Source organism: Lissotriton helveticus, chromosome 4_1, assembly GCF_964261635.1.
Source record: "Lissotriton helveticus chromosome 4_1, aLisHel1.1, whole genome shotgun sequence".
Lineage (NCBI taxonomy): Eukaryota > Metazoa > Chordata > Amphibia > Caudata > Salamandridae > Lissotriton > Lissotriton helveticus.
In genome coordinates this window covers 1564222970-1564295058 of record NC_136063.1, presented here as the reverse complement: position 1 = coordinate 1564295058, position 72089 = coordinate 1564222970, and positions in this window count along the sequence as shown.

Genomic DNA, 72089 nt, shown 5'->3' with positions numbered 1-72089 from the left:
CTCAGTAACTCTGGGCATTAAGCTTGCCTCATCTCTACAACGGCCCCCCACAGACGCCGGGGATGCCTGGTTTCACCTTGGAGATACCCAGAAAGGGACCATCTCACAGGGAAAACCAGGACGGTTTCCCCAGCGGTCTACAGTGCCAGGACACTCGGGTAGAGTAACAGTGCGCTTTACAAGAATCCCACATTTACATTTATAAAGTGAACGAAGTCCACATTTACTCATCTGTTAGGCGGATTCTATCTATGAAACAGGACTTATGTTTAAAACATCGTATACTTATTTACCTGATTAGTCCGCTTCTAAAACTACAGACGGTATTCTATAGCAGTTTAGACCCTCTGTCTCTCTCGCTTCCAAAACACGGGAGTCGGCAGGCGGTGCCTATTGATAAACGTTAATAGCTCGATTTAGTTATCTAGAGCAAAGATTTAATTTTCCTGTGTTTCATATATATCGGACTTTAAACTACGCTAAAAAGGTTACCTGATAAAGCCGGATCCTCTGCCTAAACCGTCACGTCTTTGCCGATCTGGGAACCACGTTTCCCGCGTATACTCTACATTTAAACGTGAGTCGGCGTCATTAATGATTGGCTGCCGATCACGTGTGTAGATGGTTGGCTAAGTCTACAGTGTAGTTACTTGGTTGGCAGCCTACACTACTGACCTCAGTAAACAGTGAAGGCAGACTAAATGCGCTAGTGTCGGCAGCGCTTAGCAAACAAATCGAAACTAGATGATTTATGCATGCCTATGTTTGCTCGGTGGTTATTGTTTAAAAACAAATTAACTCAATTTAAAACGTATTGATAATTTTAATATGGCCATATTTACTAGGATATTATTATTTAGAGACACCATAACTAATTCAGATTCAGACATACTGTTTCTAAAGGGTGACTATGATATGTCCAAAATCAGTCTGTTCATTATCACAGTACAATTATTTTATGATGTTGTTAATGGAGGGCTAAAAACGGACTCGATATTATAATTGCGAATAATATATTTCGCATGGTGGTTGCATATTGTAAATTTGCACAACCAATAGGTATATTACCCAATATTAATAGGTTGTTTTCATTCTTAGCATACATAAAATAACTCTGTAGGGAAGAAACATGCTCACTCTATAGGGGCTCAGGTTAAGTCCTATTTTATACATTGATTTTGGGCTACATGCTGTGTATTCTTTAGCCTTGGGGGTTTAATTACACTATAACATTTTCCCACGGAATGTCACAGTTTAGGCCTTTCTTAAAACCAAACTAAGGGCGCGAGTATGGGGGCATCAGTGGCGCCATCGGTGGCTAATATATATATATGGCGGCTTTTGAATACAAATTCATATATAATGAAATTACCCCGTTCTTTGAATCAGTTTTCCATTGGTCCAGATATATAGATGACATCTTTTTTATCTGGACCAATGGGAATGAAGCCCTTACGGAATTCCTGGAATGGATAAATGCCATAGATGAAAACCTGAAATTCACAGCACATAAAAGCACTGATAATGTAGAATTCTTAGACATCATTATTAGAAATAACAACCGCAAATTGGAAGTAGATTTATTTGTAAAGACTACGGCCAGGAATACCCTGCTGCATTTTAGCAGCTTTCACCCACGAAGTCAAAAAGAGAGCATACCGTTCTCACAATTTCTGAGAGTACGTAGAAACTGCTCCAACTTAAAAGACTATGATGTACAGGCCTCAAGTATGAGACAAAAATTTCTAGATAGAGGATATCCCCACCGGCTGGTGCGGGACTCGTATAAACGTGCGCGTTTTTACGACAGGGACTACCTCCTTTTGAGAAGTAATACAAACAAAGAATGTAATACAAATAGAAAGCTACTCGTATGTGTTACAAGGCACTCCACTGTAGACGCAAAGGTAAAACAGATACTAAACGCCAATTGGCACATTCTTAATAGCAATCCTAGTCACAGTATGAAGTTGCCAAAACCCCTATTCGCTCATCGGCGGAATAAAAATATAAAAGACTGGATTGTACATTCACGATCCAAGAAAGGGATGAACAGTATTGTTCAGAAATTGATTGACAGCAACAAACCTATTCGAGGCACCATTAAATGCTCCACATGTAAATCGTGTGACTCAATTCTTGAAGGGGAAACATGGGTCCACACTGGTGTTATCATTCAGGCACCCAGCATGTGGAACTGTAAAACTCAGAACATAGTCTACCTGATCCTGTGCCCATGTCAGCTGGGCTATGTAGGCGAGACAGCCAGGGCGATACAAACCAGAATAAGCGAGCAGCGTTCTGCGATAAGAACTGGTCAAATTGCTGCCCCCTTAGTCAAACACTTTATAGAGAAGGACCACACTCCAGAAGATCTGAAATGGAGAATACTAGAAAAAATACATACCCCAGAACATAAAGGAGGTCAGAAAATAAGAAAGAAACTAGAAGTTTTCTGGATATTCTCTTTGGACACTTTTGAGAAAGGCCTATACTGTGACATTCCGTGGGAAAATGCTATAGTGTAAATAAAGCCCCCAAGGCTAAAGAATACACAGCATGTAGCCTAAAATCAATGTATAAAATAGGACTTAACCTGATACCCTATAGAGTGAGCCGGTTTCTTCCCTACAGAGTTATTTTATGTATGCTAAGAATGAAAACAACCTATATATTGATAGGAACTGTTGCCTGAATCCCGTATCTTATATATTAGTGAATTACAAGCCTTTTTGAACTATCAATTGCAACGGTGTTAAACCCAACATCAGGTACACCTTTTTGTAACGCAGATACTATGTAGCACTGTTAATTTAAAGTAAACCATAATGTATTACTTTATCGGCAAGCCCCCTTTTTAGAAGACTAATAATTTTGGTATCAATATGTGGTTTTCTTCCCCCTAATTCTAGAATGACATCTATCAACCTGTAGATATTCCAAATAACTAGAAACTTGTTCTATCATATTGCTTTGTAATACAAGTTTGACCATATAGAAAAGCGGGGGTACTATTATTAAACAAAGTTTCTTCTACTTTATCAATAGGGGTCCTCTCTCAGAAAAATAAGTTATCGTTTTCCTTACTACCCAGGACAAATATCTACTGTGTATTCATGCACTGTGTCGATCGGGAGTGAATATCCAAACAAACGTATCCTACCATTTAAAGCCCATTTTCCAATAATTAAGATACTAGGGTGTTGTGATGTGTTTTCGATAAACTAAATTATGAAATGAATTACTAATATCTATTCAACATAAAACGTAGGTGTACCTATAGATCAGAAATAATGAAAGAAGTTAACAATATAATTATGGCAATTATTTATGGCCCTGGCTACATCAACGATAACCAACAAATGTAATCACTTGTCATTTCAATTATCAAATTGAACTAACTGAAAAGCTTTAGAGTCTGTTCCTGGAATATTAAGATGTTATTAGCACCAATCATTAGAAGAAGAATTCTATGTATCTCAAAATAAGATGTATAGAGAATGTATTAGTGATGAAATCAAGGCCTTAGAATAAGGATTACGCAGATTAACTTGAATGTTCAATTGTAAAGATGATAGGTTTGGTTATAATTGATTTTATGAGCATGTACATTATGAATATTTTATTAATATTTGTTTTCTATGTAATTTTTATTTTTATTAGATTTTATCGTGGCTTTTTTCCTGAAGAAGGCGTGTTACTACGCCGAAACGCGCGTCTAAAGAATAAAATTGTATTAGTGCCACTTTTTAAATTTAAGAATGTTATGAAGTATACACAACACATTGACACTTCCTTTTTGTCATTTTTTGTATGAAAAAGTTTATATTGATAAATATATTGTATGTATCCTTGTTTAAGGATTTTTGAGCAATGCACAAAAATTAAAAGTGTAAACCTTTCCTTTCTTTGTTAATCTGCTGTTGTTTTTATTGTCATCCCCTTTTTTATAATTATTTCTCTACGTTAATTAATTCTTTAATTCATAGTTATTCTAATTTTGAGAGAGATTGGTGCCATTTTATGTTTCTATCTGTAGATTACCTAGGAATGTTAAAGCGCAATTGATATATTCCTGTCCTAGGAATCATTGTATGCATGGTTCAGGGGGTCCTTGTTATTTACACAAATATGCTTGGCTTTGAACAACACATTTCACGTCAAACACAACAGAACAATTTCCTTTATCATTCTTAGGATAATTTTGCATTTTGCAGCCTGCTGATTGATGCAAGCTACCACTGTCATATTATCAGACCAGAACACAACGTCCTGATTGCGGAACTGCTCTGGCCAAATATATAATGCCACCAAGATTGGAAACAGTTCAAGGAAACCTATGTTAGTAACCAACCCAGACTGCACCCACTTCTTTTACCACCGCTGTGCACTCCAGACTAATCCTAAAATGGCATTAAATAGTTCTAGTTCAAGTTCAAGTTTAGCATTTGTATAGCGCACTACTCACCCAGAGGGTCTCAAGGCGCTTGAGGGAGGGGGGTACTTATCGAATATCCAAGTTTTTAGTTATTTTCTGAAGGAGAGGTGGTTCTGTGTAAGGCGGAGGTGGGTGGAGAGAGAATTCCAGGTTTTGGCCGCTAAGTGGGAGAAGGATCTTCCCCCCATGGTGGATCTATGGATGCGTGGAATTGCGGCGAGGGCTTGATTGGACGATCGTAGTTGGCGGGTGGGGGTGTAAAAGGACAGGCGCGTGTTGAGGCATTCGGGTCCTAGGTCGTAGAGGGCTTTGTGTGCGTGGGTGAGGAGACGGAACGTTATTCTCTTGTTAACGGGGAGCCAGTGGAGGTCTTTCAGGTGATTGGAAATGTGAGCTTGGCGGGGGATGTCTAGTATGATTCTGGCTGAGGCATTTTGGATGCGTTGGAGTTTTTTCTGTAGTTTGGTTGTGGTTCTGGCGTAAAGGGTGTTTCCGTAGTCCAGTCGGCTTGTGACCAGTGCGTGGGTGACCGTTTTTCTTGTTTCGGTGGGGATCCAACGGAAGATTTTTTTGAGCATACGTAGGATGTTTAAGTATGATGATGAGACGGCGTTGACTTGTCTGGTCATCGAGAGGGAGAAATCCAGGATGAAGCCCAGGTTACGTGCGTGGTCCATGGGTATGGGTGCGTTTCCTAGGGCCGGTGGCCACCATGAGTCGTCCCAAGCGGAGGGGGATGAACCTAAGATGAGGACTTCCGTTTTGTCCGAGTTCAGTTTTAAACGGCTGTTCTTCATCCACTCGGCTACTTCTTTCATCCCTTCGTGTAGGTTGGTTTTGGCGGTGTTTGGGTCTTTGGTGAGGGAGAGGATCAACTGGGTGTCGTCTGCGTAGGAGATGATGTTAAGGTTGTGTTGGAGCACGATGGATGCAAGGGGACTCATGTATACGTTGAAGAGGGTGGGACTGAGTGAAGATCCTTGTGGAACGCCGCAGATGACTTCGGTGGCCTCTGATCTAAAAGGGGGAAGGCGGACTCTCTGGGTTCTTCCGGCGAGGAACGAGATGATCCAGTCCAGTGCTTTTCCTTGTATTCCTACGTTGCTGAGGCGTTGTATAAGGGTGCTGTGACAGACTGTGTCGAAGGCTGCTGAGAGGTCAAGTAGGTTGAGAGCAGCTGTTTCTCCGTTGTCCAGTAGAGTTCGAATGTCGTCTGTTGCTGCGATGAGGGCGGTCTCGGTGCTGTGTTTGGCTCGGAAGCCGGACTGTGAAGGGTCGAGGGATTTGTTGGATTCGAGGAAGGCGGCGAGCTGACTGTTGACGGCTTTCTCAATGACTTTGGCAGGGAATGGGAGGAGCTAGATGGGGCGGTAGTTCTTAAGTTCAGTGGGGTCTGCTGTGGGTTTCTTCAGGAGGGCGCTGAGTTCGGCATGTTTCCAGCTTTCCGGGAAGGTAGCGGAGTTGAGGGAGCAGTTGATGATGTCTCGGAGATGGGGTGCGATAATGGAGTCTGCTTTGTTGAAAATGTGGTGGGGACAAGGGTCGGTAGGCGATCCAGAATGGATGGAGTACATCAGTCGGACGGTGTCTTCAGTGGTGATTGGGTTCCAGGCGCAAAGGTTGTTGGAGGGGGGTTTTAGTTCGGAGGTGGGTGGGGTGGACTGGTCTTCGGACTGGTTTTCAAAGCTGTTATGTATGTCAGCGATTTTGTTGTGGAAAAATGAGGCTAGGGAATCGCAGAGGTCTTGGGAGGGAGTGATGTCGTTGGTGCCGGCGGTGGGGTTGGTAAATTCTTTGACGATGTTGACTAGTTCCTTGCTGTTGTGGGCGTTGTTGTCGAGTCGATCCTTGAATGCTGATTTCTTGGTGGAACGGATCAGTTGGTGGTGTTTGCGGGTGGCGTTCTTGAAGGTGGTCAGGTGGTCAGTGGTTGGGTTTTTTCTCCAGTTTTTCTCAAGGGTGCGACAGAACTTCTTAGATTTCTTAAGGTCGTCGTTGAACCACGGGGCTTTTTTGATACCTTGTTTGATTTGATGTTTTTTCAAGGGTGCTAAATCGTCAGCGCTGTGGGTGATCCAATGTGTGAGGTTGGTGGCTGCGAGGTTTGGGTTCGATGATTTTGCAGGAGGGTTTTGGAGAAGCGATGTGAAGAGTTGGTCGGTGGTAATTTTGTGCCAGTTTCTGCGGGGAATTGGTTGAGGGTGGTTGTGGGTCATAGTCTTTTTGTAGTTGAAGTGGACGCAGCTGTGGTCTGTCCAGTGGAGAGCTGTGGTGTGATTGAAGGAGATGTGATTGCTGGAGGTGAAGATTGGGTCGAGTGTGTGCCCGGCATAATGGGTGGGGGTGTTAACAAGTTGTCTGAGTCCGAGATTGGCAAGGTTGTCCAGAAGGGTGGTAGTGTTGCTGTCGTTGTTCTTTTCCAGGTGGAAGTTGAGGTCTCCCAGTAGAATGTAGTCCTCGGAGGGGAGGGCGTGTGGGCTGATGAAGTCAGTGATGTCTTCGCTAAATTGTGAGCAGGGTCCTGGTGGCCTATAGATGAGGGTGCCTCTGAGTGTGGTCTTGGGGTCGGTGTGGATCTGGAAGTGGAGGTGTTCGGTGGCAGCGAGGTTTTTGATGGAACTGGTCGTGATGCGGATGGTGTTCTTGTGGACGATGGCGATGCCTCTTCCAGTCTGGTTGATGCGGTCCTTTCGGATGATCTTGTAGCCGTCCGGGATGGCTATGGCGATGTCAGGTGCCGATGAGGCGTTCATCCAGGTTTCTGTTACAAAGGCGACGTCCGGCGATGTGGTGTCGAGTAGGTTCCAAAGGTCAATGGCGTGTCTGTGGACCCAACGGGTGTTGAGCAGGATGCACTTCAGGTGGTTAGTGTCGGAGATCTGTTTGGAGTTTGTGGATTTGGTGTGGGTCCTGATGCAGTCGAACTTGCAGGAGTGGCCGGTGAAGGGTCCATGGGTGTGTCCTGGGGCGGCTTGGAAGCAGAAAGGGAGTCGGCCGGGGTTAAGTGCTGAGAGGGTTGAGGCGTCGTACGTTATGCGGGTGGAGTGGATTTTGCGAGGACCAGGGGGTCTGGCGCTGGGCGCGGTCCAGGCGCGGATGGGCGTAGACGGGCTTACCTTTGCCGCACCTTCGGCGCGCATGGGGCGCGACCGATGCGCGTGAACGCTGCACGTAGGCTGTTCTGACATAAATGGATAGTGGGGGGTGTGGAGCGAGGGAGGGTCAGCTGGGAGGCGGGAGCGGGGTGGAGAGAGGGGCTGGGAGGCAGAACAACAAAATGGTGGCAGCAAAAACAAAAGCTAAACAGCACAAGCAGGGCTCTGGTAATGTAAACAATGCGAGCTTTGCAGTAAGCGCTACGAGATAGTCAATCACCAATCAAAATATGCAAAGTGGGCTATGCGCTATAGCGCTACGCTACTACTCAGGCACTATTAGATTTTTAATGATTAAGAACGCTATCAGAGGGAGCAGAGCACAATAGCGTAATGGCAGCCAAGAGCAGTGATGCGCTACGATATCAGCAGAGCAAATAACATGATGGCAGCCAAGAGCAGTAAAGCGCTACGATACCGGTGCCAGGGAGCGTGGGGAGCGACCGCTTCTGAGCCAGTCAGGACGGTCACAGCGCAGGATCAGGCGGGTCAGTCCTGTACTTTCAGTGGGAGGGAGGGTCAGCTGGGAGGCGGGAGCGGGGTGGAGAGAGGGGCTGGGAGGCAGAACAACAAAATGGTGGCAGCAAAAGCTAAACAGCACAAGCAGGGCTCTGGTAATGTAAACAATGCGAGCTTTGCAGTAAGCGCTACGAGATAGTCAATCACCAATCAAAATATGCAAAGTGGGCTATGCGCTATAGCGCTACGCTACTACTCAGGCACTATTAGATTTTTAATGATTAAGAACGCTATCAGAGGGAGCAGAGCACAATAGCGTAATGGCAGCCAAGAGCAGTGATGCCCTACGATATCAGCAGAGCAAATAACGTGATGGCAGCCAAGAGCAGTGAAGCGCTACGATACCGGTGCCAGGGAGCGTGGGGAGCGACCGCTTCTGAGCCAGTCAGAACGGTCACAGCGCAGGATCAGGCGGTCAGTCCTGTACTTTCAGTGGAAGGGAGGGTCAGCTGGAAGGCGGGAGCGGGGTGGAGAGAGGGGCTGGGAGGCAGAACAACAAAATGGTGGCAGCAAAAACAAAAGCTAAACAGCACAAGCAGGGCTCTGGTAATGCAAACAATGCGAGCTATGCAGTAAGCGCTACGAGATAGTCAATCACCAATCAAAATATGCAAAGTGGGCTATGCGCTATAGCGCTACGCTACTACTCAGGCACTATTAGATTTGTAATGATTAAGAACGCTATCAGAGGGAGCAGAGCACAATAGCGTAATGGCAGCCAAGAGCAATGATGCGCTACGATATCAGCAGAGCAAATAACGTGATGGCAGCCAAGAGCAGTGAAGCGCTACGATACCGGTGCCAGGGAACGTGGGGAGCGACCACTTCTGAGCCAGTCAGGACGGTCAAATCCTTCGCTACCCGCTGCATCGGTGACAAGACCTAGCTACTCACTGGATCTAGGCTGATCGGGCCACACAAAATTCCCATTAAATTCCTGCAAAGATGAATCCCAGATTCTCATGTCTTGTACTTTAGGACAGACATGGCCTTGGCAGTAGACTGGGAAAAGGGGCATCACATTTGAATGATGGGCAAAAAGGGTCAACCTTCTCCACTGTAATCCTGGAGATCTCTGTCAAAGAATTCGCTACTCAATTGTAGATGCAGGACCCAGTGTCTTTCCCTGCACTGGTGGGATCCCAAACTCCCCCATTAAGTCCCGAAAAGTTTGCAGGGCATCAGTACACTGCCCAGTTCTGGGTGGCCTCAGAAAGAGAAAATCGTTGAGGTAGTGACCTATTGATGGCCTAACCTTCTCCTGAAAACCCATTCAAGGAACGTGCTGAACTTCTAAAAGTAGGAGCATCGGGCAGCCTATCGGCATACAGTTATCAAAGTAAAAGACACCCTCAAATTGGAAACCTAGCAGGTGAAAATCTAGTGGCTGCACTTGGAGTAAATGGAAGCAGAATGAATGTCAGAATTTGCCAGCAAAGTCCCAGGTCCCAGCTCTGGCAGCCTCTTGATCACCTGATCATGGGAACTATACTTAACCGAGGACAGCGCACCATCAATAGCCTCATTGACTGACTGCCCTCCAGGATCCGACTGGTTATGAATCAATCTAAACTCAGATGGCTCTTTTTTAGGGACCACTTGTAGTGTTCTTATTATTTCCTAGTCCTTTTTCCCTGTCCCTGACATGCGTATCCCTTTGAGTTCTCTAATGGAATATGGCTTGTTTAGAATGTTTAGCCTTGAACTGTTGGTCAGTTGTATCTGCTAAGTGAAGGATGAAGTCTCTTGTAAAGATCATACATTAAAGACCTTCAATCAACATATGGCCTGCTGTCTTCATTGATCACCTTTGGATATCACCTCATTTTGGTGACGATTGGACACTTACCCACCCACAAGAGACCTCAACTAAACAATTTCATTAAAGAAAAACTAACTGCACCGTACTTGCTATCTTCAAGCAAAATCCTGATCTTCAAGGCAACCTACCTAACAAGTGGAGTCAATCTGCAGGGTGCATCTTCCTCACAAGATCTGCTGAAGATCTGCTGGCCCGTCTCAAATACAAGAGAGTAAACGGAACTTTCTTCATTTAATACGAAGCTCTCTTCAAGATCACTCACTGCTTCAAGGTCAGTTTCTGAGGAAAAGAAAAAAAATTCCCGATTTCCTGCCTTAATAGTTGTTGCCTAGCAACCCAAAATCTTCTGACCTTTCACTACGTCCCTTGTTACGTTAATGGACTACTGGTAACCTAGGCAACTGTGACGCTACTTCGTATCCAGGGAAACTGTGACATCGCTCTATTTCCCTGAAAGACAGCGTGACCTCAACGTCATCACGCTATCATCACGTGATGTCGGAAAACATCACAGGTGCCATTTTGAACCTTCAGTCGGCCACTTCAGAAGTCTGCCTCTCACGCTGACCTGCACAGCATTTCCTGAAACATCAACTGTGTAAAGGTATTGTCATTGTTCGGCGCTGACCTGCACAGCATGTAACAGGTCTAACTTGCTTTCCTCATCAGTATTTTACGACCTTCGCAACGCTAGTTTCCACTCCACAGCACTTCCTGGAACTTCAATATCATGAAGGTACTTTCTAATTCTCTGCGCTGACCTGCACAGCATGTAACAGGTCTATCTGCCTTCTTTATTATTATCTTACGATCTTTGCAACGTTGATTTGCACAGCATACTGCAAGCCACTGATATCCTTAGCTTCCCAGCGCTGACTTGCACAGCACTTAACAAACATTGTATCACAGATCAGAGTACAGTTTCTACTTTTACAACATATTATACACCAACTACCTTTAAACTCATTACTTATCAGATGTAATTCATTATTATCATTATTTTTTATGTGCATTCGCTATCTCAAGGTGAGATCTTTATAGTGATCTGAGTAGTTCTTCTTTTGCTCACATTTAAATTGAAACAATTTCCTATTGTTTACCTTGATCTTGAACTTGTATTTCATTGGTAATTATAGCTTCAGTATTTTGAAATTTTTCCTTTTTCACCATCATGCAAAACGTCACTGCTCCTCCTTTCTTCCTTTCTGAACCTGGGGAACCAACCATACCCTGGTTAAAATGGAAAAACGTATTCGCTCACTATGCAAGAGAGTGTGGTACCTCCTTGAGTGCAGAAATGAAGAGTTCTTTATTTATGTATTGTTTAGGCTCGGAAGGGCAAGAAGTTTTCGAGCACCTTCCTGAATTGTTGGAAGGTGAAGGTGACTCACTCAATGAGTATGAAATTTGTATTAAAAAGATGGATTTACACTACCTTCCAAAAATGAGTAGGATTTTAGAGCGTTTCCACTTCGGGAAGAGAACACAAAGACAAGGTGAAACTGTTGAACAGTACGTTACAGTTCTACGCAAACTTGCTTCAACTTGTTAGTTTGATGGAAGTTTAGAAGAGAGGTTTAGGGATCAGCTAATGTTGGATTCTTCTGTAGATAAAGCTAAAGACAGTTTGTGGCAAAAGGATAATCCTTCACTTCAAGAAGTGAAAACGACTTTGAAGATGCATGAACATTGTAATGCTTGTGCTGAAACCGTTTGCAAGAACAGTGACAATGGTAAAAAAATCTACAACAGAGGATAAAGAAATAAAAGTCTCCAATTCAGACACAACAAGTAAAGCTCAACCAGGCTCGGCTATCTCATCACAATCTGGTACATCCTCTGGTACTAATGCGAAATCCTCTACTGTCAAATGCTTCCCTTTTGGTAACACTGGACATGTTGCTAACTTCAAAGACTGTCCGGGGTGGAAAGCAACGTGTTCAGTTTGTAGAAGGAAGGATCACTTTTCGAGGTGTTGCAGATCCAATAGAAATCAAAAGAAAATAAGAGAGGTTGACATCTATGAACAAGATGATGAAAATGTTATAGTACATCAGGTTGGTAATATGACAGCAGAAGGTCCCATAGAAAAAATGTAATCAACAGTAGCAGTGTTGACATGTTGTTTGATTCTGGGGCGAAAATTACACTAGTGCCCAAAATCTTTTATGAAAAGAGTTTGCTACAAAAAGTCAAACTACTCAAACCTGACATTGTCCCTAGAGGGTATGGTGGCCAAATTATAAATCTGTTAGGTTACTTCATGGGCACCATAGATTTCAGAGGAAGAATTACTGCAGGGAAAACGTATGTGTCAATGAAAGGAGACTCGTTAATCAGTTGGGCTCATCAATGAGATCTAGGTGTCTAGATCCGAATGAAGTTCCACCAGTGCGTCTAAGAGATCTTCCAAATGTTGCTTCAGTCTCTGAGCACAATGATTGGTTAAAAATATGTCCCAAGGTCTTTGATTAAAAAAACTCGGATGCCTTAAAAAATATTTACATCTCATCAAGTTAAAAAAAAGATTCTCTACCCAAGGTTGCCAAAGTCAGGAATACCCCACTCTTAGTTAGAGACAAAATGAAGAGTGAGTTGAATAAACTTTTGGATAATGGGTTCATACAAGAAGTCGAAGCCACAGAGTGGGTATCTCCGGTAGTTATGGCCCGAAAGGCTGACGGAGAGGCAAGATTATGTATTGATATGAGAGAACTCAATAAGGCAGTAGTAGTAGACCACTATCCTCTCCCCAATATAACAGAGATGGTATCCTCTTTGAATGGTTCCACTCACTTTCATCACTAGATTTGTCATCAGCCTACCATCAGGTCAGACTCCATCCCTCCTGTCAAGACCTGACAACCTTTATCACACCGTTTGGTACCTACACATTTCTTAGGATGCCTTTCGGCTTAATTTCGGCAGCTTCTGTGTTTTAAAGGGTAATGGAGAACATTCTGAGTGGCATAAATGGTGTTAAAGTCTACCAAGACGATGTGCTTGTTCATGGTGTTACTCAACAGGAACATGATGAGAGAGTAAGTCAAGTCTTATCCAAATTGGAGGAGTCAGGTCCTACTCTCAGGTTAGACAAATGTAAGCTTGATGTAAAAGAAATCGAATATCTTGGGCATTTGATTTCAGGTTTAGGTATTAAACCTAAACCTTCTTTGGTAGACACTATCACCCACCTCAAATACCCTGAGAATAAAGATGAACTGGTTACATTCTTAGGCATGGCAGAGTTTTACAGTAAATTTGTTCCTGGTTTTGCTAAAAAAAAATGAAATATAAGGGCATTACTAAGAAAGGGGCGTGAATTTATCTGGGATAAATCTTGCTGTGTTGAGTTTGATTTAATCAAAGATTGTTTGAACAATGCACAAAACCTTTCAAGCTTTGATCCCACTAAAGAATCCTACATAATGATAGATGCGAGTAGTAAGGGTCTTGGTGCTGTTCTTCTACAAAGTGGTGACAAAGTGGATAATACCATTTAATTTATTTCAAGGTCGCTGAGAGGAGCTGAATGTAACTACTCAGTAGTAGAAAAAGAAGCTTTGGCTGTCTATTGGGCTGCTCGAAAACTAAAAATATTTTTGTGGGGTAAGCATTGTACTGTGGTTTCTGATCATAAACCTCTCAAAGAAGTGTTTGAGAAGAAGGGAATTGACTGTGTCTCCCACAGGATAAGAAAATGGGTAGTAGTATTGCAAGACTTTGAGTTTCAGGTTTCGTATTTGCCAGGCACTAATAATACTCTTGCAGATTGATAATCAAGGCTTAGTGCTGATGTATCTCCTGATAGCAGTGAAGATGATTCTTTTATGAGTGAAGACTCTTCTGAAGATCTGAGGCTTTGTGTTGTAACTGAGGGTGTTGTCATGGAGGAAGAATGGATTATGAATTTGAAAGGCGATCCTGTTTTACAACGTGTGATCACTCTTATGCATGATGGTTGGTGTGAGAAACGTGACTGTGATGAGGATGTCCAGGGATTTTGGAGTGTTAAAGAAGAAATATCAATACACAATGAGTTGCTGTTCAAAGGAAGTAGGCTTGTTCCTCCTTTGAGCTGATTGACAATGTTCTATGAGTGACAAGATTCTCAAGTGCAGAACTCAGCCCATGATTTTAAGAAAACAAGCCACTGGTCCCTGGGTGGACATTGCTCTAGACATCTTAGGACCGATTAAAGTAAAAACTCAAGATCAGTACGTTTTAGTTTGTATTGACATGTTTTCTAGGTGGCCTAACATAAAATCGTCTATAGTGTAGATTCTTCTGCAGTTATGACTTTTCTTGATGATCTTTTCGCAAATGAAGGATTGCCAAATTCTATATTGACAGATAACGGAGTACAATTTACCTCTAGTGTTGTGGAACAGTTTTTACTTGACAGGGGAATTACACATAAGTGTGCCGCTCTATACCACCCTGAATGCAATGGAGTTGTCGAGAGGTTTGTCAGGGTTCTCAAGGAAGCCATGCAACCAGCTTTTGTGTCCAGCAGTAATTGGGAAGAAGCAGTTTAAAAGAAGGTTCACTCCTCGTTCCTCAACAGGTGTTTCACCTTTTACGTTGTTTAAAGGAAGGTTGGGCAGCACTCATCTGAAACCCATGTGGGTTACATCAAGAATGGAAGAAGTATGTGGTGTGGTTGATAGTACGGTTGATTGGAAAGACCGTGAGTTAGAGAAAATGAATAAAAGGAAAATGGTCTTTGATGCCAGAAAAGCAGTGAAGAGGACTGTGATTAATGTTGGTGAATGGATCAGAATAAAACTCCCAGAAAGAAGATTTGGGATCTCGAAATTCAGTCAACCTATTAAAGTAATCAAACTGTTAGGAAATGCGGTCAGCACGCAAGATCATAAAGTGTGGAATCTCAATAGGATAGCTAAATGTTCTACTATGTGTTCCGAGGAAAATTCTGCTAATGTCTCTGCTGGTCCATTACAATCTGCGGTGGGAAGACCATGCAGGCAGAAAATAATTCCTCTTTGCCTCCATGATTGTATATAGTGGGTTTTCTTTTATCAAATACTTATGTATCTCACTTTTATCTTTATTTGCTTGTTATGATAAGAGGGAGGTGATGTAGTGTTCTTATTATTTCCTAGTCCTTTTCCCCGGTCCCTGACATGCTTATCCCTTTGAGTTCTCTAATGGAATATGGCTTGTTTAGAATGTTTAGCCTTGAACTGTTGGTCAGTTGTATCTGCTAACTGAAGGATGCGGTCTCTTGTAAAGATCATACATTAAAGACCTTCAATCAACATATGGCCTGCTGTCTTCATTGATCACCTTTGGGTATCACCTCACCACTCCTAAAGAGGAGCACACAAAACCATCGAGCAGGATTGCGTGAAATGGACCTGCTACCCTACTAAGACTCAACTCCATCAGGATCTTTGTTCTGGCCACCCCCAGAATGGCCCTGAGTGACTGCTGGTTTCTACAATAGGGAGAGCCCACATAACCATCTGCTGGGATCTTGAAACCTTCCCTGAAACCTTCATACAATGCCTGAGCAGCCAAATGATTATTGTATAAATTGAGCCATAAGACCATTGAAGTCAAGTAAGCCCAGCCGGGGAGGGAGCTTTGTCGAAAATGAGGTGATCATTCCTGCTTCTTGGTCTTTCTAAAACACTTGGATTCTGAATGGGAGGCCAAGCCACAGTATGAGCAACAATGTTTGAAAGTACAGGTTCCATGTGGTCTAGTTCAAGTTCGCCTGTTGAAATTCCAACAGACACCCTTCTTTGTACCCCCTCTCTGGCACCTATTGCTCTCCCTTCTTTCAGGATTTTGCAGTTCTCCGTGGGGTCTATGATTCTGCTGCTTACTTTTTAAAATGACAGGCAGGAAGGGCCAAAGTCAAGGCCCCCACTGTCATCAGGACTCCCATTTCCAGTGCTTAATTTGAGCCTGTGGCTGCAGGTGCTTGTCAAGTGCACTCATTTTTATGGACTGGGACTGACCTGAATGTGAGGAAAAGGTAAAGAAGGAATAAGAGAAAGACAGCAAAAGAGGGACAAAGGAAGAACTCAGGAGTGAAAAGATCCTGCAAAAGTGAGATAAAGGAGAAGGGAGCGTCTGGTGGCAAATGTCAACCCCGCATTCGGCAGCACTGGTAAATAGATAAAACTTTGAGCCCCCATACTTAGTTCTATTGCAAGTTAAGAACTGAGGGCAACCACATTCTATTCTCCAGTGGTGACACGGTCCGCCACCTTGCAGAGATCAGTAAGAAACAGATTGACTTAAATGGTGACTGAGTCTATCTTTGTAACCAGTTCCTCTATGCAGCGCCGTACTGCCGGCATTAGATCTGCAAGTGGCCGTGCAGGGTTGGCAGTTACTCTGTCTATTCCTGCTGGACCCTCCACCGTAACTTCCTTGGGTGGACGTTCGGGCTGTATATTGCGGGTGTAGTTTACAATCTTATTTAACTGTGCAGATTTAGTTGTGCTGTGTGTCTCCATTTCATTGGGAGATTGAAGAGCAGTTCACCTGCACCACCCGGATGCGATCCCCTCTTCTCTGTTACTCGCAGGCAATCTGGGGGGGTTGGGTGGCGCAGTCACTGTGGCTCCTAGGCCTCTAAGATCGAAATCAGGGTTCACTTCTTGTGGCAGGAGATCGAGACGCAAATTCTCATGTGGGCAGAGAGTGCAAGCATCCCCTTCTTCAGTCTCCAACAAAAGCCCCTGATATCACGGGTGTAGGGAACCAACCAGTGGGTTCCCTTACGCAGCCGTTCCTTTATGCAAGGCTAATGACTTATCAGTTGTCCACCAGATTTGAGTGTTCAGAATCCCAGTTGGAGTATGCCGCTCCTGTTCCCTGCACTCTGTGCCAACAGCTCACATATATTGCCTGGTATGTTGGATCCACGGACCCTGTCCTCTCCTTATGTGTACTGGCGGCATCCCAGTTCTACCCAAACACTTGCTGGGCAGCCTGGGTCCCCAAGAGGAGAGGTCTCAATGATTAGCTGCTTGGGAGCCTGTAATGAGGCTGTGTTTCAGGGGTACAATCCGGGCTCAGCAAAGGGGGAGGCCCTCAGACACTGAGTCAGTCCGTTATTGTGCCTTGGACCTATCCTGTGTTGTTAGTATCGGTGCACTCTGCACCACAGGGCGAGAGACCGCAGTCCAGTTCTAAGGTCGGTGCTGCCAACACAACGGCAGCCGGCCACCCCGCCTGCCTCACTTCACCGGGTCTCTGGGTCCACAGAATCCACAGGATCCACTCGAGCAGGTTGAGCTGGTGAGGCATGCATCTAAAGCTCGCGGATCACCCAGATGGTGCAAGGCGTCCCCTGCCTATTTCTCCGTATGATCCTGCAGCAGCCAACTACATAATCTGGGTTCCTCCTGAGTCTCATCCCCCCCCCCCCACCCCCCTCCCTGCCGGCAACATGGCTCAACTTCTAGCCGGCCACCTTTTCTGCCGGCGCAAATCAGGCATGTGACAATTATCCAGTTCAGTGTTGTTCAGGCTGCTTTGTGACTGGAGCAAGCCAATGGCAATTGGGCGGTGCGTCCCTCAGTCCTAGTGTAGGGCCTAGTCATGGCCTGCCCATGCCCTTCGTCGCTGCCAGCAGGGAGTCTTCTCCCCTTGCCATTGTCTGCCCAAGGCCAGTACTACCATGCATTTTACTAACGCTATCGCATCTGCAGTGTTCCACTTGCGCAGTCTGGGGTCGCAGAGCAGTCTGCGGCAGAATGCGGCCCCGTCTCCCTTGTTTTGGTTCAGCTGTGCAATCGAGGTGGCTTCTGTGGTCCAGGTTTCAGTCCCAATCTCACATACAGCGGTACCAGTTTGTGGGGAAAAGACAACCCCCAATAGATATGAATTATATCAGGATTATTATTTTGCTGGTGGGAGCGCAGTTAAGGAGCCCCTAATTGGCCATGTTGCTTGACCACACCCCTGATCATTTAAGATGCTTTGACAACTGTTACAGATTGTGGTCTGCAGGGCGGGCCACATGGAGCGTTTCAGGCATGCGAACTGGTAAAACCACACTCCTCCCATTGGTATGGAGAGGAGTGGCGCTGAGCATGAGAACTTTATAGTTTTTATTGGGCAGACAGGCAGCTGTGATTGGCCCTGGGAAAGGGAGTTTGGGTCATTTGTCAGTTTGTTTCACTAAGCTCAATGCAACCTACTATGGTCCTTGTCCACTCTCAAAGTGTGATGGCTCACGCAGTTGGTGGATGTCAACAAGGACTGTAGGGAGTCAAGGGGCTCAATGGGGTGAGGTGATTCTACACAAAGCTGAAATGCCATGCATGACTACCCACTCTCATCACACAAAGTGTCAGCTCTTAAAGGACACAAAATATATGCATATCTATTGAGGAGAGAGGTGCAGATAGCATTCTTTCAGGAGACCCATTTTACGAGATTAGAAGCTGACAATCTTTGTAGGAAATGTAGGGGAAAATATATGCGACAAGCTACTCCTCCTTTGCTAGAGGGGTGTTAAAATGGATTTGCCCTTGAGTGCCAACTGAGCTAACATCCACTGACATTGATGGCCAGGACAGATACACATTGATCGTAGGTAACCTAGATGGGATGATCATTACACTAAGACAGGCATATGCCCCAATATTGAACAACAGCAAAAAGAACAATTGATGGACAGAAAGCAGAACAATGTTATACATTCACCCCAGTACAGAGATCTGGGCCTAAATCCATTGTTTTTTTGCTGTCCATGCAATTCCAGTTTGAACCCAGCCATATGAAAATCAGTCTTGACCCTGCGCCTAATGGGAACAGTTCAGCCAGAACTGCCAGGCCAGGTCCTCCCTGGGCTGGAAACAAACATCCTAGGGCCCGTATCGGGGTTTCACCCCTTATCAGCCAGGATAGCTTGACTCGAATGGCATGGAGAGCATGGGACTCACGTCTGGGCATACCCGTCCCACTCGGAGTGACAAATGCAAAAAGAACAGTTGATGGACAGAATGCTGAACAATGTCATACATTCACTCCAGTACAGATATCTGGACCTAAGTCCATCGTATTTTTGCTGTCCATACCATTCCAGTTTGAACCCAGCCATATGCAAATCAGTCTTGATCCTGCGCCCAAAGGCAAACGTCCAGCCCAAACTGCCAGTCCAGGTCCACCCTGGACTGGAAACAAACATCCTAAAGACCGGTTTCGGGGTTTCACCCCTCATCAGCCATGATAGCTTGACTCCAGTGGCATGGAGAGCACGGGATCAACGTCTGGGCATACCCGTCCCACTAAGGGTGACAAATGCAAAAAGAACAGCCAAGCCAGGTTTAGGGATGACCTGGCTTGACAGTTCGGCTGGACTGTTCCCATGAGGCACAGGGTCAAGACTGATTTGCATATAGCTGGGTCTGAACTGAGGTGGCGAAGTGAGCTAGAGAACGATGATGGAGTCAACCTAGATCTGTGACTGGGGGTGAGTGTTTGAAAAGTTTCAGCACTCCGATCATCATCTCCTTTTGTTTGCTTTTTTTACCCTAAGTTGGCAGGACAGGCTCAGACGTGGGTCCCTTACTCACTTTGCAACTGGATTCAAGCTAGCCTGGCTGATGAGGGCTGAGGCAGAAACCCATCCCAGGATGCTTGTTTCCAGTTCAGGGAAGACCTGGCTTGGCAGTTCAGGCTGGCCTGTTACCATGAGGCACAGGGTCACGACTGATTTGCATATAGCGGGGTCTGAACTGAGGTGGCAAAGTGTGTTAAAGAACGATGATGGATTCAACCCAGATCTGTGACTGGGGGTGAGTGTTTGAAACGTTTCAGCACTTCGTCCATCATATCCTTGTGTTTCCAATATTGAACAACAGCGGGCACGCCTATCATGCTGAGTGGTGGCACAAACTGACTATTGGACACGATAGTAGATCACACATGTTCTACATATGGGTAGAGGACTGGAGGCTAGTAGATGTCAGGTGTACAGAACATACCCTTGAAAGGGAATAGTCATTCTATTCACTGCTGCATGACTTCCATGTGAATCTAGATAGGATCCTTGCCTCTAGAGGGAGAGACCTGACATTCACTAGAGCAGAGGAGCTGCAATGGACGATCTCGGACCACAATTCTCTGTTGACATGTTTGCTTTTGGCACACCTGCACCTCATATCCCTACATGTGCCTATAGGGGGCTGCGCTTAAAGATGAAACTTCAGAGAGGGACTGCAAGAAGCAATAGTGCACTACTTTCAGTAAAACACCAACATGGCCACTTCGGTGTTAGTGGAATGGGAGGCTTCAAGGGAGTGGTGAAGGGCCATTGTATTAGTGTGACGGTCCGCAGATGCAAAACCCTGGAAAGGGACATGACAGCCATGAATACAGAGCTCAGAAATCTCGAAAGAGCAGCTGTGCTCTATGACAATGCAGTAAACAGGGGCGGCTCTAGGCTCATGGGGGCCCTGGGCAGGGAGCATAGGTAGGGGCCCAGGTAGAGGGGGTCCGGGCAGGGTGGAGCCCCCCGGAGCACAGGAAGGTGGAACAGAGCCGGAGGCCGCCAAATCCCTGCCAGGGGCCGCCACACAAATATATATCCATCCTCAGAGGATTATTATATTAAGGATATATTGGTGTGGAGGCCCCTGGGGTTTGGAGGCCCTGTGCAGGTGCACAGCTTGCACATGCCTAAGGCCGCCCCTGCAGTAAATGAGAAACTGACTGCAGCCAGGGAACCATAAGTAACACAAGTAGAGAGGTTTTGGTGTATACACTAAATAGTATGGCGCCAACACACAGAGAGTGAAAAAGTGGGCAAGTCACTGGCCTGGCTTTCCAAATCTCACCAGGCGGACTCTAACGGTACCAAAAACAGCGATTACCATGGTGTCATTTGTTCCTCTCAAACTGAATAAATGAAGTGTTCCTTGCCTACTATATAACACGTTACGTGCGGCAACAGAAGGCCCCCGAGCAAATGATAGTGATTGCTTACAGCGAGGTGCCCTGCAAAGGGTCTCTGCTGATGACAAGGAATAATAGGGTGCTGTTATAACAGAACATGAAATTCGAGTAACAATTAAAGACTTGGCCAGGGGTAAAGCTCCAGGGTCCAATGGTCTAGCTGTAGAGTTTTATCATGCATATTCCTGCATCCTGGTTCCACACCTGGCCAACCTATATACTGCTGCACTGGAGGAAGGAACACTACTACTGCTGGTGCAAGAGGCAATACTGGTGTTGCTTCCTAAGCCACACAGAGACCCATGCATAGACCGATGTCTCTCCTGAATATGGACGACAAAATATTGAGTAAAATATTGGCCACCAGACTGCTACCATTGATGACTGTCCTGATTCGCGCAGATAAATCAGGATTCCATCCTGATAGGAACACATCTGTAAATATTAAACACCCTTTTAGGGTGCTGGAAGAGACACAGAACATCGACAATCGACAGGGCGAAATCCTTGGTGGTGTCAATAGACCTTGGAAAGGCATTTGACAACCTGAGCTGGGGATTTTTACTCTGGCTCCTGCGTCATGTGAATAATGGAGAGAAGTGGACCCAGTTATGTACTCCATTACCACCACGAGGGTCCGCACTGAAAACATAATTTCCTCTGCTCGCAAAATCTATGTAGGGACTAGACCGGGATTGCTCCTATCTTGGATGCTTTTCGCATCGGCAGTAGAAACTATGCGGCAATAGTTTGCAGAGAACATGCGTAGAGGGTTATTAGGGTATGCAATGGTGGGTACGCCATGTCACTGAAAGCAAATGGTATGCTAATTTTCTTTCAAGACTGCCGCTCAGATGTTAAGAGGACACTATTTTTCCTGAATTAATTCAGGGACCTGTCGAGCCTACGCACTAACTGGGAAAAAAATATGCTCCTTTCCAGTGGACAAAAGCAACATCCACCCATCCGATCAGTTGGAACTTGGGGGCTTCTGATATCTAGGGGTACGAGTCTACCACAATGATGCTGATGTCCTGGTGGGCAAACTCGCAGTGGCACTGCGGGCTTCAAAGGTACCATCACATTCTGGCAAACCCTGCTGATCTCAGTGATTGGTCTCAAAATGATTATGTTCTCGAAATTTCTCTGCTACTTTGTGAATCTGCTAAAGTGATGGGTAAAGAGGGGCAGGGCCCCAGTCTTTCAGGGGCCCCACAGATAGAGCCAGGCTTGCTCTGCAGTCTTCACCTAATGCTCTTGAATAATTCTGAAACACATTGCTTTAAATACTGTTTTCCTTTAATTTATTTTTAATGTCGGTGATGTATGGCAGTCTATTTCAGCCATTTCGCAGAGAAATAGTTCCGTTTTTTATGTAACAGCCATAAAAAAAATCATTTAGATCAAAACAGGGCCTTTCATATGAGAAATGGGAGGGCATCACCGGGGGATTTTTTGCACTAATATGAGTGAGCTGCTGCTGTATTATAATATTGGAAACACTCATGAAAGAGTTGACATTGGATCATAAATGTAAAGCTGTTCTGAACACAGGCCCCCAAAATATGCTTGACCAGGGCCCCCAAAATCTTTAAAATGTCCCTGCCTCGGTGGCTTAAGGATTTGGATGATCTGCTGTGGGACTTCATCTGGGGCGCACAATTGCACAAGGTAAACACAAGAACCGTGAAGGTGCCCATAGCAGAGGGTGGTCTGTATGTTCCTGACTTCTAAGTCTATTATTTGGCAATTGTTTACCCCGTGGCTGGAAGGCAAGCACAGGGGATACTGGCACAAATGGAGGGTGTGAGAGGATCAACACCCTGATAGCCCACATCATGAGCAGAACCACGAGCCCTCGACAATTTCCCTAATTTTTAAACGTAGCTATCAAATTTTGGCATAGATGTAGTTTTAATACCAAAGAAGTGCCTTTATATGCACCACTGATCCCACTGGCGGGCCTATTATTGTTTCAGGTCACTGAAATTGACAGACCAACTACATACACCATTGGGTAAGCGCCAGATCCCTTTCCATAGGTGACTCTTAACAAGAAGGAATATTCTTGACAATGGAAGAAATGATGGGTGACCTATAACTACCACTAACTCATTTCCTAACAAACGGCGTGTTCCGCCAGACTGTTAGAGACATGTGACGATTAGATAACGGTAAACTACAGATCTACAAAACGTTACAACTGCTGTTCACGATGCGGGCAAGGACGCTAAATTGATCTCCTGGATTTACATATCCCTAATTCACATGACTGGGACCCCGCTACTAGTGAGTAGAGACAGATGGGAGGAGCCTCACAGGAAAAGAATAGGACAAGGTCACGAATTACACGCAAAATGTTTCTAGAAGCGCAATCCTAAAATTCATGCGGTTAAATTACACCATTCTACCTATCAGACCTCCAGATGGCTAAACTGAATGATGAGTGTTGGCACAAGTGTATGTCCGGCTGGCAGGAACCAGACGCAGACTTCGAGCACATGGTATAGAAATATGCAGATCTGCGACCCTACTGGGATCAGGTGACACAGCCTTCAACAGGGCGGTGCGTGCGGGCCTTCACCCCACACCGACATGTGTCTATTAGGCAGTGGCTTATTCCCGAGAACATTGCCAAACTAAATGCCAGATTCACTAATCTGACCCTAACACTTGCTAAAAGGTGTATCGCGAGGCACTGGAAAGCAACAGCAGCCCTGGCCATAGAGACATGGAAGCGTGACGTGAGTAAGTGGACCACTAGTGAACACGACACACTTGTTGAAAGAGAGACTCGGACTCAGGTGCTATATCATTGCGGACCGCTAGAGTGAAATTCTCACAGCCTTTGCCAACCCACCGCAGACCCTCTCCCATTCGCCCAACACAACACACACATTCCAATGAGTTAGGGACCTTCAATCCATAGCTCAGACAACTGCATAACAGGACACACATAGACAAGACACCATCAGATCATACGCCATGATATCAGGTAGGGACAAGGGCAGTTCCAGTTTTCTTTCCTTTTTATTCAGTTGTAGTTTTATGCACAATATGGCTCATAATGCTGTAACAGTTCACATGGTTGTCTGTCATCACAAACCATTGGTCGGAACAATGAGAAGTGAGCTCGTTAACCACCGACTTCTCATTCCCTCTATGGGTGACACTGAATCTGTGAAGTATGGGATGTATATATTATTCTGTGTGAATGACAACAATATTGAAAAGCATAATAAACAGTTTACATAAAAAAAAATCTTGCGAATGCTGGACAGGCGCATCTAGAGCTCTTGCCATTTTTTGAAGCAGTATCACTTATTGAAGATGAGTATTTCAGATTGATGGGATCACAATACATAACTTACATTTGTATACACAGCATTGAGTCAATTTATAACATTTCTATCTTGTACAAGATTACAATCATAACACAGGGAAGGCAGAAAATAGGTGTTCTTATGCTACATTTCTCAGTCTTATCATAAAGTAGCGTGCTACTTGCTGAAAAAGCGCTTCAACACCCTATCAAGGGTAGCAAGTGCTATATAAATGCAAATCTTTTCCCTCTTCTATCCCTCCACTATCCTTCTCAATCCAAATAACTGACTAACATATCCACCACTCAAATTACTTTCATATTTTCGAAATATTAATTCAACACTAATCCTCTATGGGTTCCGGAGTAGCGTGCTACTCGCCAAAAAAGTCCTTTGAAACCTCGCATGGGGTAGTACGCGCTATATAAATGCAATACAATTACAATGTAATCGACAGGTTTCAGCTAGAGCAAAAAGCATTTCCAGGTGTTCACCAGCACTGTGGACATTTCCTGTCTATTTCTTAATAGGTTGTCCTCACCCTACGAAAGAAGGAAGAACACTCCTAAAGTGTAATTAGCTGGAGTAATACCCAAACTCTTAAACCTTTTGACCCTTATGTGTCAGCAAACTGGAGGATTAAGCGAATCTCCTACATTGTATATTATGTTGCAGGGGCTATGTTTGAATGCTCCACACCTGGACACCCATGTGCCGCCCTGCAGTCTCCATTTGTCCTCATTACAGATATGGCTCTTGCATGCAGGGGGCCTCCAGAAGGCCTGTACATAAAGCAGTGCGGTCTGAACACTGCAACATTGTTGCAAGTTCATCACAACACCAATTAAATGTACCACACACCCAGATTCACCCATTCACTTACATAACACCCATTCATACAACAAAATACAAACTTGCCATCAACTACAAAAAGAGGGTGGAAGCACACATTCCAGAACTCGGTTCGCCCCAATGCATCATGGTAAATACAGTGCATGATAACACGTATTTCAGTGACAGTCTTTAGTTTTTAACCCTTGTTGGTGCAGCCAGTCCTGTGTATCTCTAGAAACGTGCTTCAGGATAGTCATACTTCTTCATTAGAGAGCAGCACATTCTTCTGGGTGTGCTGGAAATGCTGCCTAAAGTTCTCTCATGTCTCCATACCACTCACTGGGAACAGGTGCATCAGCCAGAGCTTGTCAGCTCATTAGCTCAAGGGGGCCTTTTGAAACAAAAATATGGAGTGGGCACGCTGCCTCACATCCCAGCACTCAGTTCACCCCAACGCATCATGGTAAATGCAGTGCATGATTATGCTTACTTCAGTGATAATCTTTAGTTTTTCACCCTTGTTGGTGCAACCAGTACTGTGTATCCCTAAACAAATGTTTCAGGACAGTTGTCCTTCTGTGGAGAGCAACACATTATTTTGGAGGTGCTGGAAATGCTGCCCAAAGTTTTCTCAGGTCTCCGTACCAGTCACTGGGAGCACGTGCATCAGCCAGAGCTTGTCAGCTCATTACCTAAAGAGAGCCTTTTCAAACAAAAAGAGGGTGTGGGCACACTGCCTCACATCCCAGCACTCAGTTCACCCCAATGCATTAAGGTAAATGCAGTGCATGATTGTACTTACTTTAGTGACAATTTTTAGTGTTACACCCTTGTTGGTGCAGCCAGTGCTGTGTATCCCTAGACAAGTGTTTCAGGACAGTTGTCCTTCTTCAGTAGGGAGAAATACATTCTTTTGGGGGTGCTGAAAATGCTTCCCATCAACTACCAAGTGCTTTAAATAATAATGGTTAGATCTTTTAGCTATACTAACACACAACATATATGGGATGGAGAATGTGTTTACTCTATGATGCCAGAAAAAAATCCTTAAATGAATAAAATGTTCTTTTAAAGGGTCATCCAGTGAATGTTGTTGCAATATGTCTGAAAATTACATAATCAAATAAAGCAACATTCTAGATTGTTCATGATTGCTATAGATGCACGGATTGGAAAAGAGAACAGTTTTTTTCTTCACTGAATAGCCCCTTTAATTTTTTGATCCATTAAGGTAAATTAGCTGTCCGAATGAATGCAGTACATTTTCCTGCTGTTTCTCCAGTAGTTAGTTCTCTTTGTGATGGCTGAAGGGTGACCTTATTCTTCCACGTTTGTGTGGACTCATTAATGTATTTGCTCCCCAAAAAAGTATTGTATAGCTGACTAAAATGTATGAATAATATTTGTCAATATGTAAGTTTTGGGTGTCTGTGATATTTCGCTCTTTGCATTTCTACAAATATGTATTCTTGGAAATAAAGTATTTTATACTACTTTAATACTACAGTTGGCCTAAACGATCAGTCATTATTCATTAAGATATGCAGTGCATTCTCTTCACTTAAGTAAGTGTTCCTCCACACCTCTGGAAGGAAAACTGTTAAAAAAAAAATGTTTCCCAGCAGACCCTTGTTTTAGGCTTAGTCGTGCAGTGTCTATTTTTATGTTGAAATATTGTGTGCTAATGAGGCATATGGTTGCTCTTAAGTAATTTCATTTTGTCTATGATTTGATATTCTTCTGTGTCTGTTTTCTGTATGTTTAGCCGCATTAGAAAAGTAATTACTTACTGTGCAAATCATATTGAAGTTCTTTGAATAAGTGCCTAGCAGAGAAGCGGGAGCTAGCATTAGAAGTGGCTGTTTTACCTACTCTTTTCGAACGTTTTCACTGTAATCTTTTTGCGCTCTTTTTCTTTCCTTTGTAGTTTCTCATCTGATGTTTTCTTTTTCTTGTCTTTTGCGACCATAAGAGGATGTTCACAGGTGGTGTGGTGTGGGGTGACTTCAGATCAACAAGTGAATTTTGAATCTTGGGGCAGGAATATATTCGCTCCTGGTAAAATGTTTGATAGCGCGGAAGAGCATTTCAAAACTTGGCATTGTCAAAAATATTTTAGAATTGCAAGTCTTATTGTCACGTATTTCTTTGGGAAAAATATAGTACAAAGATATTTCGGGTCTCTACTCATTGTATTTACACTGCCTTGATAAAATGGAAAGATTACAACCATTAAAAATATAGCTTGAGGCAATTCATTTAATATGCTTGTAGCCCCGTCACTTTTACATTTCAATCTCATAATTTCCTGGACTGCATTTGGAAGATGGAAAAATAAATCCATTAATTTGCCTACAAAGAGGGGTGGAGGGGTTATAGGTGGGGGAGGGGTCACCCTCCTACCCACGTTTATTGGCACCTAATAAGAAAATTGAAATTCATATATTTGTAATGCACAATATTTCACCCGAGTTATTTCTGCACATGTATGACCGATTAGTATATTCTGTAAATTACTGTAAAATACATTTTGGTGTTGTGCCTCCCCTAATGGGAACCAAGAGTCTAAGTGGACTCCAGCTAATAAGGGCTGTAACTGAGAGTCTTCTCATACCCCCCTGCCAGTTACCTCTAACAGCGGGTACCATGGATCATACATGCGCTCTAGAAACACATTAGCAAATACAACACTTTGAGGAAAAGAGCTGCACTTTCGTGCAGGTGATACTCCTACTTCTTGAGGCAACACTTCTTTGTGCAATATAAACATGAAAAGAGGTTTACAACTGGTGTATTTATAATGACTGGGACATCTAGTCGTTAGAGGACACAACAAAATGGTTGTCAGGAACAGGAAGTATAATGTGATTCTATGTGTCTTGCAGATACAAGATGGTGATATTCTGTTTCCTGGGTCACTGGAGGGGGAGGTGTCAGAACTGATTTCGTATATACAGGATTGAAGTCTGATTCTCCATGTGTCTCAATGGTTGAGGATCCATACACCGTATTCTTCACCCACTGTAACTCATTCCCTTGTTTATGTTATCCATGTCCCATTTAGAATTCGTGAGTTAAGATTTGTTCTCTCCAGGATCTCTTTCGCTTATGTGTATCGCCGGGAAACCCAATGGGTAGCCGTGCGCTCTACAAATGGCAATTAATAATAATTGTAATTACTCTGATGGCAGGGATTTTAATTCAACATGGAGTATTTTATCATAATGTATTTAGTTCTTCTTTTTGTATAGCGCTAAAGGCACGGTTATAAAGGGTTTTATCAATATGGCAGGGAAAACAGATGGGTGGTGACAGATTATCTCATGTTGGTGCTTTTAATAGACCGATAGTGTAATACAGTAGAATCTTCCTTGTGATGTTAATCCGTTGCTGAGTGAAGAGATGATCTGTTATCAGTAGCCGACATTAAACATCTTGTGGGGAAAAGGGTGGCCAGGCAGAAACATGCAATTAGATGGTCCTGTGCAGTCAGCCATGGAAAAATACTGTCCTTGTGTCAGAAAAAGCCCAATGACTAAATGTTCAAGAAAACAATACTTTTTTCTTTCTACTAAATTGTGGGCATAAAGTGCTTTCTTTCAGATGTAGGAACTACCTTAGTTTTTCCACTGTGATCAGTATTTTATGGCCTTGGCCGCTTAGCAAAACTGAAAGGAAAACCTGAAAAAACGCAAGAGTTTCAGATCACTATAGTTATTTTTATTTTATTTTATGTTAATTTGCCATTTTATGAAGAGCATACCAGAATCAATTGTGTTAGAGTGCTTTATAAAAGAAAAATGACTGGAATGTCCCCTGCATGGCGAATGAATGTGCTGACTCTATTCAGGGAGGATCTCAAGACCTGTCTCTTCGACTGAACCCAGGCATATAGACGAATCAGCAGCCCCCTTCCACCCCTAAGGGTGAGTAGCCGCGCTTTACAAACCATGATTGATTGATTGAATGAATGTATACCCATGCCCTGGGGGCCTGACTGCGTATGAAACTGATATCTTTTTTTCTTTGCCTCTGATGTCACTCTAACATAGCATGTGCTCTTAGACGTGAGTTGTCCCTGGCATTGCAAGGTCCAGAACCTTTATTGTGACCTGGAGGGCCACACCAACCGAGCCCTCATATTGGACATAGGGCTGTTTTCCATGCCATTGTCAAGCTAAATAAAGCTGGGGTGGCAGCATAAAGGTTTTTTTGTGAATTAGTAATATGACCAGATCTTTTACTTTGTGTCAAGAATAGTGTGGTCTACTGACCCTCTCATTTCAGGTTACCATTTTATACAAACCCCATATAATTGAAGTGACCTTCAATGTGCATGTCACGTGCATATATGCAGTGAGTGTGTAGCACATGTATTCTATTCTATTCTATTCTATTCTGTTGGATTTGTGGCTACCCAAAGGCTTCCCAGTGCTTAGAAGAACCAACACAACCCTCACCATTTCTGCATCCAGATCAAGAGAACAGCTAGTTCACAAACAGCCAGGTTTTCAGAGACTTCCCAAAAGTGGATTCTAGATTTATTTGGCGCAGTCTGCTTGGCAAGGAGTTCTATAACTTGGGAGCAAGATACGCAAATGAACGACCTCCCCCTCTTACTCTGAGGATTTTTGGTACCGTCATGATATGTGTTAGCTAACCTCAGCGCCCTTCTGAGGACGTAGGGTGCAACCAGAGATTATAATTAGGGCTCCCGGTTTTATGGTATTTATTTTTTTGCCATTTCCGTCTGTATTTATCCATATTTATTTTTGGGCCATTTTTTTCTGTATTTACCCCCATTTATTTTTCCCACAAGTAAAAGACGATGCTACAGCTAGTATTTTTCCACATTTATTTAAATTGACACTGCACACATGCGCTCACGTAAACTAGCGATTTGTTGTGGCTTCAGCAGTGCTTTAAATGGTCCAGTACTGAGTAATTTGAAAAGGAAAGTACATGTGCTTCTCTGTTCTGCTATAAAAACACTTTAGGATAGAGTACAAGCACTTATCAGGAGCAAACATGTGCCAGCGCTTCTGTATTTCCATCTAAAGCAAGCTAGAAATCTGCCTTTAAATGTCTATGGTTTTCACACAGAAAGTACGTAAGGTTACCTATATTGGTGGTGGTGTGTTTATGTGGAGATAGACAGACAGATAGATAGATTCCAAGCTACACACCACATGCCCTGAAAGTTACTATCTCAGTCTAAGGTTCACCAACTGAAAATAGATGCTAAACCGCAGTAGTCTAAGGTTCACTAACTGAAAATAGATGCTAAACCACTCGAGGGTGATCCCAGCAAGCAGAATAAATTGCCTCTTATTCCACTCCATCCATGCTTTCTCACACCCACAGCAAAGCTCGAAGGGCATGAACATATGAAGCTGTGCCAAAAAATGATCATTCTCAATCACAGACAGAATGCTGTGTGAAATTTGGTATTCCACAGCAGATGGCCATTTTTTGACAAATTGAACCAGTCATATTATGTAGATGGCAGAAGAACTGCATTTGATCTGCCTCATGAAATGCTTCATCACATCAAGCATTCCTTTCAAATTTAAAATATAGACAAAACTCCTTGGGTGAAAAATTACCTGATGCTGGTTAACAGAACAGATGCCCTATCCTTTTTATCCCAATGGCTCTCCTACCTAACTCCGGCTACCTTAAGTAAAAGATTCCCGGGGGTTGAAAACAAATGCTTTCGATGTCATGCTGAGGGGCAAGGTGGGTGGCACCACACATTTTTTACCTGTCCAGACCTAAAGATTTTCTGGGCGACAGTTTTTTTAGATATTGAGCAAGCAATCGGGAAAAGAATTCCGATTGAGGCTGAAACGGCCCTATTCGGAATTTGTAAAGGGGGAATAAAGCAATCTGATTCCAAAACAGCTTTTATATTCATTTCAAGCTTGGTAGCCCACTCCCTGATTTTACAAAATTGGAGATCTAGGGAAGCTCCTTCCCATCTGAAATGGTTCAAAAAAATGAAAAAGACTCGAAAATTTGAAGAAGCCTGCGCCAGGAGGGTCGGAGCTACTAAGTGATTTGAAAATAATTGGAAGTTTTTTAATGAGTTGGAAAAGATCAAAGAGAGATCATAATACTGGAAGAATTTAACAAATATAGCAGCTCTTTTCTTTTTTTAGGAGACATTTGCATTTTTAGATGATTGTATTAAAGGTGTATTAATAGGAATTTATTGTTAAGAGCACACTAGCACTAGCACTTTATTGATATTGCTCTTTAGGCCTAGCAGGGTTTCTTGATGTTATTATTATGTAATTTGGATAAATTGTATGTTGCACTTCGTCTAATGAATAGTCATAGGATTAGCTGCTTTTAACTTTCTATAAATTGGCACTTTGCACTTTCTAGGCCGAATGATCATAGGTTTTGCCCGGTGAATAACTATAGGACTATGGGCTATAGCTTTTTACAGAACTGCACTTGGCACTTTATAGGACGAATCATTGTAGTCGGTCTTTGCACTTTAGCCGTATTCAGAAATTTTTTCTCTTGTATTGCTATGCTAAAAGCGTAACATTTTCACTTTGCAGGTCATCTTCTAAATGATTATGAGATTAACTGGTTCTGTCAAAAGCTGTCTTATTGTTATTGTTATCGTATTTAAGTAGGTCAAAGGTCAAAATAAGCTTTATTCGATATTTACATTGAATATCATAAAAGCAATCATAATATAGGTTAAAAGAAGATCATTTTGCAATTATAACACAAGATTGTCAGAAAGAAACCAGATATAAAGTTAAAAAAAAAAAAACCATTTTCATGAGAATTAATTTTAAGAAGAACACAATATTAAAAACAGACTAATGTACAATAGGATCTTTAGCTGGTTGCCGAATCAAGTTGTCCCTGCTAACGAATTTCAAAATTTAAGTAGTAATTTTAAAAAATATTCCATTTTGCATATGACATCCCTGTCCTCTAGCTCTTGTAAACGTTCCAGGGCGTCTCTGCAAGTCCTTAGTCCCCATCTCTTCAGCAAGGGTCTCAATAAGGATTTCCTAGGGGTAGTATAATAAGTACAAAATAATATAGAGTGAATGTTTGATTGAACAGAAGTATGATCACAGGGACATAGGCCCAAATTTCGCGACCAATCATTACATATCGGAAAAGTTATTAAGCGAAAAAAAGAGGCCAACCTAAATCTTGTAAGCAACATTCTTGTAAAACAGGAATAGTCAGTGGAGAGATATCGTTGTAACCCCTTATTCACGGTGATCCTTTGATAGGCCTGGATTGATTTATTTAGTTTCTGAGTCGCCCACCTTTTGGCTTCCAGGTAATCCAATAGGGTCTTTCTTAGTTCTTTCCTTGAGATGTGCTCCAATGTCGTTGGGTCGGTATAATACTCAGGCCGATCTATATCTTGGAACATCTTTTTAACATATGCTAACCATTTCATATGTTTTGCCCCCTCCAAGTTAAGAATATCCATTATTATATCTCGATTTAGAGTAGTCTCGGTGGTGGTCCAGATTTTATGCCATAGAAGCGGTGGCTCAACTTTAATTAGATCGGTGATAAACGCTAGGCCTAGCTCTATATGAATCATATAGACTGATGTTGCTTTTGATGTCGCTAGCAGATATCTTAGGAAATTGTTTTCTGCCACTTGGATTGATGAGATGTCATTTTCAATACCCCAGAGGCCTGCCCCATAAATCGCTGTTGAAACACACTTGGCTTTATATATCATAATGAGTTGTTTTACTGGCCTCCCTCCTATTTTGCTTGCAAAGTCATGTATACCTCCAATTGCTCTAACAAAGGCAAGTTTCCTTGCTTTGACAGCAGGCTGCCATAATACCTTCCTGTTTATGCTTATACTAAGATACGTGAAATTGTCAACTGTCTCCAGTTTTTGATCCTTGATAAATATGAGACATGGAATTTTCTTTCTACCCTTACTGCAAGCCATAGAAAAGGTCTTCCCAATGTTGACTTTCAAGCCCCTTTCATGCATATAGTTGGTAAATGCAGCAACAGCTCTTTGTAGCCCCAATCTTGTTTGTGAGATGATAGCCGCATCGTCGGCATACAACAAGATTGGGATGGCTTGGCCTCCCACCTTAGGGTAGTCACATTCGATATTTTTTAAATGCTCACCAATGGCGTTTATATAGAGGGAAAAAAGCAGGGGGACTAAAATGCACCCCTGCCTAACCCCTCTATTGATGGTGAACCTTGGTGAACATTCTCCCTTCAAGCCAAACTGCACCCTGGCACCAGCATCTTTGTACAGTTTCATAATGAAGGCAAGAATTGATGGGTCCATCCCTAGACGGTCAAGAGTTTCCCATAGTTGGTCATGGACCACACAGTCAAAAGCAGAGCTTAAGTCTATATATGTTATGTAGAGACTTCCCCTCTTAATCACTACATATTTCGACATAATAAAATGTAAATTCAAGCTCTGCTCGACTGTGCCCCTTCCCGTTCGGAAACCATATTGGAATCTTGAGAGTATGTTCTCCTCTTCTGTCCACTTGTGCAAACGTTTCAGGATGATTCGCCCCGCGATCTTCATCGTGGAATCGAGCAAGGAGATAGGCCGATAACATGATGGCAGGTGCCTGTCTCCTTTTTTAGGTCTCGGCAACGAGAACTATTGTAGCCGAGTAAGCTCGCAAGGGAGTACAGAGCGGTGCACAAGCCGACCAGGGTCTGTGGACGCGCACACACAAAGGCAGGCAGGCACACACACACACACACACACCCTCCCTCTCTGCCCACTCCCTCTCTGCCCCCCCTCCCCCCCTCCCCTCCCTACCCCCACTCACCGGGCTCTTTCCCTCTGCAGCGGGTCAGTCACGGCAGCAGGCAGGCTCGGTGTCTTCTCCGGCGATCTTCAGCTGATGTGCACGCTCACGCTGCGTCTCCTGCGCGCCCACCACGCTGTTTCGCGCCCGTTGATCCTCAGCTTGTGATTACTACTCCTTCTAACCCGGATTCTAAATTACTATTTCTTGGTTCTCTAACTCCACTCTGTTGATTCGTAACAAACTGATATTCAGCACATTTCACAGTCTCGCTTTTGCTTCTCATAAATACAATAAGATTATTTTAAGCAATGTCTACCCTTCTTTTGGTTCTGTGCCTATTATGCTTCGGACTATAGAGTTTTAGAAAGTGTGGTGGAAGATTCCATGATATCAGTGGTGTGCACAGTGCAGAGTGAGTGTGCAGAGTGCAGAGTAGTGAGTGCAGAGTAGTGAGTGCAGAGTAGTGAGTGCAGAGTAGTGAGTGCAAAGTGTGAGTGCAGAGTAGTGAGTGCAGAGTAGTGAGTGCAGAGTAGTGAGTGCAGAGTAGTGGGTGCAGAGTGTGAGTGCAGAGTGTGAGTGCAGAGTGTGAGTGCAGAGTGAGTGGGCAGAGTGAGTGGGCAGAGAGAGTGTGCAGAGAGTGTGCAGAGGAGTGAGTGCAGAGGAGTGAGTGCGCAGAGTAGTGAGTGCGCAGAGTAGTGAGTGCGCAGAGTAGTGAGTGTGCAGAGTAGTGAGTAGTGAGTGCAGAGTAGTGAGTAGTGAGTGCAGAGTAGTGAGTAGTGAGTGCAGAGTAGTGAGTAGTGAGTGCAGAGCAGAGTAGTGAGTAGTGAGTGCAGAGTAGTGAGTGCAGAGTAGTGAGTGCAGAGTAGTGAGTGCAGAGTAGTGAGTGCAGAGTAGTGAGTAGTGAGTGCAGAGTAGTGAGTAGTGAGTGCAGAGTGCAGAGTAGTGAGTAGTGAGTGCAGAGTAGTGAGTGCAGAGTAGTGAGTAGTGAGTGCAGAGTAGTGAGTAGTGAGTGCAGAGTAGTGAGTGCAGAGTGCAGAGTAGTGAGTGCAGAGTAGTGAGTGCAGAGTAGTGAGTGCAGAGTAGTTAGTGCAGAATGCAGAGTAGTGAGTGCAGAGTAGTGAGTAGTGAGTGCAGAGTAGTGAGTAGTGAGTGAAGAGTAGTGAGTGCAGAGTAGTGAGTGCAGAGTAGTGAGTAGTGAGTGCAGAGTAGTGAGTAGTGAGTGCAGAGTAGTGAGTGCAGAGTAGTGAGTAGTGAGTGCAGAGTAGTGAGTGCAGAGTAGTGAGTGCAGAGTAGTGAGTGCAGAGTAGTGAGTAGTGAGTGCAGAGTAGTGAGTGCAGAGTAGTGAGTAGTGAGTGCAGAGTAGTGAGTGCAGAGTAGTGAGTGCAGAGTGCAGAGTAGTGAGTGCAGAGTAGTGAGTAGTGAGTGCAGAGTGCAGAGTAGTGAGTGCAGAGTAGTGAGTAGTGAGTGCAGAGTAGTGAGTAGTGAGTGCAGAGTAGTGAATAGTGAGTGCAGAGTAGTGAGTAGTGAGTAGTGAGTGCAGAGTAGTGAGTGCAGAGTAGTGAGTGCAGAGTGCAGAGTAGTGAGTGCAGAGTAGTGAGTGCAGAGTAGTGAGTGCAGAGTAGTGAGTGCAGAGTAGTGAGTGCAGAGTGCAGTGCAGTGCAGGTGAGTGCAGTGCAGTGCAGGTGAGTGCAGTGCAGGTGAGTGCAGTGCAGGTGAGTGCAGTGCAGTGCAGGTGAGTGCAGTGCAGGTGAGTGCAGTGCAGTGCAGGTGAGTGCAGTGCAGGTGAGTGCAGTGCAGTGCAGGTGAGTGCAGTGCAGGTGAGTGCAGTGCAGGTGAGTGCAGTGGAGTGCAGGTGAGTGCAGTGGAGTGCAGTGCAGTGCAGTGCAGGTGAGTGCAGTGCAGTGCAGGTCAGAGCAGTGCAGGGCAGTGCAGGTGAGTGCAGTGCAGGTGAGTGCAGTGCAGTGCAGGTGAGTGCAGTGCAGGTCAGAGCAGTGCAGTGCAGTGCAGGTGAGTGCAGTGCAGGTGAGTGCAGTGGAGTGCAGGTGAGTGCAGGTGAGTGCAGTGGAGTGCAGTGCAGGTGAGTGCAGTGCAGTGCAGGTGAGTGCAGTGCAGTGCAGGTGAGTGCAGTGCAGATGAGTGCAGTGCAGTGCAGGTGAGTGCAGTGCAGTGCAGGCGAGTGCAGTGCAGTGGAGTGCAGTGCAGTGGAGTGCATGCGAGTGCAGTGCAGGTGAGTGCAGTGCAGTGCAGGGCAGTGGAGTGCAGTGCAGTGGAGTGCAGTGCAGTGCAGTGGAGTGCAGTGGAGTGCAGGTGAGTGCAGTGCAGGTGTGTGCAGTGCAGATGAGTGCAGTGCAGGTGAGTGCAGTGCAGGTGAGTGCAGTGAGTAGTGAGTGCAGAGTAGTGAGTAGTGAGTAGTGAGTGCAGAGTAGTGAGTGCAGAGTAGTGAGTGCAGAGTAGTGAGTGCAGAGTGCAGAGTAGTGAGTGCAGAGTAGTGAGTGCAGAGTAGTGAGTGCAGAGTAGTGAGTGCAGAGTGCAGAGTAGTGAGTGCAGAGTAGTGAGTGCAGAGTGCAGTGCAGTGCAGGTGAGTGCAGTGCAGTGCAGGTGAGTGCAGGTGAGTGCAGTGCAGTGCAGGTGAGTGCAGTGCAGGTGAGTGCAGTGCAGTGCAGGTGAGTGCAGTGCAGTGTAGGTGAGTGCAGTGCAGGTGAGTGCAGTGCAGTGCAGGTGAGTGCAGTGCAGGTGAGTGCAGTGCAGGTGAGTGCAGTGCAGTGCAGTGCAGGTGAGTGCAGTGGAGTGCAGGTGAGTGCAGTGGAGTGCAGTGCAGGTGAGTGCAGTGGAGTGCAGGTGAGTGCAGTGGAGTGCAGGTGAGTGCAGTGGAGTGCAGTGCAGGTGAGTGCAGTGCAGGTCAGAGCAGTGCAGTGCAGGTGAGTGCAGTGCAGGTGAGTGCAGTGCAGGTGAGTGCAGTGCAGGTGAGTGCAGTGCAGGTGAGTGCAGTGCAGTGCAGGTGAGTGCAGTGCAGTGCAGGCGAGTGCAGGCGAGTGCAGTGCAGTGCAGGTGAGTGCAGTACAGTGGAGTGCAGTGCAGTGGAGTGCAGGTGAGTGCAGTGCAGGTGAGTGCAGTGCAGTGCAGGTGAGTGCAGTGCAGGTCAGTGCAGGTGAGTGCAGTCAAGGTGAGTGCAGTGCAGTGCAGGTGAGTGCAGTGCAGGTGAGTGCAGTGCAGGTGAGTGCAGTGCAGGTGAGTGCAGTGCAGGTGAGTGCAGTGCAGTGCAGGTGAGTGCACTGCAGTGCAGGTGAGTGCAGTGCAGTGCAGGTGAGTGCAGTGCAGGTGAGTGCAGTGCAGGTGAGTGCAGTGCAGTGCAGGTGAGTGCAGTGCAGGTGAGTGCAGTGCAGGTGAGTGCAGTGCAGGTGAGTGGAGTGCAGTGCAGGTGAGTGCAGTGCAGGTGAGTGCAGTGCATGCAGGTGAGTGCAGTGCAGTGCAGAGCAGGTGAGTGCAGTGCAGGTGAGTGCAGTGCAGTGCAGGTGAGTGCAGTGCAGTGCAGTGCAGGCGAGTGCATTGCGTGCAGTGCAGGCGAGTGCAGTGCAGTGCAGGCGAGTGCAGTGCAGTGCAGGTGAGTGCAGTGCAGTGCAGGTGAGTGCAGTGCAGGTGAGTGCAGTGCAGGTGAGTGCAGTGCAGGTGAGTGCAGTGCAGGTGAGTGCAGTGCAAGTGAGTGCAGTGCAGGTGAGTGCAGTGCAGTGCAGGTGAGTGCAGTGCAGTGCAGGTGAGTGCAGTGCAGTGCAGGTGAGTGCAGTGCAGTGCAGGTGAGTGCAGTGCAGGTGAGTGCAGTGCAGGTGAGTGCAGTGCAGTGCAGGTGAGTGCAGTGCAGGTGAGTGCAGTGCAGTGCAGGTGAGTGCAGTGCAGTGCAGGTGAGTGCAGTGCAGGTGAGTGCAGTGCAGGTGAGTGCAGTGCAGTGCAAGTGAGTGCAGTGCAGTTCAGTGCAGGTGAGTGCAATGCAGGTGAGTGCAGTTGAGTGCAGTGCAGTGCAGGTGAGTGCAGGTGAGTGCAGTTGAGTGCAGTGCAGTGCAGGTGAGTGCAGTTGAGTGCAGTGCAAGTGAGTGCAGGTGAGTGCAGTGCAGTGCTGGTGAGTGCAGTTGAGTGCAGTGCAGGTGAGTGCAGTTGAGTGCAGAGTGGTGTGTATTGACAATGTAAATGACAATGCCATTTATTTAAAAAAAGTAATGAGCAATGCCAATAGCTCTACCTTTAATGATGCCGAGACCATTGCATTGTAAATGCTTGTTATATATGGGTATCACTATTGCTTCAGCCCAGGTTGGAATTTGGCCAGAGACATTCGCTGAATTCAAAACAGCGGTTAATATTGGAGCCCACATATATATCTCAGCCTTAAAAACATCTGCAGGGATGGCATCCGGACCAGGTGCCTTCCCGGACGGACTCTCCCTTATTGCTTCCATCACCTCTTCATATGAAAACACAATGTTAGTAATACTTTTGCTCCTAGAGGGAGATGTTAGATATGGAGGCAGGATGGAATCCAAAGGGGTGCTATTTACAAGAGTAGGTTTGCTGTATAATTCTTGAAAATGGGCAGCCCAGGTATCACCACCAATTGCAAGATCCAGGTGTCTCTTAGGTATTTTTGTCCATGGGAGTGGGGTGTTTAGAAATTTCCAGAAAGCTGAAGAGTCCCTATTTTCACTTGTTGACAAGAGAGTCTGCCAAGCTTCCTCCTTCAGAGTGTTTTTCCTGTTTTTAATGGCAAGATGATATCGGAGTCTGGCTTGACGTATCTCCATGACTTGTTTAGGTGATGTATGAAGAGCTTTCTTCAGTGATTTTAGGGCTCTTGTGCAATCGTTATCGAACCACCCTTTTGGGGTAATGGGGCCTTGCTTGAACTGTCTTGTAAGAAGCGTTTTAAGACTCTCTTGAATTTTCAAGAAGGCTTCCAGGATAGATTGGGGGTGTTCATTTATGGACAAGCAAATGTGTATCTCCTCCCATCTCAGCTTAAGTAAGTTTTTAAGAAGATTAGCTGGGTTAATTTTGACCCATTTAAGGGTATAACCATTTAGTGTACCTAATCTAATAGGTTGTTCATAGTTGGATCCGGGATTTTCGTGGCTAGTGCTGGGAAGGGGTAACACAATGGCTAAAGCCAGAGGATAGTGATCGCCAAAAAGGTGGTCCAAAGTATCCCAACAAGATATGAAGGAGGCATGCATCTTCGAAAAAAGAATAAAATCAATGGTAGAATTTACTGCTCTGCCATGAAATGTCGGTTTAAATAATTTCAAGGGAAGTGATAAGACATTTGCGAAATATAAATTAAACAATGCCATAAAGTTATTTAGTAATTCCCCTGTGTTTGTATGTACAAAGTGATCAGGCATATCGTCCTCTAATTCCTTGTCGTGTGGGGGAGAAAAGTCACACACCCCCCTGGAAATATTTTGGCAGATATGACAATTAAAATCACCCATAAATGCTGTCACACACTCACCGCCACGCATTTCTTTGATTGAAACAATAGAATGAGACAGGTCATCTAATACTTTCTCCAAACGATCTAAGGGGATATTCTTATAAAAATTAATGATTAAGAGACTCAAAGCAGAGCCCAAATCCATAACTATAATTTGGTAAGAGTCCCTTAGTACACATTTCCGGATCCTGTGTCCCACGTCTACACTTACGTATATACACAGACCCCCCGGTGTCTGCCCTGGCTACTCTCTATTGCTGCTGAATGAAAAGTTTGAAAGCCCAATAAGTGTATCGGGGTAAGCACCCAAGTTTCCTGGAAACACAGGACAGAATAGGAAATAACTACCTCCAGCCATGCTGGTTGTATAATTTTTGAAGATATACCTGCCAAGTTCCAGCTAAGGATATGTAATTTGGAGGATAGTTCTTGAGTTTCCACACAAGTAGGCAAAGTTTTTATATTATTTCGCTGACTAACTGGGGGGAGACGGTGTGCTGGGAGCTGCATCTTTGTCCCATTTACCAGACCTTTTGATATCTTGCTATTTATCGGAAAGCTCTTCATGGGTGGTACATTTAAGAGTATACTAGCATTATCCTCCCCCTCCACCCTTTGGTCCTTCTCTAAAGAGAGTCAGTCTATATCCTCCAAACCATAGAGTGGCTCATAGTAGTTATTGCAGGGAAAATTCCAGGTGGGAGTTATTGGCGGGAAACAGTTACCATAACCCGCTTGGTCATATCTAGGAGTTAAATAGGTTTTATTTCTCCACGGCCTGCCATTATGCAAATGTAGATCGTGGGTAGTAAAAATATCACCCCTATTTCCCTGTCCTGGAAAATGGAAATTTCGCGGTAGTCTTTGGTGGTATTGGGTGGTAAGATTCTCATGATAATGTGTAGAGCGATATGGTTTTGGGGGCATTAAGGCTTCTGGATAAAAGTATAGTAAGGATTTGGGTGAAATCGGGCCTTGATTGGTAGCTGTAAACCAGTCCATTATGTGGTTGGTGACTCTAGGATCTTTAAAAGTGATTATAATTACATCGCCCTCAATATCTTTGGGGCGTAAGCCCACCCAGCTAGTTCTCCTCACCATGATGATGTCACCGTTTAGGTGGGCTGGCAATGGCCTGTTATTTTTTAGCCAATAAATGACCTTATTTTTGAGGCTGACAGGGTCTTCATATCTTGCTGGAGATGGTAAAGGCGGAAGCCCCGTTAAAATAATAACATTGTGAGATGCTGCTGGAGGTAGATCCACATGTCTCTCACCCAGTGGTCTCTTATGTTTCTGAACAAAAGTTTTCGTATCCCGCGTGGATTTGGTATTCCCCATTTTTGCCGAATCCACGAGAGATTTTATTTGAGCTGACTGTGCTCGAGGATCTATGGGCAGTTTGGATGAACCCGAGGGAACTTTATTTATTCGGCGCAAAGCAGCTGTTCGTGTTGGTATAGTAGGGGTATTTAATACTTTTGCAGTTATATCCGAATTGGACATTTTTACCTCTTTAGTAACTTTCTCTCTCTCTTTAGTAGTCGGTGGGGGGTTTACCAAATCATTACTAATTAAAGTGTTTAGGGTGGGGCATCCTATGAGGGTATCCAACTGGGTTCCTAATTTCTTTACTCTCTCCACTATTGGGATAAGTAATGCTTTCATGAGGTGCTCCATCGCATCTACGAAGTCTTTTATGGTTGGAGGAACCTGGGCGGTCAGTGTATTTCTAAGGACGTTGCGTGCCCCTTCAGCTATTTTATGTAATTCTTTCAATAATGAGTCCTTTTGGGGCATTAATTTGTGGATAATTGTATCTGCCTGGCCCAAACTTTTTTTCCTTCGCTTTTTCGGTGGAGATCTATTGACGACCTTTTTCCTTTTCACAGAGTTAGGGCCTCTCAACGATTTAGGGGCTTTGTGTTTAAAGGTGAATAGATCACATTGTCTTCGCTGTCCCGCCTCTGAGGATTTAGATGCCTCCATAATACATGAGCTTTCATGGGTGTTAGAAGGTTTAGGAGTATCAAGGTCAATAAGATCGATAATTAAATTACTGCTAAGAAGGGGTTGCTCCAGTTGGTGACTGGTGAAATTATCATCTTTGGGAGACGAGCTGGACTGGAAAATTAAAGGAACATTGTCCGTATTAAATAACTCGTCATCAGAATTTTCCCGAATTGTATAGTCCAGCTGGACGTCAGGGAGTACTTTAATACCAGGATCCAAAACTGTGTTTTTAAGTTGCTCAATTGATAAACGTCGAGCTGCACGGCGCTCTGCCAGGGCCAGCTCTCTGTCAACCTCAACCTTAGCTTTTATAAAATATTTATCCAGTGGGCCCAAAATGGAAGAACCTACCCTGGATGGTAAAACGTCATCAGTGGGCATAGACATACCTGGCGTGTAATCCTGATATTGCGGTGTATTAGGATGAATTCCGTAAACTGATTAGTACACGACAGGGGGGTGGCCAAGCCAAGCCTTGTCTGGCCTTGGAGGGCCGTAGAGGGCCCGCCCTTTGCCCGGGCTTCGCCCCGGGCTGCGACCCGCGCGCGTCCCGCGGTGCGCGTTTGTGAACTTGCTTAAGTTCCTATTGGGTGAGAGGAGGCGTGGCACTGGGAGGGGGCGCGGCTCACACGGGAAGAGGACCCAGCTGGTGGTGGTGGATGCTGGTCCTCGCAGTCCCGGGGCCGCGCCTCTCGCCTCCTCTGCGGCCACGAAGTTGGTCTCCTCCTCCCACTGGAAACAACAAACTGCACAGAGTCTTGTCAGCTACTCCTGTAGCGACGCGCAGACAACACAGGGCAAAGAAACCTCACTGCGAGCGGCACCCGCGTAGCGGGGGCCGCGAGAGGTGAAGAGCGTTTTTGGTGGGGGCGTGGCACTGGGAGGGGGCGCGGCTCTCACGGGAAGAGGACCCAGCTGGTGGTGGTGGATGCTGGTCCTCGCAGTCCCGGGGCCGCGCCTCTCGCCTCCTCTGCGGCCACGAAGTTGGTCTCCTCCTCCCACTGGAAACAACAAACTGTACAGAGTCTTGTCAGCTACTCCTGTAGCGACGCGCAGACAACACAGGGCAAAGAAACCTCACGCCGAGCGTCGCCCGCGTAGCGGGGGCCGCGAGAGGTGAAGAGCGTTTTTGGTGGGGGCGTGGCACTGGGAGGGGGCGTGGCTCACACGGGAAGAGGACCCAGCTGGTGGTGGTGGATGCTGGTCCTCGCAGTCCCGGGGCCGCGCCTCTCGCCTCCTCTGCGGCCACGAAGTCGGTCTCCTCCTCCCACTGGAAACAACAAACTGCACAGAGTCTTGTCAGCTACTCCTGTAGTGACGCGCAGACAACACAGGGCAAAGAAACCTCACGGCGAGCGGCACCCCTCGTATTTAAGTATATAACCTATCATGAAGCATATGCTCTGCTCAAATAACATTTTTATAAAAATTTAAAAAAAAGAACAGATGCCCTATCCAAGGTCACCAGGCTAAAAAAGAACAACCTCCTAGTATCAAAATAGATTGAAAAGAAAAGGCATAATTTTTTAGTATTGGGGTCAAAGGGTGTGGGATTTAATCGAGTGAGGTAAAAGGGCACCACTCCAGATTAAATGGAAAAAAATAAAGAAATGCAGAATGCCTCTCTCACTTTGATTAAGGTAAAATGATAGGGTTAACTTCCTAAATGATAGTCGATTTCCTTATGTTTTTTACATTTTAAGTGACGATCATAACTGAATGTTTTTGCGTCAGAATAATTGCAGAACAGGCCAAACAGCAGCAGCTGTTATGTGGCTCGCTGTGTTTTAATTGTCTTTAAAATGTGTCTGTTTTTTCTTCATTAAGTCGAGGGTGCCATCCTCTATACTCTTCATAAAACGGTAGTTTAAGAACATGTTTTACAGACCTGCAGCTCTGGCGTCTACAAATTCCTCCCAAAGCCTAGCCTTGAATTATTTGTAATATTCTGGTGGAGAAACACCGCGTTTACAGAGCAGGGTCTTCTCTCTCCTTTCGATAGTCAATATGGGGTACTACGCTTTCCTGTGCACAGAAGCCAGCTTGTCACGTGCCCTTTGCAACAAAAAGATTTATACATGAGCTGGTGTAAAAGGGAATATACGAATACAGTGCAGAGACTTTCGGAATTTGCTCCTGTCGACAAATAGAATAAATAGATGAAAACTAGAAAACAAGTTCAGAGTTTGAAGAGCTTCCCTTCAGCTCTATTTATCTGCTGTCACGATTTTTTATGAAAATCTCACCGGCTAAAGACTGGCTCGATAAGAAAATAGAAGACCTGCACACCTGAGGTTTACCTGTGCAAGACATATTTCCTACTGAAAGCAATACTCCAGAGCCCCTGACATCTCGCCTTACTTCTGCACGCCCTTGAGTACAATTTTCTTGTAGTTTAAAAAAGCAGGGTGCGCTGCTGCAGCACTGCGAATTTAAGTGCTTAAAACGTGCACTGTGTGGGGCCTGGGACAGGAGACGTCAGGGGTGTTGTGGGAGGCTACGGCATGGGATGAAAGAACAATAAAGCCTCATTAACAAGTAAATGGTCTTTCAAAAGACCTGTGAAGTACTCTGGTGCAGCTGTGTGTGTGTCCAGGAAGGAATTTCCAGCAGCATGAAAGGGGTCTGGAGAGAGCTCTGGATTCGAGCATGGCAGCGTGGCAAGGTTTTCTAGTATTTTGCTGTTTCTAAATATCAATACAGACAAAGGAAATATAGATTTCCGTCTGTATTTATATGTAAAAATCCATAAAACATAGGTGCCTATTAACAATATAAAGGGTCTTGAACTGCACCCACTGTTCCATCAGGAGCCAATGCAGGTCTACTAGTGCCCTTTTTGCTGACTGATGCCTGGAAATGTTTAAAAGAAGGTGGCCTGCCGCATTTTGTATGAACTGGATACTTTTTATTACTTAGAGAGGGGATACAAATTTCATAGAATTCCTGTAATCTAGACAAGAGATTATCAAGGCCTGTATAAGAAGCCTTCTGTAAAGGAGAGGAAGAAGATCTAGCACTTTCCTGAACATTCTAAGTATGCCACAACAGTTTGTTGATAAGTTCTTGGCTTGGGATTCTATGGTGAGGGTATCGTCTAGCAAGACACCCGAGCTATTTAGAGGGCTTTTGGGGCTGAGTAAATCCCTAAACAGTCCGTCCAAGGCGTCAGAACCCAATTCTCAATGTTACTACCCAGTAGCATTATCTCAGTCTTTTCCCTGTTGTGTTTGAGGCAACAACTTGCCATCTAGTTTGCCACTTCTTTAGAAAGATGGCTTGTTGTAATTGCAGGGAATGCAGACAGGTCTTGTTCAGGGCTCTGTAAGGATTTAATCCTTGACAAAGGGTCTAGCGCCTTCGCCTTATCGAGAAAAGATGAATAGATATCTAAAATCTTTTTTAGAAATAAGTTGGCCAGATTGCTACTTCATACCACTGCCTGTTCTGTTGAAGAGCTGTCCATTCTGAGCTAGGTAAGAGATTTCAGAATCAGAACAATTTCTTTAGGTGAGTTGGAGACTTATCAATTTTGGCAGTGTAATAAGAGATTTGAGAGGCTCTGATTTCAGAATGATAGTTTCTGGTTGCCTTCCGATACTCTTGTTTACTCAACTCATCATAAGACTTCCTCCATTTTGACTCCAATTTTTTACATTCCTTCTTTGGAGACCGCAAATGGGAATTGAACCATGGTGATGTTTTGCCTTGTCGGATGCATTAGTGCCATATCGCCAGGATGACCTGGTTCAGAAGATTATTGATCCAAATAGAAAATCTAAAGGCAGCCCGAGAGAGTATGGTCACCTAGATCAATGTATGGCAGTTGGACTCTGTAAATTGTGAGAATCTGAGTATTAGAAAACGTCAGATCCATTTTGGTAGCCCCTGGTTTAGCATGAAACAAGATGGAGGGTGGATACAACTTCCACAAAGCGGAGAAGTTTATTGATTGTATTCTTGTGGCAGAAGGATGGAGACTCAGACACTGAAGTGAAGAAAGTTGGAGACAGATGGGACTCTCCTTTAAAATACAATGAGGTATTTGGTAGCGAAGGGATGCTGATTAGTTTTTCCTGAGAACTGTCATTTGGTACATGGTATGAGTAAGAGATGGGACTGCAGTTTCTGTTGTTCAATCTAAGGAAGTTCTGGGCAGAGTCTTCCCTTTGTCTCTGATTACTGCTACATTAACAATGTTACCAGGTGCAGAGACCTCACACTTCTTGAATTCTTGCTTTGGAAGCTCCTGCTTGAAGCCAGCACCATTACTACCTGCTATGAGAGCCGTGACATTGCACAAACTCTTTGTCTGAAGAACAGATTGAAAGTTACCCTTGAAACAGAATCAATCCAAACTAGTTCTGTAACCTTAGACAGTCGATTATCATCAACTGTCAGGAAAATATATAGAAATTGAGTTCTAAGTCGCTGAACTTTGTTCCATTTCCAAGTCTTTCGTGTCCATGGAAGAGAGTAGTCCACAGTGTACTCCAATGACTGATGTTTTACCAGAGTAGGTGTCAGAGAAGAGGGGTCATCATCTGAGGTCTGCACTTTCATCTGTAGGAGATCAGGGTCTGTTTAGAGCCTAGATGCCTGCCTGCCAGCTGAGAGTCGGAAGCAGTGTACCAGACCCTGCAGTAGGAAAGACTGTCAAGGAGGAGAAACCCAGTGCATTCCCAACCTGAGGAAATAACTGAGAAAGCAGTCAATTTTAAGATAGCGAAACCAGGACCTTCCTCTGTGTGAAGGTGCCCTCCCAGTCTCCCTGAGTGATTCTTGCCTTGAACTGCATTAAGAGTTCTAAAAATTGCTAAGTCTCTTCATTGCTGAGGCGGGATCTGGTAAAAATGTGATTTTAGTATATTCTGTATGATTTCATTGATCAATTAGAGCTAATTTCTATCATGTACACAACTGTTTTCATCTCCCATATCTGTGCCGCATTTGTGGTCTACTATGCCAGTGGGTTTTAACCTTTTGACTTCTGTGGACACCCAGTGAATCACTACTGAAAGTCACGGACCCCCATCTAATTTCTATGATTTGAACCTCATAACAGTAAACAGAAAAAAATATTGTTGAAAATGGCCATTTTTAGGGTGCTTTCCCTCGACTTTTTGCTTTTGTCCCTCCTGGTTTTCCCCCTGATCTGTGTGTTTGCCTTAGAACTTTAAGCGTTTTTAACAGTGCAAATCAGTGCCAAAGTGCTGTGCTTGTCATATACATATTAGCGATTGCTGTATACATGATTGGTTGATTTGAGTTAGCTGTAGGCCCCTTGTCTAGGGGTAAGACATAGGCCTATGGCATGTAACTCAAATGTTTGTCCGTGGGCCTGCAGCATTGGTTGTACCACCCATAGAGGTAGCTCTTCAAACATGCCATAGGTTTACCATGGCGGGCCTGTGTGTACAGGTTACTGTTACTTGGCATTTAAAACGGTACCTGCCAAGGTTTTGCATGTCTCTTGCTACATCAGATTATTCAATGGGGGAAGGGTGCAGTATGGGGAAGAGGTAGGGCATGTGCACGGGTGCATTACATGCACTGGTAATGAATTACACTGGATGGTGTTTTCGGTACAGTAGGGTCTGCTTCTCGCATTGGATTGATATGAGGGATGTGGGGAAAGGCTATTGAGTGGTATTTCCTACGTGCAGAAGAGTGGCAGTATAGTGTTTGCTATTGATGAGTTGGTAATACCAAATGATCTCTGGTGATGCGAGTGGATTCAACATTCCTAATGTTGAAATCCTACTTTGGGAAAGAGGGCATTTCTGTGCTCATGGCTCTGTGAGCCAGTCTCCAATCCACATCTGGGTGTTGGGGGACAGATACATCTGTACATTCATGATAGAAGGCCATCAACTAGGGCTCAAGGAAAACCTCTGACTCTGAGGTGCCTTCCTGGGACAGATATGTGGGGGTGAAATTGGCACCTGCATTCCAAGGGGCAGGGTCTTGGCCACACTAAAGATATTGATCAAGTCTACTTGGATAGGATGGCAGGCAGGAAAAAATTTAGAGAGGGCCCGTGCATTTCAAAGATGGCCTTTTGAACTTATCTCATCTTCAAAGACCATTGTGGGTATAACTACTGGGGCTCTGCCCTCAGGAGTGAGCGACGCTTTTTCGATTGGAACCATACTACGCTGGTTCGATGCTGCGACATTGACAAGAGGAACTATTGGGGCAGGAGGGACTACAACTGTATTATCTGCAAACTTGAGGCTTGTCGTACTCCAGGAAGGAGACTATTATTTGGTGGGTTTTGCGTGGAAGTTGCTGGCCTGCAGTTAATTGCCAGCTGTTGTGGCCAGGGTCCCTAAGCAATCTCCAAGGGCCAGTTGGCTAGACTCCTGTTCACGAGACCCCAGGAACAGAAGGGATCTCCCTGTTTCCTCAAAATCGTTAGGACCACTCAGGGTGCGGCGGAAATGGGTGGAAGTGATCGTCAGTTGGGACAAGGACCACCCAGACTTACGCCGTAATCACACTGTGCAGAGGAGTGTGGTTGTAAAGATCAATGGCCCACCTGGGGTGCCCGAATGTGAGGAGTTCGAGGAGCATGGGAGAAGTTTGTTGAGTCCAAGGGACCTGTGCTTAAAAACCAGAAACCTGTTCTTGCTTGCACTCTGTAGCGTGTGGTGTCCGAAGGGTGTTGGGGGATGTTTGCGGAGGGGTATGCAATATTGGGAAAGTCGAGTTTTATGTATACCTAAGAATAGTGCATATATCTTCATGTGGTTCTTCTGCTGATGGGAAAGTTCTACAATTGCATACCATAAATTAATGGAACTGGTAAATACGCATAATAGAGGTACATCTCAAAAGCCTGGAACCCGTGGGCCATCTGGTTCATATCTAAAATTCAGTATGGTGATTAACAGTCTGCTCCTTAGTCAGCACTTATTGTGTGCCCCCAATTAACTCAGCAGCTCATTGAGTTAATTGAATATGTCGAAAGACAAACGAAGATTTAATCAATCAAATTGAATATGCAAGGATAAATATTCAAATGATAAATAAAGAAATTGAAAAAGTAACATTTCTAAACAGTGGAGTCTGTCGTTCTTGGACGAACCCAACGAGAGTGCCCAAATATAGGGATGCGTCTATATGTTTATATTCGCACACAAGGTACAGTAGATCTAGCTAAGCCACTGCTCCACTTTCCTCAACAACCATATAAACGCCCACAAACCTACCAGACACCTCTCCTGAGACAGTTACATACACCCCTGCATACCCAGAATCACCTCTGGCTGTCATTCCTTCTCCTACCTCACTCTTAAAGCCTGGACAGACCTTCCCCTGCCACCTCCTTAGTTCTTAAATGAGGCAAGAATCTGAAGAGCTGGCTCTTCACCTAGCCCCGGCCCAAACAGCTCCAGCTTCAGCGCCAGGATAACCTCCTGTGTGAGTTGTGCCCTATTCTATTACATACATTGCATCATGTGATTTATCCCCCAGCTTTTAACCTCATTCCACTCCCTGAAATGGAAATGGAAATGGAAACGTAACCTGAAGGATTTTCGGTGTGTATGTTTTTTCTCTACTGGTACTCTGTTACTCTTTGGTGGCGCTAAGGCGCAGGTTAATTCACCTGCGCCTTAAATTTTAGAGCAGGGCTGCACTTGAAAACTCACTAGAAGGTCCTGGGGTCCGAACCCACCTACAGCGAGCATCAAGTACATTTCTAATTTAAACTTCCACAGTATGATGCTTGCTGTTTACTGTATAATCCAATCAAATATTTGAAATGCTAATGATATAACTCGCCAATTAGTGTTGTGCAGCTTTTTTCTGTTTCCTAAACACACTCTTCTGTTAGACAGAAATATGGTTATTGTCAGGTTAAGTAATCTAATTTCTCCTATAATGTGATGTCCTTTCATTACCCTCTGCTTCATGAATATGCCTAGCTAATTCTTGAAATCTATTTAGTGCTGTAAATCAATTTACCATTTTAAATGACTGAATAGCAAAGGGACAGAAGCGTCATTCGAGCAAATCTACTACTTTTTATTTTAACGTACGCTTTCTTCTGCAATCCTCTAATATTGTGTTTTGCGTAACTTGGTCTTGAAGTCTATTACTGTGTATTCTTCACTGTAAACAATGTATGTGAATAATTTCTGACACATGTATGCTAAACCCTAAGTAGCACCAAGTTCTTCGGTTACACGCAGGCTTCTTTTCTTTATATCTGTATAGCGCGGACTCAGCTACAAACATTAAAACCACTATAGACGATTGTAACTGAAGCAATATATGTATAGTCAGTCGCATAACGCAAAATTATGGGTCCCCGGAAAATGTGAAGAGGGGGGCCTTAGTCCCCATTATCTCACAGATTTTCATTGGCTTTGGATTGAAGGGAGGTGAAAGGGATCCCCCCCCCCTCACCGCAGGGTCTGCGTTACGCCCATAATGTACAGTATTTAGTTATGCTAAATTTAGTAATAGACACACGGTTCATTCCAGGATTTTTTGCTCTATTTGAAAACTGACATTCTCCTAGGCAGACTGCATCTCTGTGTGGGATGCTGAGTTTGACGGAGGAGCATCTTGATGTAAACCAGAGATGACAGCATCGAGGAAATAGCAGGAGGCTGAGAATTAATGCCTCATGACAGGGGGTGATTGACGTTTGCATTGACCACGCTGAAAATGTAAGGAGGCCAGAGTTGGACTGGGACAAAAAAGGGGCCCAGGAAACAAAATAAAAGTGCCCCCTTTTATTGAATTGGAAAGCTTAAAAAGTTTCCCATGTTTGCAAATTGGGGCACTTCTGAACTTGTAAATACATGCTGAATAAGTGTTTTGCAAGGTATGGAAGACTGCATGGATTTGAGCTTGCTGAAGTCGATGTTTGTTTTAATATCAGGGCAATCAGGAGTAAACACGTCTCAGCAGACCATAAACAGCCAACAAATGGGCCCACATGCTCACCTGTGAGATCAGCCTGTCAAACATTGCCTGATTGCCTTATCGGCCAGTCTGAACCTCAGGAGGGGCAATTCATAAAACTTTTTGTGAGTACTGCTAGAAAATCTACATAAACCATCCCGTCCCCTTCTTCCTCTCTTACCAATCCCTCACCTTCTTTCTCCTCTCTGTTTTTCTCTTTCCTCTCTGTCCCTCCCCCTAAAGTTCCCACTGTGCTTGATGTAATTAACCTGGGGAAGAGCAGGTGAGTGGCAGATGCAACAGCAGTGACCCTGGACCTTCAAAAACTAGCATCCATTGGCTCCAGCTCACCAGGGAAATGCCCAATGCAATAAATGGGCAGTCGGGTCGTGCCACTATACCCTTTTCTACTTTACAATGGCATTTGCACTATCCGTTTCAATCCAAATAACAGACTAATATGTCCACCAATCAAATTAATTTCATATTTCACTATACTAACTCACCACTAATACTTAATGGGTTCCGGAGTAGCGTGCTACCCGCCGAAAAAGCACTTCAACACCTCATCAGGGGTAGCAAGTTCTATACAAATGCAAACCTTTTTACCTCTTCTACCCTTTCGCTATCCTTCTCAATCCAAATAACTGACTAACATATCCACCACTCAAATTACTTTCATATTTCACTATACTAATTCACCACTAACACTGTATGGGTTCCAGAGTAGCGTGCTACTCGCCGAAAAAAAGCACTTCAACTTTCCATCAGGGGTAGCAAGCGCTATATAAATGCAAACCCTTTTCCCTTCTATATCCCTCCACTATCCTTCTTAATCCAAATAATTGATAACATATCCACCACTCAAATTACTTTCATATTTTCACTACACTAATTCACCACTAATCCTTTATGGGTTCCTGAGTAGCATGCTACTCAACGGAAAAGCACTTGGACACCTCGTCTGGGGTAGTAAGTGCTATATAAATGCATTTACAATACAATACAATACATACGGGAGCACTATTTTATTCGATTTTATTCTATTCTGTGTGGATTTCTAAAGCTCATGGCTACCCGAAGGCTTCCCAGTGCTGGCTGACTACAGAGCTGCACTTGGGCTGACAGGGAACCATATGAAGAGGTCTTAGTTAGATTGGAAAGAACCAGGATTTTCGCTGCTTCCTAAACAGTGTCTCCTTGTTTAAGCTTCTTAATTCTAAGGGCAGTACGTTCCATAGTTTATGGATGAGCTGGGTGAAGCAACGTCTCTCCCCCACCCCCTCCATCAAGTCCTAAGAATTCGAAGAAACTTCAGGAGTCGGGCAGTAGACGATCACAGTGCAATGCTAGGGGTATATGGTACCAACAAAGCTCAAATTAACGAGGGTTCTTTTGAATGAGGCCCTCTACGTGGTAGACATAATATTTAGAATTTTTCCCTTTCATCAATTGGGAGCCAATGGAAAGAGGCCAAGGCATTTTTTGCCTAGTTGTGTGTTTTGAGAAATTGAGTAGTGCCCATGCTGCTGCGTTTGAATGACCTGGAATGTTTGGTTACATTTTTTGTGGAAACTAGGTATAAGGAATTCCCGTAGTCCAGGTGAGAGAGAATTAGGGATTGGACCACAATCCTTCCGGTGAAGATGGGTATGTAGATCTAGAATATTTAGGAGTGTACTAAGTCTTATGTGCTTTTACGTGCCTTTATCCAACGACATATTAGTAAAAGTGCAAAGATAGAACATTTCCTTTCCATTTGTAATATTTGTATATGATTATTCACCGAATGTTCCCTTTTTTGATGTTTTGCAGCCAATTCACATAGGGATAGAGCACTTCTGTGGAAGGACTCTCTTATGTACTCTTTCATTCATTTTTTTATTTTTTACCAAAGATCATTTAGTTCTGGGACCAGTGACTGACATTCATCCTTGGGCAGGGCCATACGAGATTGTCAGCAAGGTCAATGTATGCACATTTATTTGGCAGATATCCTGAAAATCTGGCATTGAACAGGCCTTTGGACCAATCTTAGACTCTTTTAGTAAAGTCTCTTCCCATTGTTAGGCTTATCCTGAAAGCCCAGATATAGCAATGATGGAAATTTTTAACAATGTGGAAAATATCCTTTCAATTGGTTTAAAAATCTTGGAAGAAAGTAGATTGACTTTCAACCTCCAGTGCTTGCAATCAAAGTTACAGAGTATTTGCCATGGAAAGAAAATGTAAAGGGACAAATGCAGAGAAATATCTTGATTTTGTTCAGTGATGTGAGGGTTTACTGAGGAGCTCCTTGAGAGGGATTCTCTGTCAATCCTATCATATGTTAGTGGTGGTTTCAGAAAGCCTGCAGTGTCTGGGCATTCTCTCCATGTTCTTTACATACACTGTCCAATGGAGAGTTTAGTACCTGAACAGTTAGTAGTGTTTCACTGCCGTTAGTCTAAATGGGGCGGATAAAGACTTGTGGAGAACAGAAAGACCTTGTTGCAGCCTTTGTCTTCAATGTATAGTCTTCTGTCACAAGGTCATCATGGAGTGTAGAATGGGATCATTTCCCCCGGAAGAGTGGAATTATATCATTCATATGCAAGATGTGACTTGCATGCGGCCTCTTGTCCGAATGCTTGCTTCCTTCTATTGATTGGAAGACTTGTATGTTGTATAGCCATTTATTCTTCAAGTTTCAGTATTTTGCTGCTGGAAGGAACAATGAACGATAGTATTGCATGTGAAATGAACATTTAGTTTTACCATAAAATTTGTTTTTTAGTGCCTTTACCTCAAACCATCTTTAATTTACTGAGTGCAATCAGCAGGTATCTGTAGACAGCTTAAAGATTATTGCAGTGTTGCATACCCTCAACATTCTTCATGATGACCCATAAAAAGCCACAGCACATGTCTGGCCTTCTGTAGCATAGCCCAACAAATATAGAGATGCATAAATCTGAAGAAAGGAAATGTGATATTCATTACCTCCTTGTCCGTCTTCCTCGCCCCAGCCCTTATAATGTGAAGATCCCACTGCCTTGCAACAGATATCCTTGCAAATCTACCGAAAAAAAGGTTTCTAATTTCAGTAAGTCTATTTCCTCTCATCCATGATGCCCTGCCCTACCTACACTCGTCACTTCCTGTTTTGCTCCTGTCTCAGATCAACTAAGTATCTTGTGAGCACAGGTGAGGATTATTTTTTGTTGATAAAATATGTGTTTTCTAAAATGCATGAAGTATTTAGGCCAGCATGAATGGGCAAAGGTTTAGGGGCATATTTACAAGCCTCTTGTGCAGTCGGAGTGTCACTTTTTGTAACACTCTGACGGTACAAATTCATATCTATGAGGCCACGCAAAGCCACTATACGTGGCTTTGGATGGCCTCATAGATATGAAGTATGGCAAGGCAGTGCAAATTGCTTTGTCCCCTTACTCTGCTCTCAGGAGGCGTTCTATAGGCATTGCGGTGGGTTTTCTCATGCATCACCAATGGATTTTGACACCTCTCCAGATTTACAAGATCATATAAGCCTGGGGAAGCACTGAATCCCTACACCTCCTGAGGTGAGGCATAACGAGGAAAAATATCTTTATTTTTCCTAATTTTTTCTTCAATGTATGCTGCATTCTGCAGTGCGCATAGAAAGGGAAAAACGCATCTTGTTTTTGTGCAGGAAGGCGCCCTTCTTGCACTACAACAATCTTGTCGACAACACAGAAACCCATGCACCGTGATTTAATGGTGCCTGCATTGGTGCTATGCTGCAGAAACTGTGCCAGGGCACAGGGAAAGGGCAGCAATGCACCGTATTGCATAAATATGGTGCATTCCTGCCCTTTCACTTTGGCCTAGGGCAGCGCAGCAAGATGACTTGCTGTGCTGCCCTACGCCAAATCCCCATAAATGACGGCTGAGTGTGCAATGTAGTTTTGTATGCTCATCGCTCTCAGCGAAGCAGAGAAGGCTTGGGCTGGCCTCAGCCTAGCAGAAGCAGGCTCGATTGCCCTCTTTCCTAAGAAAAGCCAGAATAACAGGCTTTTTGTAACTTTTTGGAGCGTGTGAAGGATGTAAAAGTAAAGAGAAGTCATGCTCAAAAGCATCCACTTGAGAGACAAATTCATTGACTTCATGGATGCCTAGCAACCCTCAATAAGCGGAAACCCAACAGAGCAAGTTCTGCTTTAAGAATACAGCACCGAAAGTCTTCAGAAAAACACTGCACAGAGAACAGTCTTGTGCAGAATTCTGAGTCGGCTGATTTGCACATCAAGAAAGTTGGAGCAGTAACAGCTGCTCTTCATGATGAACAACCGCCCTCTGAAAAAGGGCGAAACGATGAAAAAAGCCTTGAAGAGCCTTGTGGTCAATTTCAAAAGGGAAATATGTGAAAGGAAGTCAAATAACAGAGGTTATCTCCCATAATGAGGAGGATTTAGGATTTGAAACTCCTGTATCTGAACCCACAGAGCTAATCAGTCAGTATGAAATAAATGTGTTTGGCTCTCTTCCATTATACAAAGTAATTAAAGACAAGGTAGGAAAGGAATTGAAAAGTGTGGGTAGTGCTGGGTTTTTAAGATAGGAGAGAAATGCCGATTAGTACATTTTGAAAACGGACTATCAGCCCCCGGATGGAATTCCCTTTCAGAGAGGATGGATGGATTTTCCTCTAATGCACATGGCCAGCAGATATTTTAAGAAACTCAGGCAGAAACATAATGAGGCTCATACAGGCAATCAACTAAGGTCTACCAACCCCAATTAATACGTATAGGCACCCCACTAAGATACGTAGGAAATTCGCTGAGTTCCTGCAGTCATCCACTAGTATGTGAGTCAGTGTATGCGTGAGAATGTGTGTTGCATCTTGTGGAATAGGTACATTAAGGGGGCCAATGATATATTTGTGGGCATTCATAGCAACATTCTTGATATTCCTGCATGTAACTGGTCCTTCCATGAAAGAGAGTGAGCTCTCTTGGAAAAACTCTGGCTAGCCTTTTAATAATAGTGGCCCCTCCTTGACATTTAATGTCTACTCTTGACATATGGAAGACATCCATTTCATTTGATTATGATTAATGGACATTCAAGGCAAAATCCATCCACGTGACAGTAATGTAATTGAGTTTAGTGAAAATGGCATGCTGATGTTTGTGGGTCAAACATGCATTTTCTAATGGTGGATTAGATTGAAAAATTCGGTAAAGAAAGTTGATAAACCTTTTGAAAATCAGCCATGTCTCCTTGCATAATCAGACTTTCTTAGTTGCCTTTATCATAGTTCTTTCCCAATTTTTGAGAACTATATTAAAAATGTACTCTTTTCGACTATTTTGTCAAAGTTTTTTGAAGAATTGAGTCCCATCCACCCCCTTACACTAAATCTCCAGGGAAGAATTGGATTTCCTAGCATGCCACAGAAGTTTTGAATATATTTCATTAGTACCCTTCAAAACCTCTGACCTTCTACCCAATGTATTCTGAAATTGGGCTTCAAAATGCATCATGTGGCCCTATTATTTTAAAACACTTTGCAGGCTCACTCACTTGTCAATTTGCCTGTTCAGATTTGATGAACGCATTACTCTTCACCACTTTTGAAATTCGCCAGCCACCACTGTAGGTTGTTTTAGTAAGAATAGGCAACAAGTAGTCCGGGTCTATATCAACCGCCAGTGGGTAAAGCCAGAGTTTGACGCTGAGTGAAATTGAACCAATGATGTTTATGGACACTTGGGGCACGATGTAGGTAGCCAAATACCGGTCGGTAACGGCCGAAATTCGGTAATTTCGGCCTTTACCGACCGGTATAAGTGCATCGAGATGTATGTGACCAAAAACTTACCGAATCGGTAAATACCAGTCGGTAAAACACCGAATCGGTATGACACGATTCGGAATTTACCGAATTCATATTTACCGATTCGGAAATTAAGAAATGGTAATTGTCCGAATCGGAAAATACCGAATTCATATTTACCAAGTCGGTAAATAAGAAATGGTAAAAATGGCCAGTTGAGATGTTGCAAATCCAAAAAATACAGAATTTCATGAAATTCGGTATTTAAGAGTCGGTATTTACCATGGATTGGAAGCAGGTGGAAACCAGGAACAGGATATATAAGAAGGCCCCAAAATGCAACAGTGCAACCACAATGGCAGCTTTCTACGTTATTGCAAGGCGGCTACGGATACAGGCAGCAGGAGAGAGGGTGTGGCTAAGAGAGGAGCAGGTGTATAGGCAGAGGATCACCCTCTTCCAACTGACTGAAGCAGAGATCCTGCAAAGGTACCGACTCCACCCCAGAACCATCCTGGACTTGATAAGGGACCTCCACCCATATCTGGAACACCAACCCCAAGAGCACACGCCATCCCACCCCATGTGCAGGTGCTGTGCTGCCTACACCTTCTTGCCTCTGGGAGCTACCAGCACGTGATAGCCACAGTAGGTGGGGTGTCCCAGAGCTGCCTGTCACGGTTTTTCAGAAAATTCCTTGACGCCATGATGCAGAGGATGGAACACTACATTGAGTTCCCTGACACACCTGCAGAACTAGCAAGGACGAAAACCGATTTCTATCAACTTGCACAGTTCCCGCACATCATAGGCTGTATCGATGGGACGCACATCCCACTATGCCCACCTGCAGAAACTGAACACATATACAGAAACCAGAAGTCCACACATTCTATCAATGTGCAAGTGATCTGCAACGCTGGCAACATGATTACGGACATTGTAGCCAAATATCCAGGGAGTACCCACGACTCCTACATATTCACCAACAGTGGGATATACAGACGCCTTGTGGCTGGTGATTTTGGTGATGGATACCTGCTAGGTGAGTATGTGTGAGACACCCTGATAGTCCATGCAGAAGGAGCAATCATGAGTATGTGACTAATCAAAATATCATTTTCCACCCAGGTGACAGTGCATATGCCCTGCGGTCATTTGTGCTCACCCCCTACCTGAACCCATCCACCAGGAGCGAAAGGCGTTATAACGAGGCACACAGAACAACACGTTGCGTGGTGGAACGCACTTTTGGACTGCTGAAAAGTAGATTTAGGTGCCTCCATAAGAGTGGAGGTGCACGGCAATACACGCCAATTATCTGTTGCAAGATTATTGTGACCTGCGCCATGCTGCACAATCTTGCCACCAAGGAGGGCACAGAGATTGAACTAACATATCATGAGGACATAGATGATGTGACAGTACAAGCCGATCACAATGCAGCAGGAGCAGCACCAGCAACAGATGGTAGACTGCGACGCGCAGAAATCACCAACAGATACTTTTAATAGAGTGATGACACACAGGCATGTTCATGTCTTGCAACACTCACTTTAATCTACACTTCCTCATTATGTAAGACCACATAAATCAAATTAAATGCACTTTGCACACTGGGTGGCCAAAGTTCACTTCACTGTGACCTGTCCTGTGTTCATTATGTTTCTCAATGTTTGCGCTTACGCATGATGTTGTGGGAGCCACGGGGCTAGGGGTCAACCTGTGCAGTCGTGCCGGTGTCATCTGCATGGAGTCTGCTGCTCTGACGAATGTCCTGTACAGGCGTGCTGGACCCACTCCTGCTTTATTTATTTTTTATTTTGAAAGTTTTATATAGCGCGAACAAGATCTTCGCAGATATCAGAGCGCTTTACAGAGGAGGGGAGCATGTATACGCAGATACATCAATCATGTTAACAGTACATTGAAGTGATATCATAAAACAGTCAAGTAAGTCAATTTCAAAGTCAAAAATAAAAGTACAAGGGTTCGAACAGGTAGTACAGATGAGTATCGAGTCTTTGTAGTTTTTCCTCAGTAGTCGTTCAAGTGTATTTAGCCATGAGGATCGCTTTCACTTCTCTCTTGAAAAGTATGGTAGAGGTGATAAGCCTTGTTTCAGGGGGGAGCGAGTTCCAAATCCTGGGAGCCATTCCTGAGAAAGAGCGTTTAAAGGTTTTTTCCTTGCGGAATCTTTTGGGCTTTAGCAAAAGGTTGTTTGTGCCTCTAGTGTTTCTGGAGCCTCCAGAAATCGTCAGCTTCTGAGCGAGGTATCTAGGTGAGCTCAGGTGGACAGCCTTGTGGGTCAAACAAGCTATTTTCAGGTGTATTCTGGCTTCAAACGGCAGCCAGTTCAATGATTTGAAGTCTGGGGAAATGTGTGAGTGTTTTTTTGATCCAGTGATAAGTCTCGCTGCGGCGTTTAGAGAGGCTCTTATGGGTGCCGTAGTAGCTAGGGGGAGACCGCAGAGGGCGGTGCTGCCGTATTCTATTCGAGGTATGACTAGTGATTGTACCGCCGTCTGGAAGTCTTTGGCTGGAAGGAAAGGTTTAAGTTTCCTAAGGGTGTTGATTTGGTAGTTTGCTCCCTTAGTTGCTTTGTTGATGTGTTCCTGCATGCTGAGATTGGTGTCAAGTGTAATGCCCAGAGATTTCGCTGAATCCACGATGGTGGGTTGGACATTGAGCGCCGTTAGTTCTTTAAGCCACATTTGTGCAGTAGTGATCTTCGCTGGAGGTGAGATCAGAAGGAACTCTGTTTTTAGGGCATTGAGTTTGAGATGATTAGCGGCCAACCAAGATTGGGTGCTTCTGATCGTTGAGTTCAAGAGCGTGATGTCTTTGGGTGATTGTAGTTTGAGATAAAGTTGGGTGTCATCAGCATACATGTGGAAGTGTACATTGGATTCTTGCAGCAAGGTGGTGAGAGGTTCCATAACTAGGTTGAACAAAGTTGGGGATAGGGAGGATCCTTGTGGTACGCCTAGCGATACGGGTCTTGGTGCGGACATCAGGTTGTTGCTCTTGAATTTCTGCGACCTGTTTTGCAAAAAGGAAGTGAACCATTTGAGCACAGTTCCAGATAGGCCCATTCTTGTGTTTAATAGTTCGAGTAAGCTCTCATGTTTGACGGTGTCAAATGCGGAGGAGAGATCAAGGAGGATGAGGAGGCAGGTATCGTTATGATCTAGGATTTGGAGGGCGTCGTCGATTATGTGAATCATGGCAGTTTCCGTACTGTGATTAGCTCGGAAGCCTGATTGATGAGAGTTGAGGAGATCAAATTGAGTAATGTGTTTAGTCAATTGTATTTGTGCGCATTTTTCCAGCAGTTTGGCCAGAGTCGGAATGTTGGTAATGGGACGGTAGTTGTTTAGGTCAGAGGGGTCGGCTGTAGGTTTCTTTAGCAGGGGTGTTACTTGTCCGACTTTGAGGGAGTCGGGAATGATCCCTTGTTGAAGTGAGCTGTTGATAATTTTGGTCCAGAGTGGAAGGAGCGACGGGGTAAGGACTTTGACAGCGTTAGCAGGAAGGGGGTCCGTGAGGTGATTGGATGGTTTCAGAGTGCTGAGCAGTTTGCCAATTTCTTCTTCTGTGTAGGTGACAAAGGTTGACCAGGTTGCATTGTTTTTTGGTTTAGTGGGTGTTATGCGGTGGGGTTTGGGATAACTGCTTGCGTCCATGAGGAGATCATTCTTTATGTTGTCAGTTTTTTGGTTAAAGAAAGAGGCGAAGTCTTCGCAGGAGGGAGCTTCGCATATAGTGTTGAGAGGTTGGGGTTGTTCTTTTGTTTGTGTTCGGATAAGCTCAAACAGCTTTCTCGGACGATTTTTGGCTTGGTCGAGCTGACGGCTGAAGAAGACTGATTTTGATCGTTTTATTTTCCTGAAGTAGGCATTTCTCTTTTTCTTCAGGTTTTTTAAGTTCAGTGCAGAGGGAGCTGATCTCCAGCAGCGCTCTGCCATTCGCATGGCGCGTCTATCGTCATTGAGACTCCCGTCGTACCAGGGATTAGAGTTTTTTGTGGTGGCTTTTTTTAGTTGCAAGGGTGCAACTTCATTAATTATTGCGGTCATATTGTTAAGATAGTGATCAGTCAAGGATTGGACGTCCTTAACGCCAGCCGGAGGAAGTAGTAGGTTGCAGCTGTTGGGGGTCAGAGAGTTTGAGTTTAGCTTTTTCATGTCTCTTTTCCAGACTTTGGGCCTGGCGGATTGAATAGGGTTACATTTTACTTTTTCATTGATGAAGAACGTGATAATATGATGGTCCGACCAGTCACAGGGTTGGATAGATTCGAGTTGGATAGAGGCCTCTTTGGAGATGATAAGGTCGAGGGTAGAGCCCTTCTTGTGTGTTGGGCTGTTGCAAATTTGTGTAAGGTCAAGGGAGTTAAGGAAATTCTTCAGACCTTTTACCACCGCATCATTATGATCGTTCCAGTGGAGGTTGAAGTCCCCAAGGTATATTTGTGTGAGTTGCCGTCCTGAGTTGGTTGAGATCATGTCCATGATTTGTTGGGAGAAGGTGAGGTTGTCACCGGGTGGGTGGTAGACGCCGTGAAGAGTGCAGATCGGTTTGCCCTCACTGATAATATCTAGGCTGATGTATTCACAGGACGTTGGGGAGGGTAGGGGAGGGGAAGGTACTTTCAGGACAGAGAGGTTGCTCCTGTATATACATGCGATTCCGCCACCTTTTTTATTGCCAGACCTGTCAAGTCTAGTGATGTGGTAGTTGGGGGGAACCAGAATGTCCATTATAGGTGTAGAAGATTCTGTTAGCCATGTTTCAGTCAGGATCATTAAGTCAAGATCCAATTTTAGGATGAGATCAGCGATAGCGGCGGAGTGTCTAGCGGCTGATCTGCAATTTAGGAGAGTGCATTTGAGACGGGGTGTGTCGAGGGTGGAAGGGTGTTCTAGAGCGAGGGGGACTTCACTCAGGTTACTGTGTATGGCGACTCTGTTGTTCAGTGTGGGGGGTCTAAGGGGATTGGAGTGAATCGTAGGTATGGCAGTGAGAGTGTCGGGTGTGTTGCTAAGGGGAGCTGAGTCATAGGAGCGGAGGAGGATGATTGTGTCTAGGTCCGAGAGAGGGTTGCAGGAGCGATGGGGGCGGTTTTCACGATTGAGAACAGGGATTGAGGTCCAGTGCGGTGGGGGTCGAGTGCGAGAGTTCGCCGCCCGGGTGGGGGGCCAGTTGGGAGGGGAGGTGATGGTGGAGGCGCGTGAGTGATGTCTGGGGTGTGTGCTGAGCCGTTGTTTGATGATGTGAATGTCTTGTTTGATCTGGTAGAGGGTGTTGGGTGAGGGGTGACTGGAGTGTGATAGACAGAGTAGTTGTTGTTTGATGATGTACATGTCTTCTTTGAGTTGGAGGAGTGAGGCCGTAATGTGGTCCGCAGTGGGACATGTGTTGGAGGTGGGGATGGGAGGGTCAGTCGTGGATGACATAGGGGAGAGGTTGTTGGTGCGGGGGAGAGTATTGGTGGTGGGCGTAGAGTGCAGGGTGGTGGATGGGCGTTTATCTGTGGTGGCGGGGGTGGATGTTGGGTAATGGGGGGTGAGCCTGGGGGGGAAGTGGGATTGTAGATGGGGTCGAGTTGAGTTGATGGAGGTGGCGTGTTCTGTGTCATTAGTTGGTGGGAGGAAGTGGGGGCTGAGAATGGGTGGGGGTAATGGGTGGGGTTTGCCTTTGTGTGTGTCGGTCTGCTGTTGATCTAGAATAGGCCGGTTGCGGGAGGGAGCTGTGGCATCAGGGGTGTGAGGGACGGGGGTGATAGGAACGGGGATGAGGGCTGGTGTGTAGGTGGAAGGGGTGGGGTGGTTGTTGTAAGAGGGAGAGAGATCTATGTCTGTGCTTGAGGGATGTGGGGTAGCTACGGTAGGTGGGAGAATGACTAAGGTGCCGGGAGTAAAGGGGTGGTGCATGTCTTTTTGGGTGGGGGCTGTGGTATCAGGGGAGGTGAAGGGGATGAGGGCTGGTGTGTGGGGGGAAGGGGTAAGGTGGATGGTGCAAGAGGGTAAGTAATCTATGTCTGTGCTCGACGGGAGGAAGGTAGATACGGTGGATGGGTGAGTGACTGGGGTGTCGGGAGTGAAGGATAGGTGCATGTTGTTTTGGGGTTGGGCTGGGTTAGAATGAATGTGGGTTGAGGCTGTGGTGTCAGGGGTGATGGGAATGGGTGTGGTATGGGAGGGTGACAAGGTGAGGTTGTAGGGGGGGGAGAGGGTAGATGGGTGAGTGACTGGGGTGTCGGGAGTAACGGAGAGGTGCATGTTGTTTTGGCGTTGGGCTGCGTTAGAGTGAATGTGGTTTGAGGCTGTGGTGTCAGGGGTGACGGGAATGAGTGTGGTATGGGAGGGTGACAAGGTGAGGTTGTAGGGGGGGGAGAGGGTGCCGCTGGAATGTGTGGGTGAGGGATCTATGTTTGTAAATGTGGAGTGCGAGGTAGCTACAATAGGTGGATGAACGTCTAAGGTGCCGGGGGTGGAGAGAAGGTGCGTGTCGATTTGTGGTTGAGCTAGGTTAGAAGGGTTGTGGTTGGGGGCAGTGAATTCAGGGGTGATAGGCCTGCGGGTGCTATGAGTGGGGGTCCGATGACTGGCGAGGTGCTGTTTGAACGTGGGGAACAGGTTGTCTAGTAGTTCCAGGTTCTTGTCTGTGGATTGAATTAGGATAATCCCGTTATTGTATATAGTTATGGTTGTTCTGCCCGGGAAGAGTTGTGATGGAGTGATGGAGAGTTTTAGGCCATGCGCGAAATTCCTGGAGGTGGAGACGGTGAGTAAGGTGCGGAACGTGTTTCTCCATTGGGCTCTGCGTGTGGTGTGGAAGATAATATCAATGTTCAGTGAACCATTGACTGGTGAGAAGTAGGTGTCTGCACAAGGAGTTTCAGGGTGGGACCTCAGGAAGCTGTGTTTAAAACGTTTAGCGGCTTTTTTAGTGAGTGAGGGTGGGTAGTTGATTTTGTATGTGTGGTTGCCGACAGGTTCCATGATGGGAGGACAATCTAGGTAGGTGTAGGAGGGAGGGTGTAGGAGGGAGGGTGCACTGTCCTAAACAGTTGCAAGGGCCTAAAGTGATACTGGTGCATGCACAGTAATGCTATGCGCAGAGTATCTTGAGGTAGTAGTAGTCAGTGCAACATCGTGAGGTAGCTTATAACGAAGAACCAACAAATAAATGAATGAGGTAGCGAACAAAAAATGGTGAGTGATAGGGATGTGGCTTACCGCATATACAATATACAAATCCCATAAATGTGCATACAAACTGCAGCAATAACAGATATAACACTAGAATATACGATAGTAAAGTGATAGCAATGCATACAATGTAGGAAGCCAGTAATAATACAATAAGATAGAATAAAATAAAATAGAAACTGCAATAAAGGCAATGACTAGTCCATGATGGCCGTTGAGTAGAGAGAGAGGTCAGTCTAAAATGGCCGCCAGATAGGTCTGGAGACGCTAGTCCTCTTTTGTTGTTATTGCTTGGGGCAAGGAAGAGAGGATCGGTTAGTCCTCTTTTTATTGTTACTGATATCCGAGCAGAGAGGAGTAGAGTCTATTCGGCCGGCGCAGGAACTTGCATACCAAGGGGAGTCTTATCTCAGTTTTTTATTATCTTAAGAGGGGCTGCTGAGGGGCCTCATGGGTTCAGGCGGTACAGGAGGGGATTAGGTACTTAGTTTATGACCCCCGCCATTTTGAACGACAGTGGTTTTGTTAAAGAAAACGAGTGGGGCAGAATGTGCACATTTCCAATAAAACGCGTGGGGCAAAGCATATACCTTTGTTAGCTGTCGCTGTCACTTCGGCAAAGACGATATTCACTAGCGATTGCAGACCAGTCGGTCTGTCTGTTCCTAATGCAGCTGGGTGTTGGATACAAAGGGGGGAGGGGGGGAACGACCATCCACCCTACAGCAAGGCGTCAGCTTCCTCTGGTGTCCTGGTGGCCGCAGGCAGGGGACGAACAACCAGGCGAACAGTTTGCCAGGCAGGGCAGGCACGTGCGACGGTGCTCACTCAGGCTCAGCTAAACTCCACTCGCCTCCAGCCGACCTCTGTCCCACTGATCCCACCAGCCACAGGGCTCCTCTCCGCTAGCTCCCCCAGCACTCAGCCTCTCTCGGCACTCCAATGACGCCGTGACTCCCTGCTGCCTGCTGCGGGGCCAGCGGCTCTGCTCCACTGATGGCCGCCACCCGTGTACCGCGTCACTGCCGTGGATCGGGCGGTGGGGGGATGGGGGGGGCTCTCGGCCCCCGGTGCCGCCGTGACTCCTGTGGAGCCGCTCCGGTGTTAGCAGGCAAGCCTCCGCGGGCAGGCGCCCTCCCGCAGGCAGCTTGTAGACTCCTCTGTGTCCCCAACACACGTGTTACCAGCAGTGGCTGTCTGCTGTGTCAGCAGTACCTCCATAGCAGAGGTCACCCTCCCCATCCCCCTGGACAAGTCGCTGCAGCAGTGTACAATGTCAGTCTGCATGTTCACAGAGCGGCGGCACAGCAGTGTTGTTGAAGTTGCCAGACAGTCAATAGACTGATCCAGCAGTCTGACCTCGCGCCTATATCAGCGCCTTTCTTGGTGGTCACTCTCAAGCCTGTCACATGGAACCCATGCGCACACCCATGTCCCTCACCCCCTCTGCCATGGACTCCATTCCTTTGCCCATTGACTCCATTCCTTTGCCCATGGACTCCATTCCCTTTGCCATGGCACTTATCCCCCGATCGATGTCTGACATCCTGCTGTTCAGGATGCGCACCTGTCTGTGCACAGCCATGATCCCTTTGGCCTGCATGCGCTGGACCTTAACCATTGTGGCTTCCTGCCCAGCAAAGACCCCCTGCACATTCTGCCCCTCATCCTGCTCACGTGCCCTATGGCCACGGTCACTTGCACGGCCAGATCCCATTGACCCCTGTTGGCCTGTGTCGCCAGCCAGTGGTGGTGTGCTAGGTCTGGGAGCCTCCACCACTTCCTCATCAGCACTTTCCAGGATCCTTAATGGTGGTACGTCCTACCTCCTTGGCCTCACATGCACAGGGGACCCTGAGCTTGGTGTTGTGCCATCTACAGGTGCTGCCGGAGTCTGTGTCTCGAATAGCAGGGGCGACAGTGGCTGTGCAGTGGTGTCTTGCTCCATTGCTGTGGGTGCGTGCGTTGTGGTTGTGTCCTCAGGGACAGTGCTAGGTCCTGCTGTGTCTGTGGGCTTCTCCATCGCAGCCGTTGTTGGTGCACTTGACTCCCCTCCCTGCGCTGCTCTGCGCGATGACTCTCCTGTGGACAGACATGAACAATGATCAGCTGTGTGTTTTCATCACACAAATTCCTAACACACATTTTCATATGCCTCAACTGTTTGTGTATGAGGAGTGTGGAATGGCATGCAGTGTTCGGTGTTGGCAGCTTTGATGTATGTACCTATGACTATGACTACCATGAGGCATTGCTGGTGACTACTGTCATGTGTTCTAGATTGTCAGTGAGTCACCCACATTGGGGAAGGGGCCAGGAAATGGGTGGGGTACATGTCCCTGCATCTTACCTTTCTTTCTTGCAGCTCTGGCTGAGCTATCAGCATCCCCAATCCCGTGTATGCTCTCAGGCTCCATGGTGGATTCCACAAGCTGCTCCAGTTCAGTGAGGCTTGGAGCACGGCTCTTCCCCCCACCTGTGGCTGCTGCTTCCTTCCTCTGGGTAGCAAGCTTCTTTTTGGTGGTGATCCTCAGATCATACCACCTTTTCTTCATGTCATCGATTTCGCGATGAGTCACTCCTAGGGCATTGACTTTGCTCTGGATTGCCAGCCAGGTGTTCCTCTTTACAGACTCTGCTACTTGCAGAGACTGTCTCCCAAAAAGCTGACTGTAATGCTGCACAACCTCCTCCACCAGCACCTGGAGCTCAGTTGGGCTGAATTTCACCTTCCTCTTTCTGTCACCTCCATCCTTTTGTGCCTCCTGGGACTCCATGGTGTTGCTATGCTGGGCTCAGTGCAGCCTGCTCCTCTGTCTCACCTCCAGCTCTCTCTGCAGTTCTGTTGCTCTGCACCTGCATGGTGTGGCCACCTCCAGGCACTGGGGTGTGGCACTTGCATCTGATTGGTTGATTTCTTAGATGCTTTGTTGTGGGGTGTGGTGGGTGTCCCTGATTGGTTCACAGGCTCACATGTCATGTATTCGAATTTTCGAGATCGGATTTTACCGATTCGGTAAATACCGATTCGGTAAATACCGATTCGGTAAATACCGATTCGGTATTCTCCGATTCAGTATTCTCCCATTCATTCCTATGGGACTGGAGGCCCATAGGGTTGAATGGGTGTTACCGAATCGGAGATTACCGAATCGGTGATTACCGAATCGGTATTTACCAAGTGTGGATACCGAATGTTTCCGATTCTGTAATTTTTACCGATTATTTTCCTACATATGGTTTTCCGGTTCATAAATACCGATTCGGTATGATTCGGTATTTACGAACCGGTAAATTTTTTTTACCTACATCGGGCCCAAAGTCACCTTTTCTCCTTGAAGGCAGCATACATTCCAGGGAGGGAGAAGCTGGAGGCAGACCTCTTTAGTCTAGTTTCTCTTACGGCTGACATTCCAGCTCTATTCTATAACTTTTCAATTAGCCTCCCAGAAATGAAGTCAATATTAGCTACACTTTTGGGCTAGCAGAATCAATGCTCTCTTTTCCCAGTTTTATTCTTAGACTCTTTGGCTGGGAGGATAGCAGTAGGCAGTGCATGCTCTGTAATTTCCGTGGCCTCAGTGCTTCTTGTACATCATTCCTCCAATTTCCATCCTCCAGTGCAGTGGGTGCTGAGGAAGATTCAGGAGGAGGTAGTGTCAGAGTCGCCCCTCTACAGCACCCAACATCCATGGATTACCCTCTTTCTGCAACTACACTAGATGTCTACTATACCTTACATTGAATCTGCCTCGGCTACTCAGTCCAGTCCTTCAATCTTCATCTCTGACAAGATTGTGACGGACTACAAATTGAATTGATGTGTGATCTACAGTCACCGAGGACACCTTCCAGCCAGTTGACTACAGCCGCGGTGCGTCCATTGGGGCGTAGGGGCGTAGCCCCACAAGTCCAGATGGACGCTGCTGCAAGAAAATAAACACACACCGACTGTGATGAAAAATGTAGTAAGCGCCGAGCGAACGCCGCCGGGAATCCGGGAAGCACCCGAGTTATCTGGGAGTGCGATGCGCAGGGGGGCTGGTCTGGACTGCTGCGCAGCTTGAGTGACAGTCCACGTGACGCACTCACTCAGCTGCAGCAGCAGGCAGCCAACCAAGGTATCTTTTAGCTCGCAAGTGATGCTTGGGGCAGAAACTAGCCTGAGCATGCGCATCAGTGTTCCCCCATAGAGAGTGACCAGGGGGGTGCTTGTTTAACCGGGCCGCAGCCCCCGGCTTTGCAAAGGCGACACAGGGCGAGCAGTCAGTGAGCCCCCCTAGCCAATCCTGGCGCTGCTTGCAGCGCCAGGATTGCCCGGTCACCGCGCAGCAGGGCAGGGCAATCCATTATTGAATGCCGCGCGTGGGTGGTGGAACACACACTGCATAATGGCCAATCACTGTGTGTGACTTCATGTAGTCATGCAGTGATTGGCCATTTTGCGGCGCTGCTGACGTCAGATCCTCTCTCTACTCCCCACCAGTCGCCTCGTGTGTACCATGTGCATGAGCCAGCCTGTGTTCTCTCGACTCGAGTACTACTTACTTGTTCAGGTATTTTCATTTAACTACTACAGTGTACACATGATCACTATTTGCGTGCACAGCAGTAATGTCTAAACAACTGTAGTTCCGAATCTGTCCCCAGTTTCTGAGAGGGCCGTTTGTAACTTACTTAAGCCTGTACAACACTACGATGTATGTGCAGGTTCACCCTACTCTCCGTTAAAAATTGGGACATATGATTTTAGGAGGAAGTGTCGCGACACCTGGACTGTCCGTGCAAATCCGGGACACACATCTAGTCACCACACACCTGCCTCTTTTCCATTTTAATATGTCTGTTTAATCGTCCGAGTAGTATGTCTGCCTGGACTGTTTGATTACGAGTTTCACGCTCCAGTGAAGGGGTGGTGCTGACAGTTATGAAAAGGGAGTCTAGCACGCGAAGAGCAGACACAATACCCAGCAGGTAGGAAGGAGCTCGCCTTGTGCTTACGGGGGCTATCTACAGTTGGAGCAGGTAAAGAGAAAACAATTGAAGTAGTTTCCTGTGTTTTTAGAAGAAAATGGTATTGTGTCTGTCACAAACTGCCTACTGTATGACCTGGCTGCCATTTAGCCATTCCGGGCTTTCTAGTCATTGGCATGCTCAGCTATTTTAACTCATACATAAAACGAAAAGCGAAAGTACAAGTCACTTTGTCTTTATTATAGATCATCATCTGTCTGATGGCATACCTAACCGCATTTGTAAAATATGAAAGGAAGAGATTTTGAAAAAAGAATCTGCAAACCTTATTTTCCCCATCAACTTCTAATGACGAGTAATCAATTTTAAGCAGGAAACCCCAAAATTAAATCCGTTTAGGCTTTAAAAATCCGGAGTCTCCCCACTGAATGGGGTATTTTGCCATATTCATGAAAGTGTTGCACATAACATGCGATGTCCCTTTCTTTCATAGGTACATTAGGAAAAAAACTGGGAAATGAATTTACATTAATTGTCTGAAATTTATTTCATTACAATATGCTTTTTCTGACTCCTGAATCTGCTGGGCACTTCTCTGTAAGCCATAGCTGTTGTTTAGACGGACCCCGTTGGTGGCGACTACAGCAAGAAAGGTGGTGGGTGCAGCAAGGCTGGAGTGCAGCTCCAGTTGCCGGGGCGGATCTGTTGCTTCCGTGTGTGACCTGCCTGAACAGATTGAAAAAGGACGAGTAGTAAATGTGCCCCCCTAGCCAATCCTGGCGCTGCATGCAGCGCCAGGATTGGCTAGTCCACCGCTCGGAAGGTGTCAGGAGTAAAGGCGGGCATTTACTCGCTTCCCCCGAAGGCAGCCTGACAGCTTCCCTCTTTCTCTCCTGCAGGGTCCGTCGGCGCGTGGACAATGGGGTCGAGGAGACGCTTGCTGCTCGTCTCTAACTCCACTCTGCACTGGGGCACCTACCTGGCGCACTGTCAAGACCAAATTCGGGCATTTTTAGGCGAGTAAGTAGAGCAACTATTGTTTCCATGCAGCTGTTTACGTTTTAACCAAATGTATTACCCGGTCTGGTGTGTTTTATGGCAGCGAAAACTCTCTTTCTTATACCACATAGACTCTTTTAATTTAATTAGCGCCAAACTGTGTCTAAAATATGTTCAGGCGTATCCTTGTAGGCTGTTTTCGGTTAGAAGTTGTGAGAGGATGTGGCGTAAGAGCCAGAGCTACCGACTTTGCAACGGGGATGGTCTGTTGTTCTGTGTGCCAGGGGGCCGGTTGTTCTGTGTGCATGGGGGTTTGTTGTTCTGTGTGCCTTGGGGTCTGTTGTTCTGTGTGCCTGGGGGTCTGTTGTTCTGTGTGCCTGGGGGTCTGTTGTTCTGTGTGCATGGGGGTCTGTTGTTCTGTGTGTGGGGGGGTCTCTTGTTCTGTTTGCCTGGGGTCTGTTGTTCTGTCGGCATGGGGGTCTGCCCGATGGTATGTATGCATGTGGTACTGTAGGTGTGTTAGTCTGAGAGTGCATGGATGTTTACATGCATGTATCATCTATGTCGAGTCAACATGTGCTTGGATGGTGTGTATCTGTATTTACTATAAAAGTCAAACACATTCGCTTTGCCAATATTTGGATTTCATCTCACTTCAAAAGCAAATTTAAAGTCTAATTTTACGCCCACTTTACCTCTCAGCCTTGGTCATGGTTCCTCTAGAGAGATAACGGATGCAGAAATCTGACATTAATAGAAACAGAGTGGCTGGCTTTTATCTGGTATAAATGCTATCCCCAAGGACTGTAAGTATGAGTTTTTATGAAATTGCATTTCTGCATGTTGCCTAGCTGCAGGGAGGAGGTTAATATTGTTGTGTAGATATCTCAGTGCACAGGAGGCTGTGGCAAATTACTCAGGACATAAATACAGTGGGGAGTTCATTGCATTGATTGTAATTCTTTTCCCAAACCCATGTAAACTCAAACATACTCACACATGCAAACAGCCAAAAACACCAGCACATGTAAACGCAAACCTGCTCACACATGCAAACAGCCACAAACACCAGCACATATAAACTCAACCATACTCACACATGCACACAGCCACAAACACCAGAGACCAACAAGCAGACAACCACATCCACTCACTTATTCTGATAATGGGAAGTTCCAGGCTCAAGCATGCGTACCGGAGGGCCCTAGAACAGGTGAGGTGCCAAAGATATAAAGACAACACTCCTAGCATTACAGAGTAAAGCTCATTCTCTTTCCGGTTTTTCAAAGCTGTTCCGCTTAGAAAAGGGTCAGTCCTCTTGAGCATTCCACAAGAGTGACTCGCAGAGTAGCTACAGCAAGAGTCACGTGCTGCTTCCTGGGTGTATAGGCCTATGCGGAAGGCATATGAGTCATCAGTCATTGCTTCATAGGTTCCTCGCAGTGACCGTGTGTAGGACCTGTATAATTTGATCGTTGAATAGTCATATTGTATGGCTAAGCAGACCTTGAAGTTCAGATTTTTTCTTTTTTTAGTTTTATATAGCGCGAACTAGACCTGAGATATCGGGTATCAGAGCGCTTTACATGAGCACCAGTTTCGTTATAGATGAACACCTTCATTTTTTTATTGGTAGGCACGGGGAGATTAAGTGATTTGCCCTGAATCACAGGATGTAGAGTGTTGTTGCTGAGACTCTAACCAAGTTACCCAGCTTCGAAGCCGACCGCTCTAGCCGTAAGGCTACATCCTCTCCCCTTGATTGTTGATTGTAGTCAATTGGTCACAATTATGCAGCTCTCCTGTACGGATCGCTCCTAGTGTTCTATTTACTTAATAAAAAATGTTTGGGGAAAACAACAAAAATGTTTGCCCATATAACGTTATTTTGTATTGCACGTTCTTTAAATGCCATTGTCGACATCTGCCATGCCGCTGTGCTTTTTCCTTGAAGCACATGTCTTTTCAATGCCATCTGAAATTCCTGCAGAGATTGGATGGGCCACATATTGGGTGATGTGGAGTTTCAGTGTAGAAGGACAGAGATTTAAAAGTCCCAGAACTAGGAGGCAAACAAGGTGGGTTTGGTGTTGTTTGAAGGTTGTGATTGGTGGATCTAAGGTTCTGATCTGGTGTGTAGTATGGTAGAGTGTCAGAGAGAGTGTTGGGAGCCGTGTCATTTGCTGATTTGAAAGTTGTGATTGGTAAATCTAAAGTTCCGAGTTGGTGTGTAGCATGGTAGGGTGTCAGAGAGTAGGTTGAATGCCATGTCATTTGCTGATTTGGATGTCCATGTAAGTGGTTTGAATACGGTCCTGTTCTTGAAAGTGGGCCAGTTGGCCTGGTGACAGGATTCAGTCTGAGCATAATAGGACGGAATGTATGAAGCTCTGTGGTTATACTGAATAAGCAGCTACCTATGTTATGCCATCTATTAATGTAATAACTGCACTTTCACAATTGCTTTATTAACCTTCCTGCTTTCTCAAATTTGCTTGAAAATGCACAATTTTTCTTCTTTTTTTCAAAATTTTCTTGGGGGGGGTTATGCCCCCAAACCCCCTTTTTGAGGTTCGGGGTCGCTCGCTGCGCTCGCTCGCTACGGTGCTGTATGCAAATCACTTTGCGCCTCACCACTTTCAAATGTCACCCACCGCCCCTGGTTGCCTAGTTATTCCCGCCATTGCAAGAACATTATTGACTGGTCTGATTTGAAAGGTTACTCTCCTGTCTTGTAAACCTTTTCTGGTGCTAGAATTTTTGAAAGATTATTTTGTTATAGAGCTGTCTGTCTGTTTACACTAAGAGCAGTGGCCAGCAGCAGTAAGAGCATCTGTTGC